Consider the following 72089-nt stretch of genomic DNA (forward strand, 5'->3'; position numbering starts at 1 on the left):
TTCAGCCTTGAAAAGAGAAGACTTCGGGGGGACCTAATAGCTGCCTTCCAATACCTGAAGGGAACCTACAGGAAGGCTGGGGAGGGACTTTTGGAGTGTCCATTGATAGGACAAGGGGAAATGGGTTTAAGTTGAAGGAGAACAGATTTAGATTAGATTTTTAGGAAGGAATTCTTTAGTACAAGGGTATAAGACTTTGGAATAAATTGCCCAGAGAGGTTGTGGATGCCCCCTCTCTGGAGGTGTTCAAGGCCAAGTTGGACAGAACCTTGAGTAACCTGATCTAGTTGAGAGGTGTCCCTGCCCATGACAGGGAGGTTGGATTAGATGATCTCTAAGGTCCCTTCCAGCCTATGCCATTCTATGATACGATGATATAAGGTGAGATTTAATGGGATAGTACATTTATTTAGTAATTTTGAATGTTGCTACAAATCTTGTGGTTTATATTATCTGGATGTTATGTTGATGCTGGCTTATGATGAGAGTTCTTGGAACTCCTAATCTAAATTAAGTATTGATCCTTAATATCAAGCTCTAAATCTCTAAAGTTAGAGAAGTATAATTTATTGTAAGACTGATTCCATACAACTTTATCTTGTGATTCTGAGTAATACTCTGTGACAAGATAGTGCGTTCTGTGTGAAATAATGGAGCTTATGATGTCCCCAAACAGAAGAATAAGGATACCTGGGTTTTAATCTCACTTATTCCTTTGATATTAATTTTCCTCCTCAAGGTATTTCTTGCTATTTCTATACTTTGTGGATTTGTGTACTTAGACTGCGAATTCCTTAAGCTTTTGCAAATGTCTGTACAGTCAGTGTCATAATAGGAGCCTAATTTCAATGGTGTTTTTTTCCTTTCATTTTTCCTTTTTTTCCTTTTCTTTCCTTTTCATGAAAGTAAGATTCATCTGCACCAAATTAAAAAAAGCTGAATTAAGAAACCCAGGGGTCATCCTAGTTATTTCTGAGGAATAATTTAGACAATTTATGTATTGCTGAAACTTAAAATAAATGTTTAGAGCCATTGAGAATGGAGAGACTTTCTGGTGAATGAGCGGACAAATGACTTCTGACTTGGGTCTTAGCAATTCCTTTCCCTACCGCATTCATTGTGAATCTTTTAATAACGTGTTCTGTATAATTCTGTAATTTCTATTGTGTTACAATTGCCATAAAGACTATTTTTATGCACTGGAAGATCCATCTCAAACTTGTTATTAGTGAATGCACATCTTCCTTGGATGTGAAATTACTTAAGTCACTTTTACTACAATGCTCTTACTCAAGTCTGGAAAGACATGAAAGTTGGTAAAAGTAGTTTCTATATTAGCTAATGACTTTTGTTCCACTTCTGTATCAAGGCCTACCAAACTGTTCACCATCATTCCCCAAAGTCAGGTTTTGTTTCTCTCCGAGCATGCTGTCTCCACCCTCAGGGAGGAGCATGGATATTGGTTTTGATCGCCAATCCAACTGCTGGGCTGCCTGTGGGGAGCAGCATGGGCAGCCTTTCCCTGGGTACCAGCTCCCTCGTGGCTGTGGGCTGCCTCCTGGGCTTCAGGGTGCTGGGCCATTTACCATATGGCATCATCGTACTTTGCCAATGCACACTAAATACTGTTTTTCAATGAAAGTTTAAAAGTTTCCTAAAAAACCTGGATACAGTAGGAAAACAAGAAGCGCACCTCTGCTCACCAACACTCGTTTTAGGGTTTCCTGACTGTCGTAGCTGCTATCATTACTGCTGTTGCTGTTGATTGCTGCTATTACTGTTGATACAGCCTGCTTCTCTACAAGTTCGTTCTTTGAACTGGTAACTGAGCAGCCTTTTGAGAAACATACATAAATTTTTGGAATAAAGCATCAAGACATGGTCTATGAAGATCAGATCTACATTGTGTTGTAGCCTTTTTTAGAATGTGGATGTTCTGAGGCTAGTTTCCTTTTTAAGTCTATATTATTAAAATTGAAGAAAATAAGGTGAATTATTTCTAAAATAAAATAACTAAAATTAGATATCTGTAACAACATATTAGTTGTTCCAATACTAACAGTTACTAAAAGGGCAAAAAAAGAGAAAATAACAGATATTTCCCTTCATATTCCATTACGGTATATTCATGCAACAAACATCCTGGAGCTGAGATTAACATTTCATTTTAATAAATTTCTACTGAACAACTTTCTTAGCCACAAATCTAGACTTAGACAAAACATTTAGAAAGCAAAAATAAATGTATTCCAGGCCAAAAAATAATTTTAATACTAAAATAAAAGTTAACTTTAAACTTGAAGGTAAGCCAGATCCGTACACAGACGCTCTAGTGACACCTCCAAGTCATTGACAGGTGGCCATGTTCCGTTCTTATATTCTTATTCTTTTTCTTTACAGGAAGCAAAATAATACCTATTTAGGCAAAATGAAGAACTTTACAATTCTCAGCTACTCTGTTGAAAGTGTGGAAGTCAAACCGGGGCTCATTTTGGGACAAGTCTGTCATTAGCAGTTAATTCACACCTTAGCAGTTGATGGTTATGGCCTGGTAGGTAGGTTTATTGTGTTTTGTCCTTTCATTCCCACTGAAATTGTGTATGTGTTCTGTTCCAGCAAAGCCATTTTTTTTCTCCAGAACTGCTCCAATCTTAAAAGTTTTTTAGATTGGAAAAGAAACAAAACTAGTGTTCTTTACAGCTTTTTAAAGTAAATTTTACTAAAGAGGGTCTTGTAATAAAAAATGTCTCACACAATCTTATCCGTTCTTAATTAAAATATACCATTGCTACTATGAAGTGCTTGTGTGGGAGAAGCAGCACAGGACCAATGCTAATTAACTGAAATGCAAGTAGGCAGATGTACTACAACTGTATTGCCTCACTTTGCTTAAGAGCACAACTTGACCTTAAAATCATTACTACATCAAATTAATGATATTAAGTTACCTCCAGTGGATTTTCTAAATATCAGCATTTTATGGGAATGCTGAAACAATTTGCTTTGATTAGAAAATCTGGTTTCTGTAATAACAAGCTTGTGTTCCTTTCATGTACTTGGGGTTTGAACTCTTGAACAAAAATCAAAAGTTTTTTGATTTACTAATTTAATAGAGCTTCAGGCTTCATTCATGAGAATGTAGCTGCATTAGAAGATAAAGTTAGCAGTTCTAGTCTCCACCTGTTCTTCTGACTCTTCTTAAGTCTGCAATGCATGTTTTCCTGCTTTCTCTACATTTTTCCTCATGTTTCACTGCCATATCCTGTGATTTACAGCACTCCAAAACATCTGACATTCCTACTCTTTCTTTTCAGAAAGATTTTCTCCTTATGTTATATTTTAATATAACAATATTTCACAATAAACTAAAAGTGATGACATATATGCAGATGGTACAGAATTTGTGTTCCTGGCCACATTCCGTATGTGGTTAGCTGTAGCATTGAATATAAATCCAAAAGAGAGCTGTCTGAGGGTATGGCTGAATGTTATGTAATGATAATTGCAAAAGTTAGCAGGACGTTCTTCCAAGTACTGGATCAGAGAAACACACATTCCTGTACTAAATGCCTGTTGAGCTGATAGTTCAATTTAGTAAGTCTCTTTGTTTACTCTTTAATCCTCAGTGTCAGCTGGAAAGCAGTATGTTTTTCTCTTGTAGCCAATCTTAGGGAGTTGTTTTCTTTTTGCCATTTAGTAGGTAAAAGTGTAATGAAATATTTTTGCAAGAAAATGTGTTTATAATCTTATGTGTGCTGAGATTATATATGTGCTATATAATTGTGTTTATATACAATAAGAGCATGACATGATGCTTATGAGTGAGGTTTTCTGCTAAGTGCTTCAGTTAGCTGAAGCTAACTTCCTTTGGCTTTGCTACAAAAGATACTCTACTCATTAAATGCAAGGAATGACCAACATCATGTCATCTTCCAATAGTTATGAAATCAGCTGACTTACCAGAAGCTTTCAGGCTCTTTCTATTGAGGCTGATTTGGAGAAAATTCCTGGAACTTGACTGTATGTGTAAAACTGACTTGCTGTTGAGTCACTCCTTCACAAAAGGCACGAGTTTCAGAGCTGAGTAGGAAACATGGGAAGACAATCACATTGGCCGTAGGAGATGAAACTAATGACATCAGCATGATCAAAAGCAAGGGGAAATTTAGAATTTAAAATGACATTAAAATGATGGTTTATTCATGAATTTTGTTTATAGCAGGCCTGTTACTTAGACTTTTATTTAAAAAATTGCTTTTCTTTTTCTGGAAAAAATAGAAACAACTCAGGTTCAACCTTTATAGCGTTATTCGGCACTTGAAAGGAACTATGATAAAGAAATAAATCAACTTGCATGGGGTGAACTTAAACTGAGTCAGACCAGATATCTAAGCCAGGGTCCTGTCTTTAGCAGTGACCAAGAGCAGACACGTAGGAAAAACAGGGCAACAGTTCAAAGCTGCTTGTGCAGCTTCCTTCACTCTGTGTCTCAAGAAGATGTGTTTTCTTTGTTTACTAGTTCTTTATAGTTTTTTGTCCTATAATTTTGGTCACCTTCTAAATATATGGGATATTATAGCTTCCACAATATCCTCCCAATGCAATATTACTGTTATGAAATGCTTACATTAAACATAAGTAACTTGGACAAGTTGCCTATATTTCTCAAATAGGGAGGCTGGTAACTGTTCCTATTGTCCAATTTTTTCATGACTCATCAGTTGGATGTAGAATACAACCCTTGTAGCAACTGAGATTGAGTAGAATTCTTATTCTCTGCCTGCCATCGTGGATTTCCTTTTCAAGGCATTTATAAATATTGCATTGAATCCTCTTAATGGCCATCCTGAAAGCTCACCTTTTGTCTTGCTTTAAGAATAGTTTGTTAGTAATAAATAGCACATCTTCTGCTGTTAGCTGAAATACATCTTTCAATGCTTTATTTTGCTGCGTCTTTAGACTAGAAATAATCCAAGTCTGTTAGACAAAAATGTAGTAATTTTACTTGCTCTGAGATGAACTGTCAAATGCTGGACCTGATAGAACTCCTGCTGTGTTACTGTTCAGAGGCACCATGAGCCTCAGAATGCAGCAGAGGATATCCACGTTTGGGTCTCATTTAGTCACATGCAGGCATCTGTCAGAATTAATGCTTCAAAAAAGTAGAAAACTATTGTATTAAACATTATGTTTTGATAACCTGTAAAATTTCCCAATGGACTGATGTTCCTATTAAGAATGCAATGTGATGCGATAAAACATCAGACGCTAATAAGCATAGAAAATGCTTTGTAATTAAGTTACTATTAGTAACTGCTCTGTTTTATTATCAGATACTTGGAAGTTCCTTTTTAGAGTACAATAGCTATGTGAGACTGTACAGTAAATATACCACTTTCTACTTAATTGATGGGCAGTATTGTGATATAAGGTGGCTTCATGATGAAAAATGACCTGAGTTGCCGGCTTATATTTTCATCTTGCTCCTACTAGCCTTGTCCTGTAAATTTGTCAGAACCTCAAACTCTAATGGCAAATTGTTCAAGCAGGAAAAATAGAATAGGACTCTTCAAGATATTCACAAAATCAATTGTTCTGTAACAGTTTTATTTTAAGTTCTACTGTTGTAATTTAAACCTGGAAAAGGTTATCATTAGTATAAAGTTAAGTTGTATTTGTTCATCTCTTTAGATGTGAAGAATTGAGGAATCATAGAATAGTTTGGTTTGGAAGGGACATTAAAGATCATCTAGTGCCAACCTCCCTGCCACAGGAAGAGACACCTTCCCCTAGATCAGGTTGCTCAAAGCCTCATCTGACCTGGCCTCAAACACCTCAAAGGATGGGACATCCACAACTTCTCTGGGTAACCTCTTCCAGTGTTTCACCACTCTTATTGTAAAAAATTTCTTCCTTCTATGTAGTCTAAATCTCCCCTCTTTCAGTTAAAAACCATTGCCCCTTGTCTTATCACTACGTGACCTTGTATAAAGTGCCTCTTCAACCTTCTTTTAGGGCCCCTTTAGGTACTGGAAGGCTGCTAGAATGTCTTCCTGGAGCCTTCTCTTCTCCAGGCTGAATAACCCCAACGCTCTCAGCTCGTCTTCACAGGAGAGGTGATCCAGCCCTCTGATCATCTTTGTGGCCCTCTGTGGTCTTCCAGAGGCAAAGAGGATGTGGAAAGGGAAAGAAGAGAAACTGTGGATTAAACAAAAAATAATCATAGCAAATTAGTTTGCACAGGTTGCTGCTTAAGCTCCTGGGATGGGAGGGAACGTATGCGCGAGTGATGAAAGCATGTGTTGATGTGAGACTGTTCCTCTTTGATAAACATTTTTCCTGTAGTCTAAGATAATGTTTTCCATTGACAGTAATTATATCTATTGTCTGAAACTGTCTATGTGTAGCTTAATAAGCTGACATCTGTTTTTCAGCTGTTTAGTAGAAGTTTCCTCTCTCTTTGCTCACAGGTGCACACATAGGAGTTGGCATCAGTGGCTGGGAAGGAATGGAAGCAGTCTTGGCCAGTGGCTGGCTGCCCAGTTCAAATGCCTTCAGAGGCTATGGCAGATTCAAAGTAGGCATTCTTCTTTGAGACTTTGTAGAAAAAAATAACGTGAGAACTTGCACAAACTTTTCTTTCACACTGCTGAATTTCTGGTTTGTCTTCTGTGGCTTCTCTGCTCAGGTTTGTTTCTGTTTTCTAAGTTTATAAATGAACAAAACAGTGACTTTTACTCTTTAGATACCTAGCAGTAGAAGTACTGGAAGTCAGAATAATGAGTCAGGCAATGTGAATATTTGAGTGTAAATATTTTGTAAGTTACATGAAATAATTATTTTTTTATTTTTATGTTTTGAAAACTTAAATGTTTTTGACTGCAGTTATTACACTTGAAGATCCTCTTAATTTTCCGAGTTTCCACTTCTGCCTTATACTTAGGAAAAGAGAACCATATGTTCTGCTTTAGTGGTAAATCCCAGGGCTTGTCTGTGTGGTTGTAAGGAGTGTGTAGATAAGCCATGAAGAAATGTCTGTCCCTAAGTAAACTTCATCCACTAGAAAAGATGCCCAGTAAGCAGTTATACTAAGGTAAAGGGCTGTCTTGGAATGTCATGCTTTTTTAGACACAGCCTAGATTTCTTACTACTTTCCTCCTAATCCTTGCTCAGTGGGCATTTTTCTTCAGGAAACATTAGACCGGTGATTTAAGAAATATCGAAGGAGATCAAAAGTGAAGTCCTTGCAAGCTAAACATCATGTTTTAAAAATCATTAACATGTTGGACAGTTTCAGAGGATACTATATTTAGAGATGTTTAAACAATGTCCTAGATTTTGTCTCCTGAGCATATCAAATGTGTTTTATGAGAATGAAGACTTAACCTTCCTGTTCCCAAATTTCTTTACTTAGTGACATTATATATATAACAGAAAAAAAGAGCTTCTTGATGTGTTACCATTCATAATCCTGTAAACTTGAAGTACTTCTGAGTGTCAGGATAAAATCTTTATCCAAAAGCTGTTTATAAATCAGAGTAAATTACCTTAAAAATAATTTCATAATCTGTCATTTGCAGACTGGATCAAATGATACATTGAAAGATAATGAATCCCATGAGCTATTTTGTCATTTTGATTTATATTAAAATTCTCCATTGAATTTGTAATGGGTAAGAAAGCAAGTTGGTATTTTTGGGTTTAGCACAGATGTTTCATACCAATACTGACAGGGAAGGTGACACTAACTTTACCATCTATGAAATCTGTTTACTTAATTCGCGTACCGATCTGTTTACTTAGAATATTTTGAAAGGCTAGATTATTTGTGGAATAAACTAAAAATTAACTTTCTACAGTTAATTTTATTTAAATATATCAATGACAACCCAGAAGATAAATTGTACAATAACATACAGGATGTGGTGATGTTGTAATAAAGTATTAGTCAGTTGTCTGGGGAAAGTCTAAGAACAAGTCTTACTCAATGTAATGATTCAAAAAAACCCAAACCCAAAACACAATCCTGTCTGTCTTTATAGGTCAAGAGTTCCATTGTGGTTGATTTCGTATTTAAGTGGCTGAGTAGTGTTCTGTAAGGATGGATGCTTAAGAATTTTCCCTTAGAATCATGCTGTTTATGTGTCTTTGGTAGTCCTTACGAAGAGATACTGTTCTATAATAGAATTGCTTTCACGATACTGTTGATGTGCTCATAGACTTTTTTGGGAAATGAGGGTGTATTAAGGATGCCATGTTAACATTTCAAAAAGTTATAATATGACATGTTTAATGTCTGGACATCTGTATTATAGCATTATTGTTTTTGCATATTACTTGGTCTTCAAATGAACAATGCTTATAGAATACTGTTTTTTCCTGTTATTGTTCAGTGTGCAGTTTGCACTTCTGCAGACATTTATTCTCACTCCAATTGATGATTGACCTCTTCCTAAGAAAAAGTCTAAGGCGGTGCAACTGAAGCACCTTGTGAAAATGTCTTTCTGACTCTGAAGGAAGTAATTCAACTAGTTTAGGCTAGTAGGAAAGTTTTTGTTTGCTTAACTTTGTCTATCACATTCATGTAACTTGCAACAATAGTGTAAAAATAATTGCTCCAGTATGAGGACCCAACCAAGTCTTGCAATAAGTAGTTCATGATACTGGCTGAAGTTTGTTTGCCTAGGTTGTCTTGTTGCCTAAAATCTGAATACTTTACACTGAAGGAGGAAGTCAGTCTGACAGGTTTTATAATCAGCCTATAAAGGCCTTTGCTCTTTACCTTTATTTGAAAGATGCTGCCTTATATAAAAACGTGGTAGTGTTTGACTGTGCTACAAAGCAGATTTCACAAGTGTGCTGAAAGAACTCAGGCTATTTGTGCACCTCTTCAGAAGGAAGATGTGGACAGGGTTTACATGAAAGCTGATGCTTGTTCCACTAGACCAGTTAGGAGGGAACTTGACTAATATCATATGATCACAGCTTTCAGGAAAGAAAAGGTTACGTAAGCTTGTTTAAAAATATGGTAGATCTGTGCCTTTGGAGAATGAGTTAAAGGCTTTTAGTATTAGGGAGCTCAATCTAAAGGAAAAGAAAACAATTTGTAAAAAAAAAATCATTGTAAAAAAATTTCTTCTGTATCCAATCTAAATATACCTCCTGTCAATTGAAAACTGTTGCCCCTTGTCCTGTCACTACAGACCTGGTAAAAAGTCTCTCTCCATCTTCCTAAGAAACCCCTTTAAGTATTGAAAGGTCTCTTTGGAGCCAGGTCTCTTCTCTTTACCAGGCTAAATCCTAACTCTGCCTTCACTGGAGTTCCAGCCCTGATCATTCATTCATGAAGTTCACACGAGCCCACTTCTCAAGCCCATCATGTCAAGCATCCCTGCCCTCCAGTGTGTTAACCACATCACACAGCCTGGTGTTATCAGCAAACTTGCTGAGAGTGCACTCAATCCCATTGTCCATGTCACCAACAAAGATGTTAAATGGCTCCGAACCCAATACTCACCCCTGAGGAACACCACTTGTCACTGGCTTCCACTTGGACTTTGAGCCATTGACCACAACTCTTGAGTGTGACCATCTAGCCAGTTCCTTATTGACTGAGTGGTCCACCTGTCAAATCCGCGTCTCTCCAGCTTAGAGACAAGGATGTCGTGTTGGGACAGTGTCAGTTGTAGATGTTTGACAGGCAGAGTAAATATACAAACAATATGGCTGTAATAAGGCTCACTGCCACAGATGAATACACACTACTAGCTGATCTTGAGCTGGTCACTTTGAAACTAATTGTGAGTCGCTGAAATTGGATTTCTAAGCATTTGTCATAATGTCTATCACACTTATTTCTAATCCTAAATGAGGCCTTTAAATCTCTTGCCGTACAAAAAATGACAGCTCCTCCCAAATCAAATAATAAAAAGAGATAGGCTTAACTCTTCTCTAAAGCAGATTGCAAGAAGCATTTCATACTGTTAATACTTCTGTGCTTAGAATAGACCTCACAGATAAGTCATGGTTGAAAAGATGGTGCTTTCTCTTGCTGGATACTCTACCTGTATGTAAGTGAGATGAAAATGTTATGTGCCTCAAATATATTTGCTTCCCACTGAAAGCAATGGCAAAACCCCAGAGACTATCTTGGTAAATTGGTGGATATCACTGTTAGCTAGAATGAAAATGTTTTAAAAATGCATATTTTTTTCTTCCTTCATGAATCTTTAATTGGCTTTCCTGTTTTTTGACTATAAACTTCTCAAGGAAGGGCTACCTTTTCTTGAGTTCCTGGAAAACTGTAACTGTATTTTGTGAAGAGCTATGGACAAATAGCACAATCAGTGGCTAGCCCTGAATAGCCGGTAATTTTTAGTAGCTCTTAAGGCATATTGCAGAAAATATTCCTTTTACCCAATGAGCTTGGGCCTGGAGAGCATATGTGTATATTTTTTTAAAAACTTTTTTTGCCTTAAACTAGGCTGTTAGAGTTTCTTTAGAATATAAGACGACATAAAGATGTGACTTAGATTTCTGCCAAGTATATTCAGACTGAAAAGAGCTGTGGAAAATTTCAGTTTTCTGGAGGAGGTTTGACTTGGATGCACCAAATGCTTGTTGCAAAGGGATTTAAAACCTTGAAGTATCTGACAGATGAATTATGTCAGAAAAAAACTATAAATGATTAGAATGAAAGCATGATCTATGATCTGTGTAGAATAAAATAATAAAAACTAGTGATCTCATTACTAGGAGATGGAATGTAAATGTAGAAAGCAAAATCTACTAAAAACAAACGTCCAAGTTCAACAGCATGTTGAATTATATGGGAGGCCTACTGCTACCTATAGGAGACAACTAGAGAAGACTTTAAAACAAAAGAATTGTACAAATGGTTTTCAGTTTTTTACAATTATCTGGTTTTCCTAATGGGAGGGTGTAACACTTGTGTGTACAGCAAAGATGCGTAACTAATGAATTTGCTTTACTGACCTGCAGTCAAGAGCATGATGGTAACTGATGGTGTACATGTACACTGGCTTATACTTTTAATGAGGTTGTAAATTTGCTTTATGGCATGATGCATGATTATTCAAAACTATTTAAATTACTAGAAAGATCCTAGGAGCGTGAAATTCAGAAGTATTCCTGTGTTTTTTCTCATTGTACTTAAAAAATGTAATCAGTTAACCTACTTTATATGCATCCTAGTTAAAACCATAAAATAAATGAAATTATCTGAATTATTCAAATGCATTGGTAAAGTTTCATTGTAATTATTCTTTCTGCTGTACAAGTGGACAACATAAAGTTTACCCTATGCTAATGTTAATTATTCTTAAGCAAGCATTCTACATTAGTGTGTTATTTTCTACAAGTTTATTCACTGATTGCCTGTCTGTGGTCTATAGTAATACACAATGCACCTTGGACCGTTTGGTAAAACGTGCTCAGAGGAGGGGCAGATCTGAAACGGGTATGGTTTGCAAGTGAGGACATTATTCATGGGAGCTCATGGAGCTCCAGATTTATGACAGTGCTGTGTTTGGTTATGAATTTAAAACGAATCACTAGCTCAGCATAAGGGATGAAGTGTGTAAGTGAAAGGAATAACACTCAGCTCCAGATCCCACTCTAGCTTGATTACAGCCTGTCTTTAGGATTAGAACTGTGGTGTTTGGCTCTTTCGTTGTTTGTTTGTGGTGCTGAAGAAATTTTTTTCCATTTGGGGGACAGTCACAGCAGTGAGCTTTGAAATGTATAAAAGTTTAGGCTGAGAATACAGGTGTTCCAGTGACCAGTTTACCAGAGGGAAGAAGTACAAGCCTCAACATATCTGCTTCACAGGCTTTGCTCTCCAGTTAAACTCTGCCAATTTTCAGAAAAACCTTATGGAGATTTGGATCCTGTTGATTCTGAGACTGCCAGAACTTTTGCTGCTTTTGCATATATGTAGGTAATAAAAAGATGACTTTTTCGTTCTGCCAAAAGTGGTTATGGGAAGAATTGTATTAACAGAAATAGCAGATTTAGAATTCTTTTTATCAATGTGGCCTATACTGCACAAACTTTTAGGATAGTATTTCACTTTAAGGGAATAGTCGTATCTGCTTGCATGACATTGAAGCAGTGGTAAGTCATGCAAGAGGTTTTGAGGGTTCAGCCTTTTTAAATTTGGTATATAAATGAAAATACTATTTCCAATATGAAACTTAAATCTAAATCTCAAAGATCCAGATGCTGGTCTGTAGTGCTGTTATAACATCAAAGAATGGAAGTTGATATAGATGACCTGTAGAACTGACTACAGATTGAAGGCTAGTGCTGAAAACTACTTCCTTTTGTATTGTGCAACCGGTTTGCAAAGTAATAGAATGTTCTTATGGATAAAAAAAATGAGAACAGTGTTTTCCTGTTTGACCTTAGAACAATCTAGGATACAAAAATTACTGTGGGTTAAATCTTTTGTTTGTTGTATTTCTTTAATTCCATTAGCCATAGGAGGTAGAACAGGATATAGGTTAAGCATTTCCAGAATCCATTTTTTCTGCTTCTTTGGATTACTTACATCTTGCATCAGAGGTATTCTGTGCTTATTTCCTTCCTTCCTATAGTAAATGGGCAGGGATTAGAGGGAGGTTTTGCTTTACTCTGCCTGCTACTCATTAACCAATCAACTTAGGTACTGTAAGTGCATTGTGTGTAGTAATTGATAGTGATGAATTACTGTCTTCCTCCTGAAGGACAGGGAAGAGATGGTAATTGAAGGAGTGTACCTGAAGCATATTTTCTTTCCTTCACAGTTGGTTGCGTATCTTCCCAGGATTGTAACAAAAAGCTTCTTGTTTTTGTAGCACTTGATGTATGAAGGTTTTCGTTTTTAGTAAAAAAAAGAATTTTCTTTTCATTTTATCTTAATGGCCTAAAAATATCATGCACGCGTGTGCAGGATGAAACTGAGATTTTTCCAGTGAACTCATTATGACACTTCTTTGTAGAATTATAAATACTGGCAGTTATTTCCCTAATGTCAATTGAAGTTCTTATAGTTGTTCCCAGCTTTGCTCTAAAGCTGTATGTGTATCTTTTAAGCAAGATGTGCTCTGTACTAAATGGGCTTTGTTTAGAGTGTTTCTAGTAGAAATGTCACTGCCACATGTATCTGCTAGATCTGTGTAATCTCTTGTAGAATGTTTTCTGGCATTGAACTGACAGCGTATGTTTAAGCAAGCATGCTTCAGTTTTTGCATCTGTGCTGGTAATTAATGCATAGCTTGTGGTATCCCCACAGTTAATTGTGGGGACAATCAAGTTTTAATGAGATATATGCAATCAGGCATTTAGATATATGCAATCAGGCATTTACATTTGCGTGTAATATTTAAGGAAAGCTTTATTTGCAGAAAAAAACTTCTGTGAAATGATGTGGTTATGAGTGTGGTGAAACATTTGATTCCCTTTTAATTGATCTGAAACTAAATATCAGGTCTACCTGATGTTTGTGAGAACATTCCTGTTGAATTGGACAGGGACAGTATTTGGATGAAACTGATTCATCTTTCGAGGCATCTCCCTGTTTCTCTGTGCATGCTACTTCAACAGGCAGCATTGGATTTTGACAGCATTCTGGAGGATCAAGCTATAAAAGTAGATCTAAATAGTTCAGGGGAGTAGTATGTAGCCTTTCTATCACTTAAACTGTTTTGAAAGCACAGGCAGGATTTGAGTGACATGTAGCCCTCAAACCAGTGCTCAGCACAGGGTAGGTGTAATACTTAGAAATCCAACTTCCCTGAAGTCCATGAAAATCTTCCACTGCCTGCAAGGGATAGTGAGCAAGGAGAAAAATAATCTAAGACTTCATCCTTCTGTGGATCATGATATTTAGCATCATATGTGTATACAATCAGACATATTCAAATTTATATATTTCTTCTATAGATATATAAAGGTTATATGCATAGATATGCTGAGGGAGAAGAGAGATAGTCCTTAGTCTGTTTCACAAAATGACTTTATTTCTTTATTAATGAAACACAGTTTATTCACACATAAGCCAGGAAAAACAAAGTGTCCTTTCCTAATCCTGTAGTCTTGTTATTGGTTTTCCCACCTCATGTGTGAGTGGAATTGAGGTTGTCACCTCATTGTGGTCAGTTCCCCACCTTTTCAGGGTAAAAAGAATGCAAACTTGTATAAGCAGCATCTGAGCCAAGACCCTTTTATAACCAAACTTTAATTTGTTATTGTTTTGGCATCTATGAATGTGTGTGAGTCCATGTGGGCTGGCTGTGGAAGACACTATAAAACTAACAGTGGAATGTTCATCTGGAGATGTTCTGTGTTATTTATGAAAACTTGGGGCCCAATCCTGCCACCGTCTCTCACGCTAACCATCCCACTAAGGTCAGCCAGTGATTATACTTCTTCAAGGATGACTCGTGTGCATAAAAATTTACTGGATTTGATACATGGTTGGAATTTTCAAGCTTCATAAGGGAATTAGATAAACTGTGTCCACTGACATCCATTGGGTGTTGAAATGTATGCTGTGCCTTTGGATTTAAATAAAAACTAAGCTGATATGAATCAGGGGGAAAAGTCATTGTATTTAGTTGTATCTTGTTTTATAGGTGTTCACTATAAGGACCTGGTTGTGGGAGTTACCAAAGAAACATAAAGATAAGTGGGTTGCAGACTGTCCTGCTGGTGTGTCCAGTCCTTGGTAGAACAAGGATTAAAAGTGTAAGTGGAACATAAAGCTGACAAGCAAAGTTCTCTGCTGAGCACTAAAAAGAAGCTGAAGCAGTAATTTATGTTGTGGAAACTGTCTGGTTCAGATATTTAAAGGTAAGTCTGTCATTTGATGTGAATAATGTAAGCATATTTACTCTGCAGACCCAAAGTTTCTTTTCATATTTGCACCAAGTTAGTTGAATTGTGTGATATGAAATCAGACGTAGTTTCATATATTTGCATTAAAGGAATGGATATTTTGTATGCTAGTGTGGCAGACTTCTATTAAATTTCTTTTGCATTAGAGATCTTGTTTTTGTATGTCCCACTTCATTCTGTTAATGATTTCTTAGCTTGTGCAACCTTTAGCTAACTAAGCCACTTGCCTGACTGGTGGAATTCTGATCACTTAATGCAAATGAATTTAGTCTACTCTCATTTACTATTACTGGTCCTAGAGCCTCAATACTCTGCCAGCATCTCTTATGTCTGTACTTAGAATAGTGAACATATTGAGAGCATAGTAGAAGGTAGCACAAGGGAAAATACTCTATATGATTATTTAAAGCCAAATCTTAAATTAGACCTAATACTATCTAAAGTTATTGTTATTCATATGTTTAATTAAGCAAGCCTGATATGTTTTGTCCGAGCTTAAATGAGGATCTAGAAATGCATCAAGCAACTTTGCTCAAGAAGAATGCAATACTTGTCAGCCTTATCTGTCCAGTTCAGAATCCAGTCCTCTTACTGTATGTGAAGCTACAGTTCTAACAATAGACGAAGTTGTTCAAGGATGTGGTGCACTTACTATGATGGCCTACATCTGCAGAGTCCTACCAGACAATAACATTAGTGCAATACTGTTATTCTTGGATGTCAGATCACGCAGGATTATTGTTTGCCCTGCTGTGAGCTTTACGACACAGGTAGAATTATCTCAGAAGGGAGACTAGAACAATGCTGGCAGTTTCTAGAACCTGCTTTCCAGATAGGCGCTGGGAGAGGAGGAGCCAGCTGAAATATTGTCTACATGAAATGAAAACAGAGCTACCAAAGGAGGGGTTTCCCTTGCCAGTTGGGGCACCCCGCACAACCCAAAGAAGGGAGTGAAAAAGAATTGAATTAACCTGTTCTGTGTCAGCTAAATGTGATTGTTAATTTAGAAACGGGAATAATTTGAGCTTTAGGAATAGTCCTGTATTTTTTGGCTTCCGCTTTACACAAGCAGTCCTAAAGAAATGGTTTTGACTGCTTTACCAAAGGGTTGAACTTTTTTTTTAGGGCTCATAGATCATGTTTTCTTTTTTTCTGCTGCTTAAGCATCACTCTCTTTTTGTAAAATACACTATACATGCCCTTTCTAAGAATGATAGCTATTATAGGTACAAAATAAATGTCGTTTTAGTAAATCTATCGAGACATATGGTAAGAAATTCCATTGACAGCATGATAAATGTCTTATATTTGGCATAGCTTTAACATACCACTTTTTGTTATTTTTCCATGATGATCTCTTGTATAAGTAGGAGTGTAATATAAAATTGTTTGCAAAGGTAAGTGTGAATTGATCACAACATGCAAACAGAATTGTCTTCAGCTTGGAGTAGAACCTATAATGCTGTCTTTGAAGTTGCTGTGTTTATTTGAAGCCTGCCCCTGGGGATGGTATGAACTGGTTAAAAGAATCTGTTACAATTCCTAAACTTGCAACTTCTGACAACTAAAGGTGCAAAATTCTCCCTGCTAGTTTTGAACTCTGGTTCCTCATGTAGTATCACATTGCATTATTGACCAAACAGTCAAGACCAGTCATTATTCAGTATAAGACACATTTTGAAACAATTCAGATTTGGAACTGATTTCAAAACCATTTATATTTCTGTAAGGAACTAATTTTTTAAAAAAACAACAAAACTAAACACAAATAACTAGTTTAAATACTGAAACAATTATTTATGTGCATAGGCTACATATTGAAATGGTTTAAAATTGAACCAGTTCATCTGAAGCAGAATCAATTTGGTAAAGACATCGAACACGTAAGTGCTTCATTGAACAAGGCGTTTTCCCTGCCACTTGCTGCCTTGCCACTGATGTTTTATTCAGAAATCATCTGAACAGTTTTTCATATCACTGCTTATGATATCATAGCATTCCTCTGTGGAGATACAAAGTGAATGTAGTCCTCTGTTTTCCACATCATGCTTAACATGCTGTAGCAAAATAATTGTATGTTTCTCTTCTGCTCTTGTATATACAAAAAGTTAAGTGCTCTTTCATAGCAAGAAGGATGTTTGGGCCCATCCCTGGGCCACTCCTGCTTAGCTGTTAACATTCTGTATGCAAAAGAGAAACAACTTTCCTTGGACTTTTATTTCTGCAAAACCTGTCCAAGATTCAGGTATCTAAGTTTCTTGAGAATCAGTAAACAATAAGCTTAATTTTTAGTGTTAAACTGTAAAAAAAAAGCCAATATTTTTATCCAAGACTTTCTCTAAATCTTGACTAATTTTAAGAATAAGGTACAGCTAGCCTGATGCACTCAGAGGATAAAGTCTTATCATAGTATGTCTAACAAAACAGCAATGCGACGTGTAGGGAGTTAAGCTGAATCAAACCATAAGTGGCTTGCGTTCTTTAGATTTGAACAACAATTCAAGCCAAGATTTTGAGTTGATTTATAGGAGACCCATTTAACAAAAAGACTTGGCACTTACTGCGCTCTGCAAAGCAGCAATTTGTCCTCCTTTCTTTTCCCCACCAGAGGTGAACACTAAGCTGCTGTTGAGAGGGTAAACCAGTTCTCTCCTTTCAGATACCTGTTTTCTCATGCTGTTAGTCCTTGGAGTGCCCTGTAAGTGCTTGAGGTCACATCAGCTTTCACCCAAACTCTGCCTCAATTACATTATAACTGTTTCATCACGTGCATGTTTATGCTCTTTGCCATGTAAATGCAGGCTTAGATTTGCCAAGGAGAAAGGAGCTAAGAGAAATTCAGTCATCTTGTCCACATTCTCCTGTTTCCTACTTCACTGTCATGGTGTTGTCACCTCTGGTTTCCAATGAAGTTCAGTTGCTAGTGTTTCTCTTGATCCTCAGCCTCACATTCTACGGAGGGAGCTGAAACTATATTGGGATACTGTTTTAAGGAATGCAGCAGCTAAGAAGACAAGGATAATATTTTGTGGTTTAAATTTTCTAACATGAAGGTTTCTCACATCATCCCACTGAGAAACCTCACTCTGATTCTGATGGAACTGGCTCTTGACAGATGGTGGCAGTGACACCTTTGCGCAGGTACCAACCCTAACCCTTTGTCAGACTCAGCACAGTGTCGCAAAGCAGTTGTTTTCTGTGACCTCTGTCAACTTGCAGGTGGATGGAAAGAATTTGTTTTGTTATGTATCCTATCTGGTTTGACCCTCTGTGCTTTCAGGAAATCATAGGAAATAATCTACCAGTGATTTTTTTTCCCTCTTTGAATAAGAGTATTTCTCCTGGTATTTCTTATTTCCATACTTTGTGAATCCATACAGTCTATGGACCTTTTGATACACCTATTCAATATATTATAAAATACCTGTGGTCAAATGTCTTCACGTCTTCCCTTCTGGCTGTGAGTGTGTCTAGGATGAGTCAACTGGTCAGTATGGTGCGAGCAAGTGAAAGATACATAAGTGAGAAACCTCTGTTTGCGATTTTTTTTTTTTTTTTAAAGAGGATTTACTACTCTTTAGTTCTTCCAGACCCCTTGGCCTAAAACTTTTTATTATTCTTCTTTGCAAATTAGAAATTATCAGGGTCTTTTATGTCTTTTAGAGAAAACACAAAGTGGTTAATGAACAAAACTGTGCAGAAGTAAGCAGTTAATTTCAGTACGATCTGAATTAGTGTCTGCCTAAACTGAGACAGTTGGAGATGGGTAAACTACCTATTAACAAATGTTATAGCATAGGAAAAGAGTAAACTTATGGCTCTGTTACTCTCAGTAGCAAAGAATCTGCAGAACAGGATTCAGTAATGATTACTAAAGAAGGAAAAGAGAACTAAAAACCTCATGTATGCTGATATTTGGAGAGCTTTGATGTGGCATTTTCATTCCTTGGTGTTTTCAAACCATGCTTTTGTAGTCAGACTAAACTGAGGCATGTTATACAAGCCAGAAATTATCTTTTCACTTTCTGTCCGTATTTGAGAATGAAAAACGCAAAGTAAGCTGGTGAGCAGTAAGGTGCGTTGATGAAGACAAGCTGGGGGGTTAGCTGACAAGTGGTGATTAGCAATATTTTTTACCCCAGAGGAAAGTGATGTTAGTTCAGTGCCACCAGGAGTTTAACTATATTGCATCTGGACTGAAGAACAAAGTAAAACTGCTAGAGATCTATTAGATGTCTGATGCATCTCTGCAAACAATAACCTAAATGACAGGCTTTCTTGTGATGAATAGCCTTCCCATATCTCTAGGGACACAAAACAGGGCCTTGTCCTGTACCTGTGAAAACAAATTATCTGCTTTTTTCCAGCTTGGTGCAGTTTTTCATCTGATTTCAGTAAGGCTTTAATTGGATTAGACATGAAGATAAGTCTTCATCTACTGCATAACTGTTTAGTTCAGTAGATTTGCTCCTTCATTTGTATCTCTAAGGAAATTGACTGGCCTCACACTTCAAATTACCTTTAACAGGAAACACTTCCTACTTACCTATTTTCCAAAGCCAAATTATGTTTATAATGGAGATTGTGTGGTGTTTGCAATCGAAGGAGACTAGACCTCATGACTTAGATTGGGCCCTTCAGGTTGCATCTTCCTATCTTAAAAGGGTTATTTTTCTCTCTTGTTGCAGAAGAACATGAAGCTAAACAAATCACTTTTCATGTAGTCAGCTGCAGTGAAGTTATGGGGGAAAAAATGACAAGCCATGATAACGTCAGCGGTCAATATTGTTTCTCTTTACAGAGCTATAACAGATCATGAAAAGAGTCTCTAAAAGGTCTTGATGACAGCTCTGGTAAACTTAAGCAATCTGGCTACAAAGTTGATTGGTATTTTCCTGTTGCACATTCCCTCTCTTTGAAGCTATTTAAATCTAATTAACCTAGTGTCAAATTCTCTGATTTCCCTCCAGTGTTCTAACACAGGGCCCTAAATATTGATTTTTTTTTTTAAATACCAATTTCTCTTAAATATTTGTTTTCAACATTTATCCTTTTATTTGCTTGTATATCAAAATAGATTATTATTTCAGGATTGTATGACTATGACAATGAAGCAGATGGTACCCACAGAAGAAAAACAGGTTTTTGACTAATACAGAAAGCGTATGTATACAACGACTATTTTGTCCTGGCTCAACTTGAGTATTAGCAATTCTCATTTTTGCCAGTCTTTCTATTCCTTCCACTGGGTGAAACTGCACTTAAGTGAAGCCAGTAGAAATTTTGCCATTAACTTCAGTAGGAAAAAATTATCACTCGCCATTAGCTACAAAATACTAACTTTGTAGAGTTGTACGGGAACTCCCTCAATGACTGCCTATCTTACCCTGCAGTACTGACAATGGAACAACTTCTCTGCCATCTGTATCCGAGGAATCAGGAGAGTTGCACTGCATGTACCCTGCTTCAGCATTTAGATCACTGATGTTAAACTAGTTTTATCTGTTACCCTTTTAGGATCAAGAGGACTTTACTCTATGCTCAACTTAGTTTTATTTTTAACTTTGAAAGAAAGAGAAAAGGGTCTTAGAAAATCTATTAAGATGGGAAAAGAGTTTTCCAAGTGTTCAATTTTTCCAAGTAAATCTTGAAGTTGCTTGGCCTTTTGGCAAAATACTATAAAGCACTAGAAACCCATAGTTAATGGGCCTGAAAATCTTCTTTAATAAAACAATACCAAAACAACAGCAACTCTCCTTCAAATTACAGTATACCTGCAGTACTTTTGAAGAAATCAGTGATTTTTCATTAGTTCCCCAATAATAAAAAACAACAACAAAAAAACCCCCAAACCAACCTACTTACCAAAAACTCCACAAGTATTAGGTGTTACTGACAAAATAGTCTACTGTAACAAAGATATGGTTGGGTTTTTTATTCTGGTGTGGTCTATACAGCTACAAAATGTTGACCCAACACAGCATTTTAGTGACTATTTTCTGGGCCACCTCCTGTTCTCTGAACAAAGAACAGTAAATTGAAAAGATTTTTTTGAGCAATAGCTTATTGGGAGAGAAGTTGTACAGGAACGCTTAAGCAGCACATAACTATGAATGCAGCTTGTGTTTCACATATACTTCCTTTTGGAGGTAACTGCAAGGTTTGCCTTATTTTCCAGTTCATGTAAAGTTTATATAATCGTCAACGTGTTACTTTAGCAAGGGAAGCTGTGCTGTAAATTCCTGGAATAGCTATGAGCAGCCCTGTGCACTATCCATGTTCTGCACAAGTGGGATGACAGTCAAATATAGGCATGTCAGCTGATCCACCGAATTAAAAATAAATAGTTCAAATATTGCAGTTGCAAGGAGCACTTTATGCTGTGAGTCATCACCTTTGGCATGCATTTTTTTCCCAGTGTTTGTCCTCCATCAAACATTCAATTGTCAGCCACTGGTATAAATTGGAATGACACTTGTATATATTGTTTCAAAATTTATTGCTTAAGATGTCCATTATGCTATTGTTACGAGACTTCTATTAATTACCTAATTGATTTGTCTCCAGAGGTTTTGGGCTCTTCTGTAATTTGTGTACTGACATCTGAACTCTAAAGTGCGATATTTCACAGCATGTTTTGGTGTGGATACTTGAATGTTCTCATCTGAGGGTGTCTACAATGTTATCTGTTTACATGTTATTGGTACAAACCAGTAGTGCTGGCATCTAATCCTTTTGGGAGGGATTTTACTGGTCAGATAATGCAGCAGGACAAGCTTCTCCTGTGAAGGTGCGGTTGTTACAACTAATATTTACAGAGTAAAATTTTGCCCTGGAAAGCTAGGCTACTAGTGTAACAAGGCAGTTGGCTCTCCCACATGATGCTTATAAGAGATAACTAATAGTGTTTGATTTCTTGTGATTTTATTTGTGTTTACTGGACGGTACTGACTTACAGACATTTGAACTATCCTCTAAGAGTTGATTTAACTGCATTTGAGTAGTTCTGAATGCAGAATTTTCTTGATCATAACTTTAGACGTCGTCAGGGGATCAGGATCAGATTGCTCACTAGGATGGTCCCAAACCCAATGTTTTTACTAGATCTGCTTCTGCTTGGCATGACACCAACATCCAAGTCTTCTCCTGTCTGTTCTCACCTGCCTTAATGCAGTACAGCCAAGAGCAACTGAAGTTTGTAGGTGAATGCATTATGTATGTTTTAGTTCTGCCTTGGGTTTTTCATTTATTTTTTACAAATACGCGATCGATTGCAATTATTTTAAGTGTAAAAATACCTTAAATCATATAATAGCTCAGAAAGACACTTTTTTCAAGGATCTTAGAACAGTCTATTTTCTCAGTCTGAGACTGATCTCTGCCTTCTGATGCTCATTTCAGCACACCTGCCAGAATACATATTTGAGAAGAGCTATAAGTGAAAGAAACCCTTTGCTTAGCTGGACAAATAGTTATCATCCTTTGTTACCAAGTTTGAGTTAAGATCTAGGTCCTGTAGAATAGAAAGTGTTCCTTGTTGTGTTTTATTTAACTTTTTTTTTAACTTATTTCTATCTTTTTTGCTACATATGGGCACCTTCTGTACAGATGACCACTGGCTCTTATAGCCTGAACCACCTGTTTAACTATTTCGCATTGTTGAGCTAAGATTTTTTTTTTTTTTACTTCCCTGAACTACTTAAAGTTTTTAGTCTCTGCTCTTTAAAGTTCAAGTGCTTTTGAAGATAAGACTTAATGCAGGACACAGCATGTGATGGAATAAACTAACATAGAATGCACTTTACTGTCTCTTTGATCTCTCTAGATGTTGATAATTGGTGGTGGCATTGCTGGGCTGGCTACAGCAGGAGCTGCCAAAGCAATGGGAGTTACTGTCAGGGGATTTGATACAAGGTAGGGTGAGAAAATATGGCTTAATCTAGAATACTGTTCAACACTTTGTAAATATTCTGGTCAAAGTTCTGCTCCTTTGCGCCGAAGGATGTTCTTCAAAAACAATCTGCCAGATTTCTCTGTGTTGCAGGCAAGGGTCTTGCAGAATTTTTACTTTATTGACAATTAACAAAAACTTCAAATTACTGATTTGAGTATTCAGAAAAGAACATAATTTTTAAAAAGCCCCACTTAGATATACTTCTTCCCTACTTCCTAGCCAAACATCATATTCTTCCTCCTTTCTTCCTAGTTTCAACTTTTCTCATTTTCCCTGCATGTTACACTCAGTCCATCCCAGTTCCTTTGAGTGTGGAGTTGCATGCAAGTTTCTGACCCACCCCTCATGGCTGCTGCTGCACCAGCGTGAGTCATCCCTGGGCTGCGATCCTTCAGTTATGGAATTCCCTTTGGTATGGAATGCCTGCTTCCAAGAGTGTCTCGCCAGGTGTCTGTCTCCTCAGTGTTCCACATGTCCCCCTATTGCTTCACATCTCCTACCCTAGCAGCTACTACTCACATGTGTGAGCTAGGGTACTATGTACTGCTCTTGTAGCTTTTGGTATGTGAGAGGGTGTTTACATGGGTTTCAGAGCAAGCTGAAACTGGATGGAATGGGGCAGTTCATGGCCTTCTGCTCAGGTCACCTCTGCAGCCCCTGCCACCAAGCCTTGCAATTTATGCCTGTTACAGCGCCCCTGCATAAACTGATTAGATACTCATGCACATGGTAGTTGGGTGTTCGTGGGTAAATTAATTGCGTGCTTGTGTTAACACTGCTATTTATTTCCAGGATGATGGTGGCTGACCAATGGCACGTTGCTGGTTCATGGTCACTGTGGTGTGCACAAGGACCCCAGGTATTTTTCTACAAAGCAGCTTTCTAGTCAACGGTCCCAAGCCTGTATTGGTGCATGGTGTTATTCCTCCCCAGGTTTCTAGCTGGCATGCTGCTATAGATCTTGTATCCCTGCCAGTAAAATTGCTTCATATCCAAACTTTCAAAAACTAGAAAAAAATCATTGTAATTGTGGATAGAAAACCTGTTATGTTGTTCAGTCTGTTTCTCTGTTAGCGTAACTACAGTCCCTTTTTATTTGAATAGTCAAGTTTGTGCCCTAAGCAACTGGACTTCTGTGGTTCTTTTGACATCCTTTGGGAGTCTTTACTTGTAGTCAGGAAATGCCTTTTTCTTCCATTTTAATCAGATATGTAGATGTGATTGGGCTCTGATTCTATATTGAAGTCTGGGGACAGTTCACCTGGCCCCCATCAAAATAAAACAGGAATCTGCACAAGAACAGCTGTTCCTCTGCATGTCTGAGATGGAGCTGGGACCTTGGTATTGCTGTGATGAGTAGTACTGCAATTCTAAACACACATTGTTAATAAATATAATAGAATTATTATGGACTAACTATTTGGAGTATCTACAGCAAAAAATGAAAGCACTACGAAAACTCTTTAGTAATCCACACACAGATCATAATATACTTTAACCCACAATAGAGAAAATGTGCCATTTAATTACTGCAGAACTTAGGATAAGTGGTTTACCCAAGGGAACAGCATCTATCATTACTTAAGAAGGCAGGTAGGTTTTTCTAATGAAGTAATTAAATTATATGCTTAAACATGTGTTAGGCACAGACTTTTTGAGCAGTGACTACTTAGCAAGACCGGCCTCTTTTTTTTGTTCTAGGTCAGGTTGTATGTGCCTGAACTTTATCTTATGTCACATATAATCAACAGTTTGGATATTGTTTTCCTCTCCTCCCAGTGCGTGCTACCTAGACTGCATGTCCCATGTTGCCCTACACTTGTGTTGGTGTAGCAGTGGGATTTAGGCATACAGAAGGCCTGCATGTGTGCTGTGGGACTCGAGGGTTTGTTCAATCTATTACTTTAAATGCCTAGCTTGCATAGTGGAAAACTTACCTGAGTTGAGGGAGTCCTGTAGTGCAAAAACACTTCAAATACTGTTTTGCATGAGAAAAATCCTGTATGCACCTGCTATTCTCTACTTTACTCTCTTCAGTAATAACTATAATGCTATATTTTTTCCCTCTGTCTAGTACCATGTCATTTGTTTTCCTTTGTAAAGACCTGTTATTTGAAGCAATTAAAAATGCTGTCATTTCAGTATGTGGGGATTCATCTGAGGAGGAAAAGTTTCTCATCAGGAAACTTGGGGAGTGACTATAAAACAATAGCAAAATACTTGCAGCCTTTACTGTCCTCAAGGTGGTAGATAGATGCATTGGCCTGTTCTGGAAAGCTAGGTGAAAAGAACCGTCTGGCTAAAAGTATTTCAATTTTACCTTGTATTGACTTCTTCTGTGGCTGCCATGCTTGACTATCATGTCAAGACTTGCTCCAGAGTATTTATTGAAGCTAACGTGTGGCTGCAAATGGGATGAACTGGCAACTGCAATGTCCAGATGGCTATCCTGGAATGATGCAATGAAGGAAAGAAACAATAATTTAGGGTACACTGTTCAAGATCAGAATTCAACATAAGTTGTTTTCAGAGCATGGCATTAGAATTCTTTTGTGGTTTTTTGAATATTCTGCATTCAGAGAAATATGAAGGGATGTTAAAGAAAACATGATCTTAATCCAGATGTACTTGCAAATAATTTTAAGTTTGAAGGTATTTCTATCTTTTCCTTGGGATTGACTGGAGTGTAATTAATCTGTGAAACACATTGTGCAATGTGATTCTTATCAGACAATCATGAGGTGTTTTCGAATTTGCAGAAGTAGTTGATTTCTTATTCTCAAAAATAAGCACCATATGGTTTTGTAACCAGTTCCCTGACTGGCCTCTCAGCAAATTTAGTCTCTGGCTTCCTGACAAAATTGCTGACTTTCTTTGGTCATGCATCAGAGTAAGCTATTAGTTTTAAGCAGAATCCTTAACTTGTAAAAGAAAGCTTTAGTAACTCATGTCTGCAGTAATATGCAAATTTGGTTTACTAGCATGTATAAAACAGGCATCAGATCTGTGGAGAACATATGAAAAGTTTCCAATACATGAAAGCTTTGACAACTATTTATTTTCCTTTCTCATCAGGGTGTGGTGAACACTGGTTACAAGGACTTGCCAAGTAGAAAGGCTACTCAAGCCAGTAGCCTTTATTCCAATAACATCTTGAAATTATTAAAGCTGCTTCTTCTAAGAGACTATTTTTCACTTTGAACAAAAGGACGATTTAGATTATGGGGCTATTGATCATGTCATTAGAGGAATTTTGGTAATGAAGGTGAGTTTAAATGTTTTTTATCAAAAAATGTTTGAGTGATGTTGAAAAGGTGTTCTATGAAAGTGATTTTGTTAGTGAGTTTAGTAATTTCAAGGAAACATGAGCATTTGATGTCTGCATGATAATGTAGTAAAGGGAATTTCTTGCATATTTTGAGACCTAAAATATGGGGTAAAATCATGAACTTTTGATACTGTAAATCACTGTTATACTTTAAACTCATGTTTTTAAAGAATGTGTTCCTGAGAATCGGTCTGTCTCCTGAGCTACTGAACTGTGCCTTAAGCAATGACTTGAAGTGCTAAGCAATATGACTTCAAGTGTTAGATAGTTTATGGACTCAAATCAGAATGTATTGAATAAAGGTGCTGACAAGTAGGAATATGTGAGCTGTGTGTGATACTTAAAAGGACTTTAGAGCAAGTACTTCAAAGGCCAAACGGTCTGATGACGCTTACTATGTCTTTGCGCCAAGGTCAGGAGAGGTAGAGCACTGTTGCTTATAAAGATACACTGTTTTGTACTGAAACAAGCAGCGGTTCAGCCTTAGAACATGAAACCTATTTCAACCCTGGTATAACGTCATTAGGCTGTATCCTGCGTAGTTTCTGTTGTAATAGCAGTAGCCCTCATACCTTCCTACATCCTTTGGCCCCTTATTCTGGGAGGAGAAAAGGAACTAGATATACAGTTAACCAAGAGGCAGCCTTAAGATCTGTGAAAACTGGTATTACTTGTATTTTGGCTGCAATTTCTGTATGCAAGATGTTTCTTGAGATACACTGATTCTTTTTCAGTTAAGTTTATTTTGGATATAGTAAAGAGGAAGGCTTAATTTCTGTAGTCATGGTGAATTGAAGATTGACAGGAATCCATATTTGCCTGCAGGTAGCATTAAACCAAAGTCAAGTCCTGCTAAACATTTAAAAATTGGCAGACTAGAATTACTGTTTGGCGAAGAAAGTGTTTGTAAAGAAAAGCATATTCATGTTCAGCTTTTAAGGAATGTAGTCTAGGATTTAGATAGGTTTCCTTGTTTAATGTTTGTTTTCTGGGCTTTTTTCTGTGTGTTTGAGTTTTTTGTTTGGGTGTTTTTTGTGTGTTTTTTTTCCCCCCCTTCAGTGTATTACATCTGAAATATATCAGGCCAAACCTGGTGCAGTAAGAACAAAAAGATGTTTCTACAACTGACTGAATTCAATAGTCAGTGCTATTTTACAGACCGAGGGTTATTATAATCAGTATAAGTTAAAGGCCAAATCCTGTTCTATTTACTCATGTGAATAATCCCACTAATTTCAGAAGGACAAGTGAATAACCATGATAGAACATTGCCTAAAAGGTCACTCCATAACGTGATGAAAGGCAAGATACAATAGAAATCCATCATAATGATTGTTCTGCTCTTCAGTGGGAAGTTGTAAACTGTTATTTCAATAACGTTTCCCAAGAACAGCACTCCTTTCTTTAAAAAAAAAAAGCACTAGAGTGGTAAGAGCCATACTCTTACAATCTAGGAAAATGATGCCTACAGCTGCAATTTGTGTAATAGGTACAAGGGCATTAATTTATCTGTGTTTCTTGTTGCTAGTTTGGCATTTAAATTATAAGCCATGCTAGGAATAATTATGTAAAAATAAATAAAATGAGCTCCTGAAAGTAGTGTGGATTAACACAGAAAAGAAGCAGGCAATGTAAGTCAGGGTTGGTAACATGTTGCTTTCCAATTGAAAGAAAGGGTGAAAAATTAACTTTTCAGGATCCTTGGTGAATCTTTGTATACCTTATTACAAAGAAGCTGCTTCTGATATTAATTATGTATGAAATAATGCAGCAGTATGGTATAGGTTAGGGACCCAAACCAGGGCCAATTTAAATTATCATAAACTGTTCTCAAAAGCTTTTGGATCAGGGCCTGTGTATACTGCAAAAATCCAGATGTCATTATCTGTGTTCAAATATACATATGAAATGGAAAATGAATCATATAGCAAGGTTTTGATTATGTTGCATAATATCTTCCTCATAAACAAGGTTGTTATGCTCTTTGCATTAACTGCCTTTAATGATAGAATGATAAAACAATCATGCAAAGGATAACAGAAAACAACACGTAGAACAAACCTTTTCACAGATTCACTAGCTTCAAAACTCCTGTTCAAGGTAAATAAGTAAGAGCAGAAATATCTTTTAGTTCAAGGAAAACAATTTTTCTTCCTTTATAATCAACTTTCTCTACAACCAAAAAAGAGAAGCAAATCTGTTTCACTTAGTGAACCATTCCCTAACCATGCCTCGTAGAGCATCTGAAAGACCTTCCTTACTGCCTCCCCCAGCGTCACTGACTTCACTTGTTTTGTCCAATGTAGCATCATTGTTTGAAGATCTGTTTTCTTTGATTAATGTTGGGCAATTTGTATACAAGTTTTAAAGTTCTTATTAAAATCTTCCTAAAATAATCCAACTGAAAATGAAACTCCTGTCATCTCCAAGAGTGGGATTGTCATATCTTTCTACAGTGGGCTTTGTCTTAATTAGAGAAATTCATACTGTATGCTAATTTGCTCAGCGCTTACTTGGATATATTTAACAAAACTTTATTCAAGTGATGACAAAATGTGTCTCCAAGTAAAATATTGTATTATCTGGGATTAATGAAATGGTCGAGTCTTTTCCTAAAGAGGGAAAAACATTTCCCATTTCCTTAAACCACCAACACATATGGTCAAAGAGACTAGTACTGGGAGCAATAATATTTTCTCCCAAGGAGGTATTGTTGAACTCTTTGTGTGGTCTGCATCTTTTAACAATGTTCAGATGCTGCACTGTGGTCTGTATTCCTACTAAAGCAGTAAAGGTTGTAAGAAGTCACTGGGGAATATATTTAATTTTGGGGGTTTTGATCAACTATTTCTCCATATTTGCCCAAGTGGAATATTCTTTTATTTAAGTAATTTTATTTATCAGTCACATGCATCTGCTGGATCCTGGGGTGTCCACTTCATCCTCAGGTTGATAAAGATTCTATTATTCCAAAATTAGTTTTCTGGCAAAAACAGCATATACAAGTTATGCATGAAAAAGCATGTGCAGGAAACACCTTCCTCTGCCATGGATGTCAGTGGCACAGCTTCAGTAGAGGTGTAGCGTTTGGGTTCTACGCTTGTTCTTACTTTATAATAAGAAAGCACTTTTTATTAGCCCTTCTGAGTGCATACTTTTTTCTTTATAGTTTTGGCAGGTATTTTAGGACTGATGCTTGTTTCTCCTAACCCTTCTTTTAGTCAAATGGTGACCAGATTTGTTCTTGCTTAGAATAGTGGTTGTCACACTACCTGGGGAGATGCACCTGGCCTCCATTTGCTTCTCATACCAGAAATTGTACTTAGGGCTGTGTGTGCTGTCTGCTGCTTGCTTCTCTTGTATGTTTCATTTGGATTTCAGTTTCATTAGGAGGGACCTTGAGGAAGTTGAAACAAGGTTAATGATTTGCCCACAGTGAATTACAAATGAGATCAGAACTTGAGTTCCTCCCTCAAAACTTTTACTCTAGGCACTAAAACAATGCTGTTTTCATCTTAACTTCATGGTGATATTCATGCACCGAAATTTTACTGGCAACCAAAGGATTGTATAATGATCATTGCTTGTAAATATAGGAATGCCAATACAGGCAATGGCTTTATGTTTATACCCATTGTCTCTACAGTTAATATACATATTTCTGTGAGTGATAAGATGAACAGAGAAGAAAATGTTTAATAGAATGAATGGGAATAGTGAGAAGATGCTATGAGAACTTTGTCACCTCAAGTATGTGTGTCTATATCCTTTGCTTTTTCATCTGCATGGGACTGGCGTCTTTCTGCATGGTCTTGTCCAAAAGGAAGATGTCTCCAAGAAAGAATATTTCTTCAGTTGATGAAACTACTAGGTTAAATTTTCCAAAGATCGCTGATACAAAAGTAGCTAGGTTACTTTACCTAACTGAGATACTACGTGCATTTGCCATGATACAGAAGTACAAAGCTGTGTGTGGGAACTTACAATCTGAGCATTATCCTTACTGAGTCAACTGCCAATTTCTTGGAGTAGAGCATTGTGCAGAGCAGACATTTCCTGATGTCTGCAGCTTTAAATTTCCATCTATGACAGAAAAAGTATTTAAAAACTGGATTCTACTCTAAGCAAAACTTGAATGCAAGCGGACTTCAGTTTGGCTTTAGAAGCATTTTAATTCCAATTTAATTTTTTATAGAACTTCAGACAGAAGAACCTGCTCTTTTAATACAACTGCTTAAGTACAGTTTGTGTGAGTAGTCTAATTGCGCTGGTAGTAGAAGTCATTGTCACTATTCAAGACCTTTGCTCTGAAAAAGCATTTTCTAGGATAATTGACTATTTTTTTCCTATATAGCATACCTACCTCTGGCTTTCAGTATGTCTAATGTTAGGGTTCTGTTACTAATAGAGTGTCAAAATCAATACCGTGACTCTTTAAAGTGTTAAGCTGCTAGCACAGCCCCTGAAATCAATTCATGCTCACCAGTTCTGTGAAAGAGGTGAAAAATAATTACGGACTTTTGGTCCATGCAGTTGAGTACCCAGGTGTGGAAAATTGAGATTACAGAAGTATTTGTGTCAGCAACTTTAATGTACGCAACCAAACTTGTAACAAAAATGTTTGCATAGATGTACACGGTGGACAGGGATAGATTAAGATAATTGATTCAAAGGGCTCATTGTAAACAGCCACAATCAAAATGTACTCTTATATTTTATTTGATTGCACTTGCTCTGAGACTACTCCTCCACAGACAAGGTTTCCTGCTGGAAACATCTCTAAATCATAAAATAGTTTGGGTTGGAAGGGACCTTTAAAGGTCTTCTAGTCCAACTCCTCTGCAGTGAGCGGGGACATCTTCAACTAGATCAGTTTGCTCAGAGCCCTGCCGAACCTGACCTTGAATGTTTCCAGGGATGGGGTCATCTAAGACCTCTCTGGGCAACCTGTTCCTGTGTTTCACCAACCTCACTGTAAGGAAAATTTCATCCATATATCTAGTCTATATCTACTCTCTTCTAGTTTAAAAACATTACTCCTTGTCCTATCACCACAGGCCTTACTAAAAAGTCTGTCCCCATCTTATAAGTCACATTCAGGTATTGGAAGGCTGCAATAAGGTCTCTCTGGAGTCTTCTCCAGGCTGAAAAACCCCAACTCTCAGCCTTCAAGACAAGAACATTCATGGCAGCATTTTTCTAAAATGCTCCCCAAAACCATGTATAGAGACAGTCTGCATTGATAGGAAGGAAAGAGGTGGTTTAGATGTGTGGTTTGTTGGTTTTGTTTTTTTTTTTTTTTTTTTCAGAACTAGGAAACCTTTGGAATAGATAAAGCTTACAACAGAAGGATGGGTTCTATCTAATGGAAGATGAAAGGCTGTTGACACTTATTAGGAGATGATAATGTAGCTTTCAAAACTCAAGACTGTGAAAAGCAGATAGATAACAATCTAGAATTAAGTCCTGTAACTTTGAAGGAAAAACAAAGGTAGAATTTGATAAAATTTACTTTTAAAAACAGCATAAACAGTCAACACAACATTCCTTCTAAGTAAAAAATGAAAAAAAACTTAACAAACATTCTGTATATAGTACTGTAGTTCTGCTAGAAGTTTAGGAAGTAAGATGGGTAAGAAAGACCTAACTCTGAAAGAGAATAAGGAATCCATTTAAAAAGAGACCAAATGGTTGATAAAATTTAAAATGCTCCTACTAAAAGGAAAACAAGGTAAAGTCTGACACCATAGGGGAACTGAATTTGCAACTGGAATAAGCTGCCGAATACCAAATGATAATTACACCAGTTTTAACATAAAGGGATGTGCAGAGAAAGAAAGTATATTCATGGGAGTTCTTAGCTGCTAATTCTTACAGGGAAAATTTATATTTCTGAACAGGTGGTTTAATGATTACACAGAATGCTGTAATCATTAAATGTAATCATTCAATGTAATCAATCAATGCTGTAATCATTCAAATGACCTACTCCAGAATATAATTATCTCTGCCTTCTCTCTAAAGCAGTATTTATAGGAGGATATGGTACCTCTCTATGCCATTGGACATAACATCAAACAGGTTACTCAATGTTTTCTTCTGCTCAATAGTTAAGTTATCCAGAGCTAGGAGGGTGGTCTTGGCTAGCAAAGTTAGCTATACGAGCAAGCAAAGAACCTGATTCTGCCTGAAATATTAATGCTACAAGCAGCGAGGAACAAGGTGTATGTGCAGAATCAGGGCGGCCAGGAAAACTGTTCACTTACATGGGCAAGTATTTTCCATCCCTCTTTATTATGTTGTGGAATCTGTTATCCCCAGGGCCAGGGAAACGGCTTTATAGCATTTTTGTTTTCTACAGTCCTTATTTGAGCATGTTCCTTTGACTGTGCTGTTTCATTCAAGAGAAAACAGCTTTGTATTTCCAGTTCTACAATATTCAGTCATTTACAAAGCAGCAACACATTCATCAAAGAACTTAATTCATTTGCAGAAGTACCAATCTGTACCCAGTTTAGGGTGTAAGTACATCAGGAGAGAGAGACCGTATTTACTTCTCTTTGCTATTTTTTTTAATTCATCTCCAGATGTATGTGGTGTTCAAAACTTATTAAAACTGAGCTATTTCTTATTAGAGGTAGAATCTAATTGACAATTATCTTTAGTAAAGACAGGGAAAGGAAGTATTTTGGAAGAAAACAATCTGATAGTAATCAGACCTGAATGGGTTCTCTTATCAGCCCTTAAGGCTTCCTTAATCCTAGGAAACTGTTCAACACTAAATCTGGAAGAAATGAGGTGTTGGATTTAATTAATTCTTTGAAGTTTTTTTTTTTAAACAATACCATCACTGGAGAGAAATCTGATGGATGTCTTGGAACTTATCAGAAGGTCACATGTCAGTCAATATACATAGTAACAAGGCACGTTTTCCAAATGGTTGTTTCACAGTTAGTTTTACGTTGGAACCCCATTCTTTGAAATGATATTGTATTACCATATTAGAATAGCTCATATGTGTATCAAAAGAATAAAGTAAAACATTTTCCTCTCTGCTATAATACGCAGAAGGAATAGATCAATAAAATATTAAAAATAATAAATGCCTCAGACCGAAAGAGCTCAGACTGAACCATAGAAGCAGTAGCAGATATTTTCAGTTTATATTCTGTATAGAAATAAAGGAGACTCTAATTCTTACACTTCAATTTTTACACTTAAATTTTGACCTGATTAATTGTAAGGACGGGGTTAGTAATTAAATAAACTGTGGATCAAAATGATATGCTGCATTTCTGCTACTTAAAAATAAGCTAAATTTTTTTCCAGTTCTCTTACAAATGAATAGTTGAATATGAGATATGTTCTAGGAAGTTTATGTTGTTGCTAGTTATGTTGCATCTTCTCCACAGGCTGTAGTACAAGCCACATGAATACAGTCATACAGCTATTCTGTTTAAAGCCAGATCTCCTCAGGATACTGTATCTATAAACTTGGGCTATCTCAGCATTGTTGATATCCTTATATAAAGTTTCCCTTCTGCCAGACTTAAATCTTTTGACTTCTGAAAAGCTCATAAATATTTCTTGAAGATACCAGCCAACACATGGTCTTCAGCCTTTCTAAGAATGCTGTTGGATGGCTATATTTGTCTGTTACTTATGATTTGAGCATCATGGATTTTTCTGACTATATTGTTTTGGATCACACTTTTAACTCATTCAGTGATGCAGGCTAAAAGACAATTTCTTATTTAAAATTAAGTCACCATGTCCTCTTTAAATATTAGAAGGAAGACCACATGTTAACTAAATGAGGTCATGAGGATTTCAGATCACTATTTGTATCAAAACATATAAAATAAAAATATGAGAGAATCAGAGCTTCATATTTAGCTTGATAAAATACACTACTTTTACCCATGAAGAATATAATGGCAAAAGCAGTTTTAAGTTTGCCCAGTGCAGGACAAACCCAGCAAAGGTGTAATATCTTTCAGCTTGAACTAATGCAAAAAATATTTTTCTCTTGGGACAAAGTATTAAGAAATAAGCCTGAAAACAATAAAGAATAAGGCAGTAATTGAGGCATTGTAGACTAATATTAGAAAACAATACGTCAGTGATGATGATAATTGAAAACATGTACTCAAATATATGTCAATGGATCTTGGAACTGAGTTGCTGGGATGATGAATTAGTTTCATGGTTGCTTGGAGGGTTGATGTCATAAAGAAATAGAGAAAACTGGAAAATGTGAAGGGAGGAATGTGCAGAAATCTTATGATCAGAAATGCATTTTAACTTGCATTAACAAACAAAGAAGAAATTTTTCTCATCTTTAAAGATAAATTATTGGTTCTCAATCCTCCTGGAGTTTTTAAAAGCCTTTCAATGCCTTTATATTCCTTTACAAAGAGTAAAGCGGCAAGTACAGCAATGCTACGTGTTCGTTTTTTCTTTGGTGGTTTTTTTTTTCAGATTATGTATTTTGACTCAGTAGTGCGCTGTGCACAAGTGCTGGCAGGTTGTCTAGTCAGAACACACCTGGATTTGGGAATGCCCTTGGTATGATTGGGGTTTCAGAGATTTAGGAGCAAGCAGCAGTAGGAGCACAGAAGTCCTTGCTAGAAGTGCTTGCCCAGATATCTATAGCCGTGGCTCTGGATGGCACAACGGCTATGTACGCCTCTTATACAGTGCATGTGCTCAATTCACAGCATCCTTGTTAACTGTTATTAATTAATTTACTATTCTTTGAGAGCATAGGAAAATGTTATGAATATGAATTCCTAAAGGTGGCACTGTTAACTAAGGGGGAGGAGTATAAGTTGTGTTGAAAGATTTTAATTGCTGATAAAAAGCTTAAGTTTTGTCAGGTTGAATGCTGTTCTGAAATGAAAAAAATTGTTTTGAAAAGCACTGAAATCATCAGACGTTTTTGGAACTTCCCATTTATTTTCTCAACTGAAAGAACTTTCTTTTTATGAGTCTGCCAACTGTTTCAGTTGATCTGAATTGTAATTTATTAATTTGTGGGATAAGAAATATTTGAAAAAATTAGTTCAGTTTTAGCTGATCCTCTAAGAAGGGTTTTGTGTCCGATACTATGGAGGCCAGTAGAAGTTCTCAAAGGCTGAGGATGAAACTTGGTAAGAGAGAAAAGGGGAAGGTACTACTTCTTTGTCAGTTTGTCACTTAGATTGTGGCAGTCTTCTAATGTGTCCAGAGGCATTTGGCCTGCCTTGATTCTCTGTAGGCAAAATGTGTCTGGGAACTGGCGGACGTGTTCACACAACTCTCTCCCATACATAAGAAACAGTGACTTCAAAAGAGCCGTTCTGGCTCTGTTTCTTACAAGCTGTCATCCCAAAGTGATCTAGCAATGTATTTTTGGAGAAGACTTAAATTAGGTTAGAATTTCTTATAACAATTGTATTTCTTTTTCATTGCATAAAAAGGAAAACAACATTAAAAAGTAAACAGTCCTTTCTTGCTCAATGCTCAGTTTATGCTTTGAGTTTGAAACACAATGTAATATTTTATTTTGGATCTAAATCATTTAATTTTGCAGGTCTTAAAATTGCAAAAGGAATTTAAATCTCTGATCTTCCTCAGCTTGTAGCTGCATTTCACAGTCTGATTGGTTTGATAGCGGCAGCTCTTATACGTATTGCTGAATCTGTGATCGAATAGCCACACCTTGATGTTCACCCTTCAGCCAAAGTTCTCAAAATTGTGACATATTTGGGCACTATATTGGCATGTATCTTTCAGCGCTGCTTTAGTGATTTATGGAAAACTGCTGGGTACTCTTTAGCCTGTCCTATAAAAATTAGGATGAAGTTCACTAGAGGCCCTTTTTTGTTTTCCTCAAAATACAGTTGAATCATAGGAGGAGTTGGGGGGTAATTCTCTGAGCTTCTTTGCAAGGGGAGGAAAGGTAGCCATATACAACTCAGCTTAACAAATTCAGCAGGACTGGAACCACGAGGAGGAGGAGGTTAGTGACTTTGGCTTTTGTGTTGATTAGGAGAGAGGTTGATGTTGGTCTCCAGGATTTCTTTTGCTGGATTTGCTAAAATGGGTTTGTGTGACTAAGAGTCTGACTTAAATTCCATAAAGCATTACTCCTAAGATTCTGATGCGAACTACTAGTGGCTAAAGCAATGATGGTAAGATTTATTTAGCTCCCTATGTATCAATTATTTCCTACTGCGATGATAAAAGGTTATTGAAGCTTTGTGTTCTGAATAATTACTGTGTCCTATTTGCTATTACAAAGCAATCGTATATCGAACTACTTTTGTTTTCCCATAATTAACAAGGCTGTTATAGCCTGGATAAAAACAACCAGAATCTGGAATCATGGAGTATGACTGGAGCTGGAGTATTTCAGATAATTGCTTCCAAAGAGATTCCTAAGTTTTTGTCTTGTATATGCAATAGGTGGATCTTTCTTCCAGCTAAACTAATTTCCAAGATGACCAGTGTCTGTTGTGTTTTTATTCGGTATCTGTACCCTGTCTTAATTTCTAGTGCTTTAGCATGAAAAACGTTTTGGTGCTAGTGTCAGTAACACATTAGAGCAGCATGCTTGCTTCCAGGTTTGAACTCGGCACAATTTCTACTTGGGCACCACTAGTTGAATGCCAGCTTGCCGACAGCATCCATGGCTAGTATGGTAACTTCTGCATTGCATCCAAGCTACACCCCTGGCTTAGTGCACAGTCTTGGTGTTATAGGACTCTCCTCAGTTATGGTAACAGTATCAAGAGAACAATTCTTGAACCTTTTCATTGCAAATAAATGTAAGGTTTTTGCAATGCCCATCCAGCACTTGCTGAATGCTAGTCACAATGCAGTCTTGCATGTTAGCTGAAAAATTTGGCATGAATTATGAGGAATCAACAAAGCACTCTGCAGAATGTTTACCTAGCCTATAGAAATTTCGTAAGGAGTCTGCAAGACCCTGCAGAATCTCACAAACCACACTGTAGAGTTCCAAAACTTTTTAGCCAGCAGCAGCGCTGTAAAATAAGCTGTGGATGTTTATCTAGTCAGATGTATATGTAATCCTAGCTGTTGCTGTAACCATGGACTAGTTTTGGAAAGAAATAAGAGAGTAAGGGTCTTGTTCTGCAAAATAACACATGATTTCAGTTCCTATTATGCCTGTATAATCTTCCAGCAAAATTCTAAAGGTGTATCTGCTTACATGACCAAACCCAAGAATGACTGTAGGGAACAATCTTCTGCTAACTGTGTGCTTAAATAAACTTTTATTTGCTTTTATTTTACTTATATTTTAGGAGTTATATCACTTCTTCAAATATGAATTTAATTTTTCTTTCCCTTATGTGGTGTTTACTAAATTGCAGGGATTGACACTGACAGCTGTAGGTTGAGCAGATATGCCTGTTACTAAAATACCAAAGTTACTCTGGCTGAGCCTTGTGTCCAGAAGGATTTCTTCTTGACAATGGTCTTGACAGTTGTGGGTGCCTTGATTGGTTCTTCTGGATGGAGCTATCCTGTCATGCATTGTGTGTGTTGTAGGGAAATACTACTAGTTCATCCCCTTTTTCTGTGTGAAATAAGACTGGGGCATCTACTTTGGAAACTTTGAAATAAGATGTTGCAGGAGATTGGATGACTGGACTGACTCCCTGACAGAATTTTGCTCGTAATAGTAGTAAATAATGATAAGTTACAACTGGATGGATGTCTGGTGGGTGTTCTAGAATTAGGCAAATGAACTTCCTAAGTGCCAAGGATAGCAAAGAAATCAGAATATGTCTGATTCACATGATGCAGAGCTGTATAGAGATATCCAGCCAACTCAAGGATTGCAAGCAGCATGTGTGTGCTAGGAGAGCCCTTCCTCACTTTTACCCTGCTGCTTAGTACCTCCTTTACCCATAGCTCAAGTACTTCCACATGGCACTTCACTGAACGGTGTAAACATTCTAAGAATTCAATTGCTGCTTGTCACAGGCATGGTGGACCGGGCATTGACTGGCACTCACATGTCTGCATGGAGATGACTACTGGCCTTGAGAGAGCTGGTTCCTTCAGGTCAGAGTGGTGGGCTTATACCACCACATAAGAGAACTTGCACAGCTTTGCCCGAGTTCTATCCATTCTGTATGTAAACAGTTCATAGTACACTAGATCTGGCAACTGAACTTTAACTACAACTAGGAAAGGAAGTAACACCAATGTGATTTTACTCGTAAACCCAGCAATGTAAGTTAATATTTTATAAAACGCTGAATGCCTTCACTGAAGGTTCTCACCCAGCAACTGACTTTGAGGAAATGGGAAATGTCCTGTTTCATAACAGGCAAGAGGAGAGATGTTATTTAAACACAGAAAATCTTAGCTTTGCTAGGAAAAAATTTTAAAGTAGTTTAGAGAGGAGAAGAATATTTGTTTAAAAATGGCTGAAAAACAAGGTTTTCTCAAAGGCGTATCTGAAAATCTGGTTGAAATGTGTGATTTTTTTTTTTAATGCCAAATGTGTTGCTGAAGCTTTAAAAAAATAAAAGCAAGGCAATACTGAACTGTCAAACCCTTGCTGTATCGGCTTCGCAGCTTGTTAAAGTAAACTTTAATGAGCTGAAGAATAATGCAATTTGCCTTCGCAAACAAACTATATGGCAATTTACAGCAAATTATTTATTTTGAGTTTCTTTTAATGGACTTGGAACTGTTGTTTTGACCAATATGCTCATTTAATAGGGTCACATTTAGGCTGTGATCAGATACTTGCCAAATGCCATTTTTGGGTGGCTATGGCACCTATGGAAATTGTTGGAACTTAAGCTGGGTTAGACCAAGCTACTGAAATGATATAGCAGTCTAATTCTATCATTACACCAAGTGAGAGTCCAGATATTTGTTCAATTACAGGACAGTAGGCTTTTCAAGCTACCTTGGGTCTTGCATAACATTCTACGTATTTCACTGTTCACTGTCACTTTAATCATGCCAAACTCATTTCTACTTCCTTGGAATCTTGCTTTGAATTCATGCTTGTTATCCAAATATTAAAATTGTTAAATACCACTTCTCCCCTTACATGCCACCTGTGTCTCATCCGATGTTAGCAGTCATTACTACCTGGGCTTTGCTCATAAATACAGACCTCTACAATCATTAGTCAACTTCATTTCTAATCACCCCTGTTCCTATGTATATACTATGCTTCCTCAGAAGCTGGAGTGTCCTGAGCTTTCCAACAGAGCATCATTTTTCTTTACCTTGAAATCTGTTTTGAAAGCCTAAGCCTGCCAAGTCATTTACTTGTAAGCTACCCGAGTGCACACTATTAAAACATTGCCCATCTTCACCTTGACAAGTCTGCTCCTCTGTCTTTAACTTTTATCTGTAAGTGTTTCAGGGCACAGATTTTTCTTGTCTGTTGCAGACTAGTGCTAAGTATGAACTGTTATTTCAGTGATATACAAACATGCAAGAGACTTGAAAATTTGTATTATAGACTTTAAAAATACAATATAAGCTAAGAAGGGGGATATAACAAGTGTTTGGTCACAAACTACAACGCTGTATTTCTTCTTTTGTGTGTTTGCAGCGAAACCTTTTGTTCAGATGTATTCAAGTGAATTTTTGGGACTTGGTGCCTACTTGTCACTAGTAAACTCATTTAATACAGTGTGCTGATGTATGTGACATTAGTGAAAGATGAACACTTCCTGATGGTAGTGAATTCCTACCATAATTGTTACAGTTCTAATAGAAAAACATTGGTTAACTAGAAGCATCACACTTGATAATACAGCTTACATCTCGGCAGGACTACAGACCTCATCCTTTTGTAATGATACAGCGTAGGGCAAAAGGGTTCATCAGGGTCCTAGATCTAAGACTACACTAATCTTAATTTCACCAGGTTTACACCATTTGGCAAATCCTGGAATTCTGAGGTTTTACTATTGATGAATATTTCAGCTACGATGTAAATGAGACCTGCTCTTTATGGTTAGACCTTAATGAACAATGCCTCACTTGACATCTGTGAACTCTGCTGGGAGTTTTTCCTCATATTAAAAAATAACATAGGCCTTTAGCTTAGAGCTGGGGATAATGGAAATAAAAATAATTTGGGCACAAGCCTTAAATGGATTTTTTTTAACCTTTGAATACTACGCTTATAGAAAAGAAATACAAGATGAAGTTACTGAAGTTACTTCACTGAGCCTCCCTCCTTGTGTTGATTCTCATAAAATAAAAAATGTCTTGCTTTTCCTAAAAATGAGTAACCCGCTACTGCCAAGACTTATGCAGGGTAATCAGCTATTCAGACTGAGATTTCTCCAAGAAAGCCAAGCTCTGGCCATCATTCATTTTCAATTTGCAAAAATAACTAAAAGGTTTGTGCCATGATATCTTAAGAGTTTAATATCTATAGGATAACTATCCATGGAAAATATTAACAGAGATCAGGAAACATTCAGTTTTCACACATCTCATCTACAGGACAGCACAGCCACTAAGTTGAAATGAACCAGCTAATCATTCTTCTTTCATTACGACAAATTGCAAATAGTTACGGTATTTTATGAATGCATGAGAACAAAAGACGTAGGAGAAAATCCTTAAATAAAGTAGTTTTCATGCACTGGATTGCCTGAAGCTATTGAGCACTTGCTGTGTAGTGGACTGATCTGTTTTGCACCTCTGCTGAAAGCTGAGGTGAGAGCTAGGTCTTCTCTCCCTTACGTGGCGGGAGTTAGAAGAGCTGTGTGTACCTACAGTTGTAATCAAGCAGGCTTCTCCAGCTGACCCAAGAGTACAGTTGGCTTCTTTCAGATGCAGCTGCATGCAGCCCTTAGCCAAATGGATGGGTCATCATGATGAGGGGCCTCTGAAAGGAGAGGGATATGGAAAAAAGGGAAGAGAACTGCCAAAGTGCCTCCCCCAGCAAAGCACGCTGCTGTAGAGAGTAATGTTAAGTGCTGTTGGTTTTGTATAGTCACATTAAAAAGGCCAACAGAAAACACTAAGTCCTAGAAATTTGTTATTAGTCAAGATGTTTATATACTTGTCCCCTGAAGGTTAAAGAAATTATTTTTAAAAGGGTCAGAGGCTTTATTTGCAATGAAATAGTGAATTCCAAGTAGAACACTGCAGTGTTAAAAACACACAAAAAATCAAGGTTCAGGGTGTTAATGATTTGTGGGTTTAATTTTCACTCAGTTGTCTCTTTTGGACCTTTTTTTTTCTGTGTAAGTCCTAAGTTTGTGAGAATGGCAAATTTTTCTTAATGTCTTTTGCACTGTGCAAGGAAGACCATACCAGCTGTGATTGTTTCTTTGGAGATGCATATGATCCATAGCATCAGGAAAAAAGGCAAAACCAGTTCTGTACTGCCTCTAGGCCTTTCCTCTCCTGAGGCTGCCAACTATTAAACCAGAGCTTATGTAGGCCACTGATGACAGATGGGGATCTGGTAATTTCAGTAGCACCTTTTCAGATCTTTCTACCACCTTGTGCTGGCTGTATTTCCTTCACGTAAGAATTCTTCACTGCTTTATCTGTTTCAGAGCTGCTTTGTATCACTAGACCCACCTTAACGGATGGGAGGCAAACTATATGATTTTGTTCCAAGCAAATATGCAGGTCATAGCTCATAAAGGAAGGTTTATGAGCTAAATTTAATACCATGGGATCTTGCATTTACTGCCTCTGAGAAGACTCCATGTCAAATTTTTTCAGCTGACAATCTTAAAATGTTTCTGGCTCACTGTCCATCCTATAAACTCAGTCTGGAAAGGCAAGATGGTGTATCTACTTTTCATAAATGTCTGAGATAGGCGAAGCTTCATTGCTGTAAATGAGACTAATCTGCTTGCATTATTGTACCTGATGGAAGTTTGTTGATGTGATGTTTGCAGGCATTTCAGGAACCTAGAAACAGCAGGGAAACCAGACATTTCTGTATTAGACTGCTTTTATTCCCCCTCTTTGTTCAAAGTAGACATATAGTGGTCTTACACCTGGAGGCTGTTCTCCATGTTACAGTACCCTAAATTCCTTTGGCTCATGCATTGCAGCCACTTGGAAGGCTGTTGCAGAAGATACAAAAATGGGACCGCCAGAACATCCCTGCCTTCCCTGGTTGCCAGGCTCCTGGGAGGCATAGCCAGCCCTGTGGTTAGAAAGGTTAAGAGGAGTGGAAGCTGGAGTGTGATGCTGATTTTTAGTAAGGGCTCTAGGAGACTGAACAGGGTATTAAGATTGACTTTAACAGGCAAACTGTGGACAACTTGAGAGAAGGAAAAAAAAAAAAAAGAATTGGTAGGCACATGGGTGAGTAAGTATGTTTGGCAGAAGAAGCAGATGTCACATTTCACAAACCTCTTAAGAGTTCCTTGAAGGCTTCAAGGATAAGGGTGATCTAGTTGATACTGCTGGTGCTACAGCTCTAAACTAAGCCCCACTGCTTTATCAGTAGAGTTACTGTAAAAATACACCATTCATGAGGACTGCGGCTAGAGGTTTTAGGAATTATTAACAATTTTCAGAGCTGTGTTCTACCATCTTAGTCCAAGCTGTGGAATCTTTTGTGCTACTAAAACATTAATTCCTGGGCCTACAATGGATTCTGTGCAAATGGAGTGCTTCCTGCATGCAGAGCTGTGGAAACGAGGAACTGAAGAGAACAGAGATTGTCAATGTGGACTGTAAGTGAACAGTGTTGAAATAAACTATGTTATAATGGACATCGTTCTCAGATTCCACATATGTGCTCTATTTAGTGACCTCACAAGGGCCTTGTGTAAGACCGCCTCTTGAATCTTAGGAGTAGTTATTTTCATGATATCTTACACAGAGAATGCACAAAATTTTTTTAATAGTTTTCATTAGCACATGTAACTGCCAAGATTCGATTCTAGGTCTGCACACCAACAGATGGACCTAATTTTTTCATTCACATGAAACAACAAACTGTCATCGTTTATTGTATGCTTGATTAATGTGCTTTGGTGTTGTCTTGATAACTTGAAGCAGTGGCTTTTTCTTTCGTAACAACACATTCTGTAATATATTTCCTTTTTGTCTCATACAGACTTGGCTCTGGCCATTGGTGCAAATGACAGTTAACTCAGCAGCACAGGAAGATCTCGATTCTGTTACTGGCATGCCAATAACTAATGGAGCTCAGTACAGTGTTGGTTACATGTTCATTTCTCACCAGAAATTGCCAACATATAGAGAGAAACATGGAATATCTTTTCTGAATTGACACCTCACAAGATGAATATACATTGGCACGTACTTAACTGAAAATGACCGCTGCCTATACAGAGATGGCAGAACTTTGCACGGGCCTAAAGAAATCCTGGCCATTTCCATAGGATCATCCATATGTTGGAACAGCTACTGTACCGAGTTACCATAACTGCTTGAATCTACTGTATTAGTTTTCTTAGACTTCAAAAGATTCAAGATTTCTTGTTTCTTACCCCATTATATTTTTTCAATGGATTCTTCTTTTAAAATGAGCAAAATCAGTTCGGCTATGCCTAGGTTAGAGATTATTCTCCATTTAAGAGTTTGGCAGTATAGTTTTGTTGGCAAATTCTCTAGCAGCTGCTTCAGGCACTGATTTTAAACTAGTTCCCCAGACAGAGTAAGCCATATTCAAGGAAAAGAGGAAGCTTTTGGCAGCGTAAAGGTTTCTATGTCATGTTTTTTGCCAAAAGAGTCACGATAGAAAAGAATTCAAGCATTTTTGTCCTCTTAACTGACCTAGGTATGCAGACTAAAGCCAATACTCTAAATGTACTTAGACATGTGTGAAGTTAGAAGAGGAAGTAGTGTGATCCAACTGCTTCAAGTAGACTGAGGTGCTTTACATGATGTTTCTGAAAGTTGAAGCTGTATCGAGTTGCTTCCTTGTCTGCTGTAAATATGAAAAAAAAAAAAAAGACTCTGCAGCATTGATCTGGCCTGAAGGAAGCCTGTGAACAGAGAAAGCTAGATAGAATGTTTCAGTTGCATAAACTAATCACTAGAATACGCAGGTTTAGGTCACCTGGAATTCATGCTACATTTGGCAAACAAGTTAGTCATGACATAGAAGCTGCAAAAATATTTTTTGAAAGAAATAAAACATTTCTGATGTTCCTGAAATACAGAATTTTTATTTAGTGTTAGCAGCAACATTTGAAATTAAGTCTGTAGTTCCAGCTTGAGCAAACTTTTTTGCTGGAACCAGAGTATTGTTCTTCTGTAGAAAAGATAGTAAGGATACGTTTTTTAGACTTACAAAGAGCCTGATTCTGTTAAATTCATCAGCATCTGTCTCCAAAGCAAACAGTTTCAGAAATTGTACTAAAGCAGACCTTTAGGCTATGAGGGTGGCATTCAAGTACGGTCTAAAAAAAAAGACTCACTAATTGAGAGGCACTTCAAAATGGAGTGTATCCTAGGAATGTTTTTTATAATTCACTTTTTAATTGAGTAGAAGAAATGTTTTCCATGTGGAAACCAGCCTAACTCATTATGATGAAAGCCTCAAGAGTCCTAATGTATGTTTAAAACCAGGACTTGTAGACATTAACAGATATAGATGCTAATATGACTAGAGATTGTATCCAATCATTGTTGATTGCACGTCTGTTGATGATACTGAAACACAAAACGTTGCAAAAAATGAAGAGTCCATGTTATTTACCTCACAGACAACTTGCTTTATTGAAGTTACATGTTACTCCAGATCATATGCACAAAAATATATTCTCACAGAGTAAAGGCCAGGTCCTATCTCCGTTTTGTAGGACAGATGGTATATTATAAAATCTACAGTTACATTAATAGGTTTACATGCAGTTGTTTGTAATAAAACTGCACCGAAATAGAGTACATACTAGCATAAACAAGGAATCTATAACCCAATTGCATATTATTAATAAAAAACCCCAAAACATGGGAGAAACACTAACTCTGGTTTGATTATTTTATTCTCCAGTAAGCAATCAAAAGACAGGAAAGAAAACGTCATGTTGCATTATATATGAGTTTTCCATCAGAGGTCATATATGTGCGTGTTCACTGTAGGTGTTACACACAATTACTCGAGGCAAACACATGTTCTTAGTATCAGGGTGGGTGTGCTTCTGCTCCTTTTCTCCTCTTTTCTGCTAAATAAATGGCACAGCATGATCCATGGCATTTCCTTAGTGCAGGCGTCAGAATTTCTGTCTAGTTCAACATTCTCTAAATTTTTTTTTGCAGTCTTACTCTTTTAATTGTTTCAGAATAACCTGTTTACCTCTTTGGCCTCTTTTGGCATGCCCTGTGAAGGGTGGATGGACGTACTTAACTTTAATTCAGGGAGTTGGTTTTGCAGCAGTGGGTAGCTTTTTTTTTTTTTAACAAATCTAATACTTCAGTGCTGCTTGAAGATGCAAAGAAAACATACTTTACAAGAAAAAAGTAGGGAACTACACTAGACTCATTAGCAGCAATATTCAGAACAAGGAAAAGGTAAGAAATATTATTCTTCTAGTGTATGATTTGGAGGGATAATACAGTATTTGTGCTGGATAGTGCATCCAAACTTAACAAATGAATTTCTAGTCAAACTACTTCTCTGTGTACATTAACAGGCTTGGCTATTTGTCTGTGTCTAAAGTACGTATTTGCTCTGTACACAAAACAGTTTATCAGTTCACAAAATTAAAGAATACTTTTTTTTATCATTGTACTCTGTAAGACAGAAACAGCAAAGGAGAAAATCTTTGGCTTGCACCCTAATGCATTTATCAGTAGGAGGGAGGTATGTATGTATTCATATTTGCACAGGTATGCGTACCTCTGTATAGCTCTTCTATCCCTGTTGTTGGAAAAGCAGAAATTTTACCATTAGAATCTTCAAATAACAATACTCAGCCTTTGGATTTCATGCTGAGTTCAACTGGCTTATGGGCCCAGCTTCATATGTAGAGAGTGTTGTACAGAGGCAGAAATTAAATTTACAGGTAAGGGAAGTGAAGCACACGGATCACAGGTCGAGTAGGACTCAATCTTGGGTATACTGATGTGAAGCACTCTCTTCTGTGTTCACTCTTTTGTGACGTGTTTCTAAACATCCTACTGCAACACCTGTAGCCTGAAAAGTCAGCAGTAAAATCACAGTTGATTTGAATGTGATAACAGCACTAGTGTTGCTAAACTTAGACAAAAATTTCCACTTTCGGTGAGGTGAAAATGCTAAGTCTGTTTTGCATTAGAGTACCTCCCACCTCTTGCTGTGGGACTCCAGAACTGTTTTAATATTTTTTCTGGCAGATAGTGGTAAAGAAACCACATCAGTATGCGTATTTTTGAAGTTTAATGTGATACACTACTTTCAAAATTCTACAATATCTGATTTCTCTTCAGAATCCATAAAATGGCAGCACGGTGTTATCTTTCCCAACAAGGGAACAAGAAGAATGTTGTAAATTTTTCATATGAATACTTTGAATGTTGGTGTTACTAAGTCTCACCAGTCAAAATCAACATTCCTACTATTGAAAGCATTGGATTTTTAATAAAATAATGTCTCTCGAGACAAGGGATAACAGTTCAGGAACTATGTTGAGTCATTCAGTACGTCAATAGATGACCTCATATTCTAGTATTGATATATCACCATCCTACTGACACATGATCTTTCCATCCGAGTGGGAAGCTTTCCTGTTTCAACACTGCCGCAGTCACCGTTAAGTTCTGTGTCGCAAAACAAGTTTGATGAACTTAGCTGATGCGCAGCTTTTTGGAATACTTTGAGACACGAGTCAGTGCTACCTGGGAGTGTCCGAACTGTCTTATAGTAAACAATGGGAAACTAAGAGGAAGTTTTCTCCCCTCCTTATTTTGGTATTTTCAAAGACAGTGATTGGTGGAATGGATTTTCACATCACATTACATTTTATATAGTAAACAAGACCATCACTGATGAAGATAGACTGATTTTTAACACATTCAGGCAAAATACTGAAACTCAACACGAGAGAAGAGGAAGGAACGGATCACTGTAGTACTCTGCAATTGAGGCTGAAGAAGCCTATGTGGAAAACCAGATGGACTCAAATTGGAAACAAAATTTCAAGAAGCAGTAGCTTTAAATCAGGTGAGATTACAAGTGCTTTGGGAGGTTCTGCCGTAGATTCCAAGTTGCCATCTCTTTTCAATCTCCATGTATCTTTACTGCATGCACTGACACAACCCTTTATTCGACCTTGGCTTGGATGACTTTCGTGCTACCTTCCAGGAAAGGAATTGTTTTTTTGCAGCTCCCTCTCTTATTCATTTCAAGAAAAGGATTAAATCCTCCCTCTGACCAAGCATACAGGCACGCTAAAGTGAAGCCACTTCATGTTCCTGGCCAAACAGAGACCAAAAATACCCACAATAAGCAAAAGCAGATGGCTTCAGTGGCAGGAAATGAATGAGCCAGACTGCAGGTAAAACGGTTCTCTGAACACATCTCGGAGGTTCATAATGACAGGTTCTTTGTTATCTGGGGCCTCCCCACGGGAGGCCAGATGTCTTCTGTTGTGAAAGGAGATAGATAGAGATGCTCTTCCTTTTCCTCCCCCTTTAACTGATGGCTGTTTAAGTTACTGCTAATGGAAGTGGAAGCCTGCTTTTCCCCTTGCTCTCTGATGTTTTTGGAAACAGAAGAGATAGTTAGTGCAGGGGTATTCTGATATGAAAGAAAAGGCCCAGAACTGGCATTTACCTCCCCATGACCCTAATTTTAAAGAACAGGGAGGTCAGTGCTGTTAATTGCACTTGAAAGGATTAACCACTTGATTGCTTTCCTTTGGTGGAACAAAACTATTCTTTAGTCTCAAAGCTGGATAAATGTACCAGTGGTATTGAGACATTTCCAGTGTGAGGTGGATGACTTGGTTCGTTTGCCACCTTATACCAGTACTGAAATTAAATACAGGGTTCAAATTATTTTACAGAGGGGAAAGCAGGAGACAGGAGAGAAGGGGGAACTACATCTGCTGCTCAGACAGAACAGATTTGCAGCAGAAGTGACAATAACCTCCTTCCTGTCCTCATAAAAGGATATCAGAGGAATATCAACAGATCATAATTAATTATGGATATTAGATGTGCCTCTGTCACTTGATGTAAGAATGACTCTTGCATTATGCTGAGGTTTCACTGGAAGAAAAAGAACCCAATTCCTGAACACAGTGTTCCAGATATAAAGTCTTTTCTGTGCACTGATTTCACCTGAGAACTAAAATTAATTTACTTATGGAATGGATTCTTAATTACCATTGTTCAAATAAAGCAAGGTACACAAAACTTAAATTTGGAAACCATTTTTAACCTTATGAAACTATTTTCCAAAAGTAACAAAGAACAGCTTATATAAGCTTTTATCTGACCTCTGCTTCTTAAATAAAAAAACATGTTTTCAGGGAAATGCGTCTTGGAAGTAATTCTGCCCCCCCCCCCCCCCGATTTTTCTCTGGTTCTTGTAAAACACTAGGTCAGTGGGTTCATTTTGTTTTTGTTTGTTTAAAGTGGGTGAAAGTTTCCTTCTCAAGCTATTAAACTTATGTGATATTTAAAAAAATATTACAGCAATCTTTAAGAAATACAAGAACAGATGGAAATGTCAAAAGACTATCAAAATTCATACCAAAGGAAATAGCATTAATCATTGTAAAAAGTCAAAATAACTCTCAATAGAAATAAGAACCAAATGAATAAGAAACGTGTTGTTTCAACAGCACTGAGACATGACTGCTGATTTTTCTCATTGCCTGGCACATGAACTCACAATATACTTAACAGCTGTGCCATTATGTATGTGCACTTAAAACCAATCTTTCTCATTCTGACTTCAAGCCTGTGCTTCTCATGGCGCTATTAGAGGTCATGCACACTTCATGTGCACTCACGTAACTTAACTAGCACTTCTTTTTGCAAATGGAGGAGGTTTGGTTGTGCACTGAAATGCATTTTTATATGCACTCACTCATGCATATAAACATACAAATCTGAAGATAAGTATGACTTGCAGAGAGCGTGTATTTGTATCTTGTGTTTTAAACAACATCAACTTGGATTTCAGTATCTTGAAGCATTAAAAAACATAGTACGAACTAGTTGTTTGAGCCTGAATGGATTGCTGTGTAAATGTAAAAAGACTTTCCTGAAGGATTTTTCAAGGCACTGTTTCTCTGTTAACCAGGGTGAGCGTGACCTCCTGGAGAGTATGCTACAGGTGATAATTTAGTCAGATTTGTTGAGGAAAACACAACAAAAACTTCAGAATTTTTGTTTAAAAAATAATCTATTACAATTTTTCAATCTGTGTCACTTCAAGATCTATTTTTTTTTCTCAAGTAACACACTTCTGAGACTATTCAGAAATACTTTTCCATTTTATATCGTACCTCTAATGTAACATTTTTTTCTTCTACCTTAAGACTATAATTTTAACCAACATTAATTTTTCTGGCAGAACATCCTAGTATGATGAAAATATATTTGTATAACTCTGCTTGTAAAGCTATAGTTTAGGTCTATTACCTTTGCCAGCATTAGCTGTACAGTATAGCTTGGCAAAGACGCTTGTATAATTACATTCACATGGGATGACTCTGCCAGCAGTGCTACACATACCAGCAAAAATTTCATCAGTGTAGAAAAAGTCTTATTTATGCTGTTCAAATTTGCACTCTTACTGCAAAAGAAAAAACATAGCAGATTCATAGTCTGCCTAATTTCAGGAAGTCAGGTCAGAACCATCATCTTCCCTATTTCTCGTCTCTGCAAATTACTTTGTCCTGCAAAATCTCTACGTTTTCAGACAACTCCTACAGTGCAATGAGCCCTTTCTGCTGCTTAGAATACAAGTATGTGGCAATTAAAAAATTTTAGTGGCTATGGTATGTCCTAGTGACATTTGTTAAGTTAGTGTTCTCAAAAATAATAATATTGCATAATAATAATAATAAAAGACATTAATTTGTTTGAAGAAGTCTAAAATGACCCAAGAAGTTGAGAATAATCTTAATTTAACAGCATGTGAATGGTACTATAGAAGTCACACACTGTGTAATGAGGTTTAAAGAGATCACTCTTTTCTATTACTAGAACAATCTTCCAGAATTAATCTTGAAAGTACATAATTTATATTCTATTAACAGTCTTTTATTTTGTATTGCTGCCCCGCTCCCCTCAAATTAAATATGATCCTAAAAATTTCAGTAAGCTTTTCATGTTATGAAAGTGAAATCAGTATTATTGAGTAAAAAACAAAGAGAACACCTGAAATAAAGTATTAGTAATCATCATAATAATAAGAAGCTAGTACGCTAATTCCTTTTTACAATTAGAGAGATCACTCCTTATGGCAAGAGGGACCAGGTCTTCCTCCTCTCAGGACATAATCTCCCTGTGATGAGCAGCTCAGGTCTGTAGGTTCGAACACAGCAATACTTAGCAAAGCATAACTGTTCTCAAGTCAGTATTTCTAATCAGACTGCTCATCCTCAAGTGTGCAGGACATGAGGTCTGCAGCTTACTTTTGGACAAGTACTGTAGCCATTGCTAAGAGTACAACCTATTTCCAGGTTTCAGTTAGATAAAAATAGTTACACTTGTGCAGCTTATTATTACAATAGAAATAAAATAAAATAAGATGTAGTGTTACTCACCTATAGACAGACATCTTACTCTTTTCCTGCACAACACTTGGCATTTTTAATCAATGTGTACATAAATGAAAAGAAAAAAAGCAGATTATCATATTGTCCTTTGTAGTTCTCTTTCAAAATCTCCTGATGGTAGTCCACAAGGAAATAATAAATTGCTTCTATTGTGGAAAGGTATGTATCTGGCTTTCCCTTCTGATGACGCCAAAAGCAAGTTTTTCTCGTCTTCAACTCAATTTGCAGCAACCCTGTCAAGAAAAAAAGTTGATAGATAATGTGGATTGGTGTATGGAATGCCAAACAAGTCTTCAGTTTTGTGTTCTGACTTTGCTGTTAGCCTGCTAGATGCCTGCAATGCAAATAATTTCTCTTCCTGTAGCTCCATTTTTCATCTGTAAAACGAAGGCAATAATTTTATCTTCCTTTGTGGGCCACTTTGAAATTTGATTAAAAAGTGCTGTAAGTTCTAGGTTACAATCCTCATATTTGCAATTAAAACTTACAGGTTATGCCTTCATTCACACAGCTTCACAGCCCTCAGTAAACTGCAGGGTGTCTTCAGATGGGAAGAGTGAAACCCACACCTACAAGGACTCATCAGTGTTCACAAAACGATGAATCAGACTTCATCCTTTGCAAAGCTAATGCCTTTTAAGTGTAACACAGAATCCCTCAGACTGTTAGTTTTGCTGCACTGAGGAGTACTTGCTAAGAGCCAGACGCTATTCATTTATGCTTGTTAAGTAACTGAAATCTCACTGCGATTACCCAGGAGTAAGTATGACAGAATCTGGTCGTTAATTTTATTAGAAGCTAAAAGCATTCTCACTTGAGATGAAAGAAAGAAATTCGGTCTTTGTATGGCATATGAAAATCTTATCTACTATAGTCTCTGTAATGGTGTTATTACTCAGATGAATTTTAAACTTGTATCTTGATTTTTATGTTCCTTAAGATGCACAAACTACTCAAAATTAAAAACACCTTAAGGTATAATCACTTCATAAGCAGGATGGATAGTTGGATTATAAAGAATAGCACATACACCTGTCAATATTAGGATCAGGATATAAAATTATCTTCTTCTAAACGTTAAAATCAGATACTAAATGCGTGTCATGAAATGATTTGTATGATTACTTGTCATGACAAGTAATAATACAAATAACAATGTGGATTAGGTATTGCTCGTAAGTTATGGACAGAGAAGTTTCCATAAATTCCAAATTCAGGAGAGCGCAGCACTTGTAATTCCATACTTTTTATCTTCAAACTACATTAATTCTTTCTAGTGTAATTGCAAGATGGATTTAGCTGTTTGCTTTGCAGTTAGTAATGTATGATATATTGCATAGTAAAAGAAATCTCTCCTACAGTGTTTAAAAAAAAACCCAAAACCCAGGAGATTCCATCATTGAATTTAAATGTTATTGTTGGCATTTTGGAACTAAAAATTCAAAATAACACAGTCTATTACTATTCCCTGCCCATGACAGGGAGGTTGGATTAGATGATCTCTAAGGTCCCTTCCAGCCTATGCCATTCTATGATTCTATGATTCTATTGCATCTAATAACCCTATACATGTGTATTCAAAATAGTAACAGGAACGTGCATTAAGCTTGTTTCCCTCAACAGGTTTCAATACTTGAATTCTCAGCCCTAACCAAAGTGAAAACTTTCACCAAATTCAGCAATGTTTCCACCTGAACAGCAGTGAACCAAATTTAGGGGATGATTCCTCCAATAAACTTCCACCTATTTGAGGTTTGAAGACAAACAGAAGGTCATAAAAGGCAAGACCACTGACACTACTGAGCTTACCACAAATGCAGGATCAGTTCATTTCAAACAGATTTTTAGGAGTTTTGTAACAAAAAAATTAGAGGGGGTTAGGGGTTACAGTTCACTGAGCATTTTTCTATAATCTGTGTTGTATTTGTATCTATACAGCCAAAATGTTTTATTACAAATACTGATCGTTCATATGAAAGCTACAATACTAACTTACAACACTAAGGAAATCAAAATGTTGGGTTTGCTTTTTTAGCATCCACGTACTTTGAGCTCATTAGAAATCAACATTTCTATGAATCTGCAATCAAGCGAAACGGAAATACAACTAACTTTATATCTACTTAGGTAATGTAACCAAATTTACCTTATGAAAGTTACTCCCTTGTATATGTGTCTTACGGCAGACAACACCCTTCAGAGAGACCTCTATTCTTCCTGGTGTCACATTCTTTCACCCTATCACAGCACAGTCCCTGTGCTCCCTCCACTATAACAACCGAATGCTCAAACCTGCAGAATCCTACATTAATCAAGTGGTCACTGATGTCACATCTAAGAGATTCTAAGTTCTTATCAACAAGATGTATGTAAGTTGTAAAGTTTACACATATGCTGACGCCTGTTGCTTACTCTGAGCCTTCCATCACCTCTCCATCCCTACAGTTTGTATAGTGAACTGGGAGATTCACTACTTCAAGAAATACCAGTGCTGCAAAATAATGACTAATTATGGTTTGTACCTGTGGTAGCTAGTAAGAGTCTAAGCTCTTACTAATGTACCTATTTTTATTTTAATTATTCTGTTAATTTCCTAAAGAGGTACAACTTGAAAAAGTTACTTCAGGCAGGAATTTTGCTCCTTTCCTAATCTTTTAGATTCCCAAGGTTTATAAGTAACTTAAGGATTTAGGCTGAGGAAGCAGGGGTGTACATACCTTGGATTCACCTTGCCTCTGCTATAGCCCCCTGAATCACATCTACATATCTTATTTTAGAAAGAATGTAGAAACTCATGACAGAACTCGCACTTTTTCTTTCCATCACACCCTTGCGTGTGATTTTGAGGGAAGAAGAAAGATGGAAATATGAGATGAGGACAAGAGACTTGTGAGAAAAAGAGGATGAAGGGAGTTTGCCTCAGAGAACATCCATTTACTGCCCTCAAATATCCTACCTGTGCGTAAGCAAAGGCTGCCATTTTCTTGCGGAAATGAAAGCAAGCACGAAACTTAAAAAAAAAACCAAACTACTGAAGCAGATCTATGATTCAGCCTTGTACAAAAGGATGTATAAACTAATAAAATCAGACATTTTGCTAATACAAAGTGGATCAAACTCACAGGAAAAATACCAAAGCAATCTGTTTCTTTAACAACCATGTTGATGTTGCCAGTAAGCTTCGTCACTCAGATAAGTAATCGCTGAACATTAGATACGACTGGTTCCTTTCTGATCTAGTGATCACTGTTAATGAAGTAATCAATCCTAGCCATTACAAACTTTCAAATATTTCCTGTCTTTAACACAATTGCTTTAGTTTTGCTTTCTAAAGATACAGTACTCCACTTTTCCAAGATATTCAGGTATTTTTTTGTCCAAGTTTTCTACGCTGGTTTTTTCAAGATTGATATACTCATTTGCTTTCTCTTGCAGTACAATTATTACATTTACTCTCTATATAAATGCAGGCTTACAAGACACAAGGCTTTTCTTTACATTTTCTTGGCTTTGTTAATGTTCCATCTAGTATTTCTTGTAACGTCATCCTTCTGAATAAGTGCAGCAATTACTTTTTTATTTGGAATTATGAACACTCCTTTTTGAACTTTAATATATGAGGAATATTTTGTTGGATGATGACTTCATTTGTAGTTGTACTGAAAAATGACAATAGTTCTCTATTTGTCATGTGTGTACAACATAAAAATTTCATCAGTTTATGCCTAAAGAAACTGTGCCCCATTCATCTTGGAAGGCAAAATTGCAATCTCTAGAAGGAGTTATTAGAGCAATTTATGTCCTTTTTGCCAGGCACTAAGGAAAGGAATGAATGCATGGGTTGTGCACCCTGTTGTACCTGCCATATGGAGGGTAAAATTCTCCCTGGGTGTGGATAAGAGACTCACTTGCATGACACTAGTCACACCATACAGCAATCCTCAAAGGTGCTCAGGGAAACAGAGGACCAGACTACAGCTGTAAAAGAGATGAAGTTCTAGAAAGAAGGGAAGAGTCCACCAGATCAGGATTCACATGGGGTAACTGGAAACCATTCTTTAAGAGCTCCAAAATAACAACAATCATGAATTTTTGACTGACACACTGTATAAGCTTCCACAGAAATCTTCAGTTCCCCTGGCTGCCTGTTACTTTTCTTAAATTCCTCCTTTTAAAGTAAGTTCTAAACGCTTTACAGTAACTTGCAACATGTGATTAATCTTTACAGCAATACTTCCATTTATTTGATAGAGTACGTTTTGTGTTAAACTAAATACTTACTAACAGGATTTTAATTAGCTGATACATCACACAAACATGTGCGATTCTCTAACAAACCGACTAGACAGCAAGGCAACATTCATCTTGCACGTAAGAAGTCTGTGAAATTCAGTGCAAAGCAGGCACCAGTAAGAAGTTATGTGTATTACACATAAACCTGACAGCCTGCCTTCCAGCTAAATGCACCTTTTTCACTAATGAAATTATTTTTAAACTCCTGTTTATCTCGAAGGAAATGGAATGCTATTGCTAAATTGTTGTTGTTTTACTTAAAATACTTAACTGTAAACTTCTTGAAATGAACCTAAGACAAAAAGCCTTTGCAGACTTACAAGTTTTTGCTTTCAGAGATGGGAGGGCGTGGAGGAAAAGCAGGCATTCCCTTTTGTCTGGAAAGTAGTGAGATCATTAAAATGACCACAAAACAAAGAACTTTACTAGAAAAAAAAACTAAGCCATGACATATTTGTGCTGTATCTCCTAGATCCCTTTCTCACCTTCTAGTGGCCTGTCTGCCCCTAGTGTACACAAAAATTTTTCCCTGGGTCTCCTGAAAAAACAGATAGCCACCTGCAAAGGAAATCTTTCTGGCTTCCTTCAGAGATCATTCAAACTACTGTTCTTCTATTGTCTAACAAGACAGCTTCCATTCTGTGAAATGAAGGAAATTTGTTCCAGTAGAGATGTGGGAGAAATAAATGCAAACGCTTTCTTAACATTAGTCTTACTGTTTTGCAAAACAAATTATATAATATGAAAGTAACGGAGTCTTTAGCTCAGGCAGTCTTTTACAGCAATGAAAGAGGCTGTGGAATCTTCCATGTGTACACAGATACAGGGTTAGGTATACACTTATACCATGCTCAGATATATAGATGTATATTTTCCTTAATCATTTCTGTAGCAAGAACATCTCAATATCCAGGTGTTTTTTTTTTTTTTTTTACCTTGAAGTCGTTCATCAGTTATTATTTTGTTAGTTTGATTCCAGGTACTGTCAATGACTATGATTTTCTTCAGTCTACTGCCTTCACTGCTGTTGCTTGAGATGCATTCATTTAGATCTTCTTCTTTAGGTTCTATTCTTGCTTGCTTAAGAAATGGCTCTCTGGAACAGTCATCGTTGTTATCATAAGCACCTTTCTTAGCGTATTTTTGGAGATGGAAAGCAATATCTTTTACTGACACTGAATTGGGGCCAGGAAATACAAGCGCTATCTAAATGAAGAAAAGAAAAAAAGTTGAGCATCAACAAAATCTTAATAAATCAGCAGAATTGTTTCATTAAAGAACACAAATTTTCTATCCCTACCCACAAACATTTAAGTCAGGGGAAGATGAAAAGTAATCTTAAAAAATAATTCATAATTTAATAAAATTAATCTTAAAAACACTCTATTGTCTAAAAGGATAAAAGACTGTTAAAATAACGAACAAAGATACTTATTAGAGATCTTTAATTAAATGTCATCTCTTTGCATCTACTACCAGCTCTATTACGTCTGAAAAAAAAAGTTTTTTTCAGCCAAGACAATGGTGTCAGCCCTGAGGAAGTTCAAATTTCACTGTCATTGCAGTATATGGGGCAGGAAAGCCATAAAGAATAGTTTCTAATTTAATTCACAAATTTTAGATTAGAAGAAATAATCTCTTCTGCCCCGTGTCTACTGCAGGTCCCACAAATATCTCACATGAAGAAGTCCAGTGATGGCCTTACTTAGTATCTTTTCGGTAGCTCATTGCAGCATTCAGAATCTGTGACTCGGAAAGCCTGGACAATACAAAGTCACTCCAACTTCTTCCCACTTTTGCCTGCCTTCCCCATTGCTCCTTCTGCTTTTCCTTAGCTTCCTGCCTCTTTGCTGCCTATGCTTTCCTTGATGGCTTATTCCTTGAAGAAAGTAACATCTCTATGAAATATGTATATTATCCTCCTCTTCATAGAATGGTTTGGGTTGGAAAGGACCTCAGAGATCATCTAGTTCCAACCCCCCCTGACAGAGGCAGAAACACCTTCCACTAGATCAGGTTGCTCAAAGTCCCATCCACCCTGGCCTTGAACACCTCCAGAGATAGGGCATGATTATGAATGACATCAAATGTGTAAATACTAGATGTCAGATTAATCACACCATTTAAATGAGCATAGAAATCCAAGTTCATAACTCATTTTTTTTCAGGCCAGCTGCTGAATATGATGAGCACAACACCTCACTGCTGTTTAACTTGCTGGAAGTTGAATACTTACGGGACACAATGAATCAAATTATCCGTTATCTAAGGCGGTGAATAAAGGAAATTCAAGGTGGTTAGACAGCACTGTTTTTCCAAGCTTTGGAAGACAGTCCACAAGCACTGTACATTTGTAGGCCCAGCTTTCGAGAGAGCTCAAGATGGAGTGGACTGGATTAACATGATACTGCTTTCCTCCCACTCTCTCCCAGCAGAGTGCAGTACCACTGTGGGAGGAAGTACAGAAGATACCTCTGCATCTCCCCAGAACAAAGCTCTGCTATCTATATAAAATTTCTTACTTCATGTCTTTTTTCTTCATATTCTGGAATGCAAGGGTATTTATAAATTGTAACATCATCAGGTGCCAGCAGCTTAGCATGCACTGCAGTGCTTTTGCCATCTGTTTCATTTGGGTGTTTAATAATGTCAATCTTCAAAGGTAACTACAGTAAAAAAAAAAAAGAAAAGCAATATTTACCATCATATATACAGGTACAAAAATTCGTGCAAAATCCAGGAGCAATCCCTACGGGCATGTAATTAAGGCATATTTGACAATTTTTGACAATGTTTTTGTTTTAATAGGTTTAGAACTAAACTAGAGACAAGTGACAAGAAGCACCTGTTACACTCTCTCAGTTCACGTAAATACTTAAGTATGCACTGAACGCAATTCGGAATGCTGCAGCAGTAGTGAGGTAAAACCTCTAGAATGGTATCAAGAAGGTAAATACGACGTGGTCCTAATCTGAGCAATATAATGGTCCTAAATACGAATAGTTATCTGTGTTTGGTATTCAGGCTATTGCAAAAACGGCCGTTTCAATGAAAGTACCCCTAAATGCACCAGGTCAAATTTCTAAAGTTCTTCTAAAGTATTTTCCTGATACTTTCAAAGTACTGAGTGTCTTCAGAATGCATTTTAGTTCCTAAGTGATTTCGCAAAATGTCCCTCCGTCCTCTTTTGATGATTTCTCTAAGCATTTTAGCTGAAGGGCATTACACCTTTTATTCTTTATTTATATTTTAAGAGTGGTTATCTGAATTATACAACCATGACATTTAGGAATGCCTTTTAGCTTGCATTTTATGTAAATTCACTCTTGGTTATAGAAAAATCATATTTTTTGTTCACAATATGCTCTGTTCTGGCCAGAGTTTTTAGATATTGAAAAATGAAGGTAAGAGCACTGTAAAGAAACTTTTAAGAACTAAGTGAAAACATAGTCGTTTGCACGAGAACCTGAGTGATTTCAGCTCATCTCCTCATCTAGGAGATAAATTAATGTTTATGTGAGGACTGGAACATTGTCAATGACCGTACATGTAATTCATCAGAAAAGAACAGTAATTTTATCTATCTGTAGTTTATTCTTACTTACAGCTGTGTTAGAGATGAATGGCCATAAAGAATGAATCAGAAAAGAAATGGTCACAGACAGACTGTCTGTTCTCTGTCTGCAGTAACTAAAAGGCACAAGAATATTATAAAAAAAATCCATAAGAAGTATTAACCTTCACAGTCGGAATTTCTTTGGTAGGGACAGTTTCAACGGGAACAAAGCATGTGTAACAATAAAACATCCTTGAACTGCTGCATCGGGGGCATTTTGATCTCCCACTCTTTTTTGCCTTTTCAAGTACTTCCTGCGATGCTAACTGTAATTGTTGCAGTGGGTTGTCTTGAAACGATGCTGGAGCCTGCAATTCTAGACTTTCCAAACAGTCAATGTTTCTTTTTGGTCCTTGAAAGTTTTCTTCATTTAAAAGCGTAGATGAATTTAAAGACATGGTTAGCTGAAACAGACAGTATGTTGTAGCTGTTAAATAAAAATCCAAAATACTATAAATTAACTTATTGGAAATGATTCTGTATCATCCTATTCAGAAAAAATACTCATCAAAGAAGGTATTTTCTGTAACAGAAAGAATAATAAAATAATATGACTCTGCTGTTATAGCACCAAGAACTCTAGACAGATTTCAGGAGGGCATGAGATGAACAGCTAGAAAGAACTTGAGATCTGCATCATTAACGCATATATATGCACATTCACCACTTTACTGAGATAAGTTATCCCACTCACTTAAGTCGTATAGAGTTGCTATCCTATTGGTAGGATCAGTGTCTAAAGCTTGTGAAAACACTGGTAGACGCTATTTACCTGGATGAGCAGTCCCATTAGTGTTCAGCACGACTACTGACAACGAATTCAATGTCTACAGGACAGAAATCCACAAAAGTTAATTGTACAAATTTAGATCTCTATCCAGAAATGTATTGTGTGTGGGCAAACCAAACTACTTGAATGAAATCCCTGTTGACAGAACTTTGTGAGATAAAAGGAATCTTCCAGGAGCAAGGCTTGAGGCTGAAAAATTAGTCTCGAGCTAAAACACGGCTTTGTTGCTCCATACACCAGACAATAAGAGATGACCCAGTCTAGGCTCACTCTGCAAGTCTGTATTTATTTAATAACACTGATGGATTTTTTTCAGGCTTTCTTCAGGACAGATGTTCTCTCACCCTCTCTGGTTGGCATAAAATTTTCATTGTGTACTCTGAGTAATGTATCAGAAACATGACTGTATGCCTATACCTGATCCAGACAGAATTAGTATTGCTGTGTGCAGAGGTGCATGGTCACAGTCACAGCTTTAGCAAAACTCTCCTGACTACATCACATGGGGTCCTCTCTAGTCTTCAAAGCAGCTCACAGTCAGGAGCCTGCACAGCCTGCAGTAGTTCTCAATTGCCTTTTGCACTCTGTACTGCATCACTTAAAATGAAAACAGTCATTCTCGGTATTTACTTTCAGCTAATTTAGGTTTACTTTTTCATGTCAGGAATCACACTTGTAAAATGATGAAACGGAACAGTCAGGTTTAACAAAAACAAACAAACAATAATTCCCGAGATGTGATCCAAAATTAAGTGTTTAAACAAAACCAAGTGTAATTTAATTGAAAAAGAACAAAAACAAAACACATGGCTAACTTTCCAATAAAAATTTAAAATTAATCCCAGAAAAATTAGTTGTTGTTTTCTGGTAAAATTAAATACTTACGCATGCTATGATACCTTTCCCTCCCCCACTGACAAGCTCTACTTTTTGAAAGGTCAGGGATGTCCCTTCACATGAACACATAATCTAATATGCACACAAATTTTATCGTACAATTTGCTTTTAAACAGCTCTGAGATAAAGCAAACATACTCTACATCTCAGACTAACCCGTACTACTATCAAGTTTCCTCAAGAAGCAAAGAGGGCGAGAGGCCCTGTAATTTGACATGCATTCCCAGCCTGCAAACGGATTCTTTTCAGCACAGTGTCTCATGGCACTGTGGTGTGCAACTGTAACACCCCGCACCACTTCTATTGTTGATGCTGACGAGACATACGCGGCTCTAAGGGTGCAAGAAAATCTCTGTGGCCTCGAAATAACCGCTGTTCACAAAGTTACAGCAGTACGCATACGGTATGTGTTCCAAAAAAACACGGCAACTGAGTTTATACGACTTGTAAGATCCCAATCTCGACTCGGACAGAAAATGTTACAAGATTATAAGTAACAACTCCACCTACACCTCACCTCCAAACCCCAGGTAAACCAGTGCCGCGGGAGGGTGCCCTTCACGTTCCAACTGCAGCTCTAAGACAACTGAAAACCTCGGTCAGGACATGGGGGTCTGTGTAAGGGTCACGGAGCGCCCGAAAGCACCTCGGTCACCGCCTCGGGCTCGCTCGGCCGCGCACTAAGGCCTGCGGAGCGGAGCGGGGCGGCGCGGCAGCCCAGGGCCGGCGCTCAGCGCGCCGCGGCACAGCCGCTGCAGACACCCTGAGCCGAGTGGCCGGTCGCAGGGCCGGGACTTTCCGCGGCAAGAACGGCGCACGGCAGCTCGAAGCCGGCCGCAGGAGACACAGGGACCTCTGAGGGGCGCAGTCCCCGGCTGGAGTAACGTCTCACGGAAACCAGCGCGGCCGTTCCGTCTCGGCACGGCTGAACGGCCCCCGTCACCGCAGGCACACCACGGCCTCTGGGAGCGGAGGGCCGCCTCCCGCCGCGGGCCGGCCGAGCCGGCGGCCACGGCCCCGCCGCGGTGAGAGCTGCCAGGCCGTCCCACGCACGGCCCCGCCACCCCCGCCGCGACCGCCTGCCCGTCACGGCCCACGGCGCCGCCAGAGACGCGCTGACTGCACGCCATGCCGCTCCGCTCCTCACCCGCTCCCTCGGCTCTAGCCCCTCCGCGGGCCGGCGCTCGCCGCAGAGGGCCGCCCGGCTCTTCCGCGGCTCCCACAGGCCCCGGAACGAAAGTGTCGGGCTCGGCCGCCGCGGGGAGGACGGGGCCGGAAGCGCGTGCCCGGGAGAGCGCTTTTCGGCGGGAAACGGTTGCTAGGGACCCTTAGCAACGGCACGCGCGGGCCGGCGGGCAGCGCGTGCCGCCCGCAGCCGCTCAGGGGCCGCGTTGACAGCCCCGCGCGACTGACTGACTGACTGACTGACCGACCGACCGACTTACTGACTATGGATATGCACCCAGCTGGAATGAATTTGTAATTATGTAATTAAGTAAGGTTTAGGCGCTTCCTACAAAAGGCAGGCCATTTCCTCCTGGCTGTGGAAGATGTGACAACCTGCTGCCTATGTTGGTGAGCAACGACTGACTGACTGACTGACTGACTGACTGACTGACTGACTGACTGACTGACTGACTGACTGACTGACTGACTGACTGACTGACTGACTGACTGACTGACTGACGTCTCCTCTCCACGGTGAGGTGCGTTCCTCACCGCACCCCTTCACGGCCAGCTGGCTGGCCACGGCTTGGGGTTGCCGCCTGTTAAAGGAGGACGATCTTGGAGCAGTCCAGCGCAGAGGCACAGAGTGGCTCCTAGCAGGTCGTCTCTAACATTGAATTTTGTGTTTGTTTGAAAGCCTCCTGCCCCGAACTGGCTTTACTGCATTTTGTGTCACAAAAACCTGATCAGAAACCACATCCTCTTACCTGCAGGGGAGAAATCTGCCCTTTCCAGCTGATTTCCATTCCAGGTTTTCCCAGCCTGTGTGAAAAGTCCCCTACACTCTGCGGTCTGTGAGGCAGTTCTTCCACAGGAGGTGATGCCGCCCTACAGCAGAAATCCATGGGGAACCATGGGGAACCTCCCCGTGAGGCGAGGCTGAAGGGTTTGTTTCACTCCCTTGTTAACTCCAGGAAGGCTAGATCAGATAGATTTTTTTTAATCTGTGGTTATTTCCTCATTTAGCAGTACACTTAATGCATACTTATGGTAGACACCAAGAGCTGGAAAAACTCTGTTGCCATATTACTTTCTTGTCATTTTGCAGCTCTCTGTAAGTAGGATATGGGATATTTCCTGTGGAATTCCTTGGCCTGGTTGAGGATGCTGCTCTACAGTAGCATTTACCCAATGTTCAGTGTTCAGTAACTACATTTTTAGGTTGAAGTGATTAAACTAGAACCGTAATTTTGGTATAGAGAATATTTCTCTCAACTCAATGAAATAAAGTCTGTGATAAATTAGCTCTAATAGCCTTAGGGGGAAAAGTTGATGCTGTAGGCAGATTTTATGCCAAACTTTGATCTCAGTTACACCCCAAAAACCTCACTGACTTCAGTGGTATTACATTCAGTGGCAGAGGACTTTTACCAGCATTCTGTTGTTGTTCTGGCCTGATCAGTTTTTCATGTTAGCAGTATGTAATACATTGCAGTAGTAAGAAAAAAGGGCTACATTTCACCATCCATATTTTTCAACTCCTTATGCTGTGACAGTACGTCTGGATGTGTAGTAATTATGTCAAAATAACTATGTTTATTGGACACAAAGAGACTTTTATTATAATAGTTTCTAAAATTCTCTCTTGCCAAACTTAATTATAGTAGGTTTTACAAAGTGCACCATCTCTTTCTTTGTTTGCATGATTTGTTTGGGTGGTTAACCCAGAACTTGTTGTTTGGGAACAAATGGAGCCTGCTCATTGTCTAAAAGCAAGATCTGAAATCTGAATTACTCCTTTTTATTTTTTTTTTTTTTTTGCTTTACAGTTATTTACACAAAAGCAGTAATATTAATGAAACCATTTTAAGGAACGGTTGCTGTATCATTTTTGATTGGAGTTCTTAATTTCACAACTAACTAAAAAGATTTTTTTCAAATTGGTGTTTCTCACATTTGGTTTTTGCTCAGATGTAACAGGGTAAAGTTTGAGGTTATAATTATTCTGAACTCAGAAGCTACGAGTTGGTTCATTTCAGTAAGACTTCTGCTAATCTGCAACCCTCACAGTTCTTCCAACTTCTAAACAAAAACTGAATATGTAAGAACAGAGCAGATTTGCCAGGTGATTGGACATTAACTTTTTCTTCAGTACGTATTTTATAAGTACCTAAATAATACTAGTATAAATGTTTTGTATGGAGGTACTGAGAAGAAAATGGAAGTTCTGCCGTTAAGCTTAAGTGTCCTTGCATATCTTGAACATTTTGAGCATGTTTCTCGACATGTAAGAATGTGTAGTGTTCTTCTGTTTGTTAGAAGAAATGACAATGAACTTGCTCTATATGTGCCATAGTGATAGGTTTGACTGTCAGTTTTAGTTATCCAAAGTCTAAATATTTGCTAATGTATGTTATCTTAGGTTTTTTTTAAGACATTCTGGTGAGAACAATTCTTACTGTATGTCAGCAGAAAATGCAAAAACCTTCTTTTACTTTTGAAAAATTCTTACGGTCTCAAGATTTGGTGAGTCCGAGTGCTTATTGTTTTAACTACCCATGTGTATGGTGAAGCGAACATGCAGGAGTCAGGTCCTGAGCAAAGCCATGCGAATGTAAATATTGAGAATTGAGTTTAAGCATAGATTGTATTTCCAAGACCCTCAGGCACTGGAAACTAAGAGGTTTGTAGAAATGGCAAAACTTTAAGAGAGCGATCTCTCTGTTCTTAAGTTCCCTTTTTCTAAAAGCTAAACCATGGAGGAAGTTTTTTGTCTGCTGTACAGCAATTTTCTATTGTTGGAAGCATGTTTGAGTGATGACACAGGATCAAGCTTTGTTTAAAATATTTGATCAATCCACAGCATTACTAACATAACAGAAAGTCCTGAACCTTGAGGCGAAAAGTTCTGATGGGTATGAAAAGGGGAATAACTGTTTTGCTTTTTAATGAGCTTGCTTTCTTTTCTTGTACTGATAAGACTGCTAGGGAAATCTTTGAATATGCCTTTGTATTTTGTTAAAGAATTTAATATAAAGTGGTTACCAGTGATTCGCTGGAATTATTATATTCCTTTTGGAGGAAACAGAACATTCCTTCCAACCTGCCTATATTATTTGGAAGTATTGATTCACTCAAAGCCTTTAACTACAGCGCTATGAGAAAAATTGCTCTTCTGCTTTGAACTAGAACTTCTTCTCATGAGAACAAAGAAACAAAAAATGTTTTAAAGTATTTTGATGGGCAGAACATTTCATTATAAAATTTAAATTTTTCTTTAAAAGGTGTATTTTTAAGGGGAGCAATCTGACATAAAAATGGAAACATTTTAATTTGGGATAATGTTACAAAAATATTAATGTTTTATTTTTCTAATTGATTTTACTCACCTTTTCCTTCTTTACCCTAAAATGAATGTATGTGTATTGATAGTTTGCATTTAATTTGATTTTTTTTTTCAAGAAATAATTTGTCTTGCTGTCCTACTATTAAGATAGAATATGTCATCATCTTTCAGCTATACTCGAGGGTTTAAAAACACGTTGATTACACCATTAACACTTGCTAAGTTATTTCAGGAAAGTGACTAATTTGATGATTAACTTCAGATTACTACTGTTGGTTTCAAAAATTTGCTCAACTATTTAAGCTGCTAGTTTGAATTCTTTCCTAGATCAAGGAACAGTTTCTTCCTATGCTTCCAAGGCTGTTCTCAACAGATGGAAGGCATTACTGTCCTTTCCGAGAACTTAAATTGCACATGATTTTATTTATCTCTTTAGAAATATAATAACCTTTTTTTTCCCTGAAGTTATCTCCTTTTCTAACTAAAAAGTTATAGTCTTTTTAGTTACTCAAGTATGCTCTGATGGACCTCCCTGGCCTATTTCTGTTTTGCTGTCTTTTTGAGATGCTGTAATCATCTCTGAATGCACTAAATGGGAGAGGAGGAAATCGCAGTCTATGTTAATTGCCCAAATTAGAGATTCTTAGAAGGTATATGTAAATTGCATTTATACTGGAATTGCAATTCTTTATGCAAAATAAAGTTCGCAGATTACCTAATTTAATCTTTGCATTTTTTACTGTTTTCAAAAATAACTATTTTTGGTATGTACTGGTTGCAGGAGTGGCCAAGTTGTATCTCTTAGTGAGCCTTATTTTTTGGTGGATGAGTTACAAAAATATTACTCCTTCAGTGTTGTATGTACATATCTGTATAAACATATTCCATTGAAAATCAGTCCACTCTAAGATTTGGAGAAGTGAATAAACACATATATCGATGAACTAGAGGGATATGCTGAAAAAATATTTTTGTCATGATATAGACCATATCTAGAGGAACATTTTGCTGCCCTTGAACAGATTAACCAACAGACTTTGGCCCAGGGAAGTGTTTACAGCTTTTCCTCAGTTTGCAAGTGTGAAGTGTCGGGTTTATAATTTAAAAAATTCTCATGAGCTAAAGTCCCAATTCTGCCTGGGTTTTAGGAACATTTTGTTTCAGGCCTAGACAAAGTGCAGGCAAAAGTCTATGGAAACATGTTGTTCTGCACCAATCTTGGTGTTATAAAGGGAAGTTGAGACATACAGAAAATTCAAAATGGTTATTTTTAAGCCTTCCAGATATTCTAGTGAGGCAGTAGGACCATACAGTGTGTTGTTTGTGTGCATACACATTTAGATGTAGATCTAGAGGGGTAAAAAGTCTTTGCCTGATTAGAGATTTAATCAATAAAATAATCAATCCAAGTTCTATTTCTAGCTTAACCTTGATAATTTTTTTTTTTTTTTAAGACATTGCTACTGAACAAATTGGCGCAGAGGAAGTTTGGACTCACACAAGTGAGACAGGCAAGGCAAAGGTTTATTACATATTTTTAATTCTTTTTATGGATTAAACAAGACCAAATGCTCAAGTTTTTTCCATGGATCCAGAAGTGGGATTGCACCTATCTCTGTATGTTTGTTGGGGGAAAAAAAACCTCCAACTTGAAAAAGTACTTTTCTTCTTTATATCTCCAAAGGTATTGTGTAGTCACCTAAAGTCTCAATTTTAGGCCATTGCTCCTTATCTGAAATATATTCATAGCTCATAGTGTGAATTGTCTTAGCTGAAAATATCGTTTATATGGTTGTGTGAAATAGCATTAATTATGAATCAAGTATTTAAGCAGTTTTCAGGTTGCCAAATACATTGTTGAGGAGTTAAAGGGTAGAAATGTAGAGATGACCTTTTTTGTGCTACATATAAAAAAGTACGCGGCCGTCTGTCTTACGATATGCTTTGAATTGGAAGTCAAAGAAATACCTCTAATACCAAATGAAGGGAAAGAAGAGTTTTGAGATTCACTTATTCAAGAGTCAGTCATTTTTTCCAAGACTACATGAATTTAGATATATTGGGTAATGGAAATTTCACGTACAGTGTAAATATGATGATTAGTTTTATTCATTTGGCATATTATGGTCAAGTCTTTGGAGCCTAGCATCTGGGACTTTCCAGTGTGCTAGATGAGGGACTCGAAGGAGAACAAATGTGTCTCTGGTAGTTTGGATTGTCTCAATCCTGGTATTGGATGTTGGTTAGACTTCAGGCATAAACAAGCATGAACAGGTTCTTTATTTGGAATAGTAATGTGAATACTGACAAAACTAGGTCCTAAATTATTAATCACCCATTGAGGTAATATGTTAAGTGATTCAAAATTTTTAACATATTTGTAATTTGGCTTATTAAGGGTCAATTAAAGTTTCTATGCAAGAAAATATTGTGATATGTAAAAATAAAAGATCCTTTGTTAGATTCTTCTGAGACATCTTGGAAATTTGGTATAGGTTTAGTAATTTTCTGATAGACAGGAAATTTTGGAGAAAGAAGAAACAAGAAACAAACCTCATCAAAGATTGAAGTGGTCATTTCAGTACTTTGACAGATTCTTAAGGGTAATGAAAGATAGTAATGCTAAAGAAAGTATTTTTATACAATAGGGTCGCCAGCAAGTGAACACCTCTATTACAGTAATATTTTTAATATTTTACTTTCGAAAAAAATTGATTATATGTTTGAAATAGTATTTTCTCATTGAAGCAGCTATTTAACACAAAGGGAACATAGTAATTAGCTTTAATTGCTAAATGTTTTTCTTTTCTTTTTAGAGCTATAAGTACCTTGGCTTGAAGGTAAAACAACTTTCAGAATTACCAAGGCATTTGGAAGCTCTGAAACTTTGGGTCTTAGTTATAAAAGCACATTCATACTGAGCATGAGTATGAGTATTTTCATATTCCTTTTAGTATCACTATTAGCATCTAGTGAAGCTACAAAATTGAGAGATCTAGTAGTCATTTATTATTAGGAGCCGTTATTATTGAAGGATTCTTCTTGCTGCCCTGCCCTTACATCCCAGAGTTGACCAGTAATTAAAATACTGAAATAAATAAACTAGTATTAAACTTGAAAAGAATTTCAAAAGTAAGGTAAACCCAGAATTAGAATGTAGACTATGTAATTTTATTTCAGACCCATTGGACATACAAGTTACACATCATCTTAAATGACATGATCAAATTTTTTTAAATTGATTTTTAAAAAAAAACTATTTTTTTTTCTGTATTCGTTGAGTACAGAAGTCTGACAATGCTCAGGGAGTAATTTAAGATTATGCAGTGAGATGATTGTCTGTAATACCCACACCTGATTTGCTGCAGGAATTGCAGGATCAGTAAAGTAGGAGTTTGCAGCAAGTATGTAAAACACTTCGATGCTGTTATGCAAATGGATTTCAAATTAATTTCTTCTTGTTGTTGATCATTCACTTTTACTCCACAGCTGGTGGGCATGAACCTCAAGGTTGTGAAACTGATCTTGTAACAGCAGTCAGCAGCAGTCTGTACGTACTCATGCCTCCCACCTGAGGGCGTAAAAAGTGAAGACATTTCTTCTTTTTTTCATATGACCAACGGGAGCAAAATGAAACCCTTACAGTGCCCAGCTGCTTCTGTGTGCACTGTTAATTAATGCTAGTTAGCAGCTCTTTTTGTCAGCCAAGGCAAGATTTATTTGATGATATGGTAATTCCTCCAGTGTGCATGCACCCATCTTTTACATGACTGATGTGGGGTACTAATTATATGTAAAGACAAAGATTTTGCATCTACCCCTTGACTGAATTAGCCACAACAATTGCAAATTACAATTGAGACTATTATTGCAACCCTAACCCTTCTGTTTTGATTTTTTACTCGCTGCGGTAGGAATTAGCTCTGGCTTTAAATACTTCCACCACTTCACTAGCAGACAAAGGAGAAGCCATAGTCTTTCTTTGTGAATCCAGTATTTTAAGTTACAGCTGAAAAAGCAGAGGTGGTTTAGAGCTGTGTCTCTCCTGTCTTTGTGTTCTGCTTCGGGCAGTGATCCCTGTTCTTGTGGCCAGGTAGTTGACTGGTAAGTCAGGGTAGCTTCCTCCTTGCGAAAGTTAGTTTGGGGCAGAGTCAGAATCCATGGCACTGTGAAAGTCAGATTTCTGATGCACAGTGCGTCAGATTTTGCTGTAACTTCCACTTGAAGTGGTAACGTGTAAGCTTTCATTAATGTTTATCTTTAAAATCTAAATGCTTAATGTAATAAGATACAGATTAGAGAAGTATACATACTTGGAGTATGTACCTTTTTAATTAAAGGTAATTTATATTCTGAACAACTTTGAATTCTCACTATAGAAACTTTTTAGAAATTTGATAAGTAGCTATTAAAAATTACTTCCTTTCTGCTGTAGGATCAGTAGGATTGCATTGGTACACAAATACACATAAACAACAGGAGCAGATTCCTAATAGTCATGTGAACATAGTTATTACCAACACAAAACAATCACTAATTTGTTACTGGTATCAGGTACTCTGAAATCCTGACATTGATCCATTTTGCAAATTAAGTTGTTATTATTAATACAAATAAAAACTATTTTTATGACTTTTTTGCAAATTAATCTATCATTACATAGTATTACACAGACTGAGTTTCACAGTCTATGTTAAGATACTTACTAACGGATAAGACTGAAGAAGATTGTAAATGTGATGTCACTTACAAACTGCATTTTTCTGGATGAATTTGAACTGCTTCAGATTTATAAATGAAGGAAACTGTTAATTCCTGTCATTTGTCCGAGTCCAAATACTGTCAAGCTGATAGAAACAAGTTGTGCAGAGTGGAGGATAGATTTAAACTTTACGTTGTTGAGCAGCCTTGATACACTCTATATCTAAATAGTGGCCTGTAGGTAGCACTTGCTGCAAAACATGTGCATGAATGTAACATTTTTGAAAAAAGTGTTTAAGTGTTTAAATACAAACTGAAGCGCTCTTGTTGAAGTCGACAGTGCGATATCAATATACAGAAGTAATCACTAGTAATCACTACAAATTATAAAATGTCTTTTTTTTTTTTTTTTTTGCATAAAACCTAATGTCTTTGCACTCACAGAATGGCTGTAGACCTTGCTACTTGTACCGGATAAAAAGCTTACGTGAGTTTATAATATACAGCTACTTGTACTAGAGGTGTTTGTAATCCACTGCCAGAACCTGATGTAGCTTTCTGAAATGCCACATCTGTGTTTTAAAAAAACACTTTCGAGGACTGATTTTAAAATTTTATTTGTGCTTAAACATGTGCAAATGTACCCAGATAAGCAATGTGCGAGGAGAATGGAAATGCTATTAGCATGTCTGCAGACAGTTCTGGCACAGCTTAGAATCAGTGCTTTCCTCCTAATGTAAAAGGAAATCAATTAATCCAGTGTCTTAATCTGCTTTTTTATGGTTATTTACAACATTTCTGTTCTTACATATTTTTAATTATATAATAAATTTAATGCAACAAGTTTGACTTGCTGTATTATTAATTTTGTATACCTTCATTTTTGTGTTTTAAACTTTAGATATATAGACTTTTGGTCTTAGGTGTACTGAAAATTTAAAAACAACAGAAAAAATTGAGAGAGTTACAGGTATCCAGCAAATTCAGATCAGTCTCTATATTTTGACAGTCCCACGTTGAAGTAACCAAAGAAGCTGCTTTTGTTCTCAGCAAAAGCTAAGCATTTCCCCTGCAAGTTTTTTTTCCTCCAGTATTTCCACAAACGGAAAGAAATTCCTATTTGCTTGTGGATTGCATTCCAAACTAAAGACTTTGTACTTTTTACCTTTGTCCAGTTTTGGTTTGGTTTGTGGTTTTAGGATTTTTTAAATCTCTGCGTTCTGTGTAGTGCATATTTTATTGTTTTGACAGAAAAATGTTCTCAGAGTTTGGAGAAGTTTGTTTCTCTCAAAATCATCTATTGCAGTGTTTCAGATTTCTTTTTGGTGGTGGTTTCTCCAAAAGTTTAAGGTATAAATTAATTTCAAACATTCTTAGATCTGTTCTTATCAAACAAATAAGCTGCACGTTCCGCACATACAAAAATGCGAGTGTTTTACTGATTAAGTGCAACTGCATCAAGTGTCGGCCCAAGACTAACTTTTCACGAAGCTTTTCAGAGCAGTATTTGAACATATGAAGAACTACTTTATTTAGCAGATTTACACTGTGAAGCTTAAAATAAACCTTCAGGTCAAATTGACTTTATTTTACTTTTCGTACTTTGTGTAATGGTGCTAGGATTTATAAAAGGTATGAGTTTGGAATATTTAGGTTAAGAACATAAATCAAAAGTGTGTGGATTCTGTTACCTCAGGTGATCACTATGTTCTTTATTAAGAAGGGAAGGAAAATATTGATGTGGCAGGAGACTGTGATTATGTACACTGGCTTTGATTTGATTCAGCACTTAGATTCTGTCTTAAATGTTGGCTTCAAATAGTGCATGTTCTTAAGTGCTGTTCTGAATCGGGATCTACTGCAATATACTAAAAAAAAATCTGTTAATGCTTTTAGAACAAAATTTTGAAGTAAGAAGTGGAACTCATTTAAGAGTATGTGTTTCAGTGGTATTCTTTTGTGTTGTCAGTGCCTCACATCACAGGATACATAAACATGAGCTTTCAGAATGTCGTGCATCAGTATATTAGCACACAACTATGTCTGAATTTATACTGATACCTTTTTCCTGACTTTTTTCCCCTTCAAAGCCTAACCAAGAAAATCAAGACCACTTGTTTGCCAGAATTAGAGATTTTGTGGCACCACTTCTTCTTGTTTCCAGAGATACTCCAGATGCTTTTTTTTTCAGGTAACAGTACAATTACTTTGAATTTTCAGGTATATAGGGATAAATGTTGTATTTTAGCTCATAAAAATATTAACGCCACATAAACCGATTTACATGTATCCAAATTGACGCATTTGGCTTCAGAAGAGAGCTGGAAGCACATGCTTAAGTACCAGAGAGAGAACAATCAGAAATGGTGAGGAAAAG

General features: G+C 37.2%; 1 protein-coding gene across 3 annotated transcripts; it reads right to left on the reverse strand.

Moving 5' to 3' along the window:
- Nucleotides 1-45492: 45492 nt before the first annotated feature.
- On the reverse strand, nt 45493-59247 carry DTWD1 (DTW motif tRNA-uridine aminocarboxypropyltransferase 1). 3 transcript variants are annotated; one of them, XM_086620507.1, is made up of 5 exons: nt 58934-59247; nt 57718-57861; nt 56131-56401; nt 50891-51135; nt 45493-45507 (listed from the first exon to the last, which is right to left on the reverse strand). In XM_086620507.1, the coding sequence occupies exons 1-4, from the start codon at nt 59207-59209 to the stop codon at nt 50906-50908; spliced, it is 921 nt and encodes a 306-aa protein (XP_086476633.1). In that variant the 5' UTR covers nt 59210-59247; the 3' UTR covers nt 45493-45507; nt 50891-50905. The 3 variants fall into 3 exon arrangements, with proteins under 3 accessions (XP_086476633.1, XP_009990605.1, XP_086476632.1); XM_009992303.2 differs by lacking the exon at nt 45493-45507 and adding an exon at nt 45611-46047; XM_086620506.1 differs by lacking the exon at nt 45493-45507 and adding an exon at nt 46299-46323.
- Nucleotides 59248-72089: the final 12842 nt, after the last annotated feature.

This window comes from Tauraco erythrolophus, chromosome 14, assembly GCF_009769465.1.
Source record: "Tauraco erythrolophus isolate bTauEry1 chromosome 14, bTauEry1.pri, whole genome shotgun sequence".
Classification (NCBI taxonomy): Eukaryota; Metazoa; Chordata; class Aves; order Musophagiformes; family Musophagidae; genus Tauraco; species Tauraco erythrolophus.

What these genes read in the sequence shown, in the direction of transcription:
- DTWD1 (XM_086620507.1), bottom strand. Translation starts at nt 59,209, where the DNA reads ATGTCTTTAAATTCATCTACGCTTTTAAATGAAGAAAACTTTCAAGGA. An exon ending in AAGAAATTCCGACTGTGAAG is followed by an intron (nt 57,862 to 58,933) that starts GTTAATACTTCT and finishes TTTTTACTGTAG; the next exon opens with TTACCTTTGAAGATTGACAT. An exon ending in ATGAAGAAAAAAGACATGAA is followed by an intron (nt 56,402 to 57,717) that starts GTAAGAAATTTT and finishes TTCTTCATTTAG; the next exon opens with ATAGCGCTTGTATTTCCTGG.